We start from the raw sequence: 69,588 nt of genomic DNA on the forward strand, positions 1-69,588 counted from the left end.
CCGGCCCGTTTGAAATGAATAAAACTAAAAAAAAAAAAAAGGCCGTACCCTTTTATGTAATGATGTTTACTTTGAATTTATATTAGTTCACACAAACACTCCATCCATGCTTTTGTTCCGGCCCTCCGGTCCAGTTTAAGAACCCATTGTGGCCCTCGAGTCAAAAAGTTTGCCCACTCCTGGTTTAGACTCTACAGGTCTCAGAATTAACACAGAAATCATGTCTCCCAGTGGACAAGGCCCCGACAGTGAGCCTCCCGTAGCACTGAGGCGGCTGAGCTGAGGGTCCCTGATGCTTCTACGTTGCACACACAACTAGAAAAAGTCAGCCAACATCAGACAGAATGAATGAAAAGAAACCATTAGAGGCGCATCGTCCTCCTCGCCCTCCAGGCTGCCCGCCTACCACCCGAGTCTGACCACCGTCCTCTCCGTGCTGCTGCTGCTATGCTGCCCGCTGCGCTGCTCCGCCGCCCTGGCCTGGGTCGCCTCGTGCGCCAGGCTCGCGCCTACGCCAAGGCCACGGCCGCCCCAGCCCCTGCCGTGGGCCCGGGACAAATGTCTGTCACCTTCGCCTCTCCCACACAGGTCTTCTTCAATGGCGCCATCGTCCAGCAGGTGGATGTGCCCACGCAGACAGGAGCCTTCAGTATCCTGGCAGCCCACGTGCCCACCCTGCAGGTCCTGCGGCCAGGGTTGGTTGTTGTTCATGCTGAGGATGGCACCACCTCCAAATACTTCGTTAGCAGCGGCTCGGGCACAGTGAACGCTGACTCATCAGTTCAGTTACTGGCTGAAGAGGCTGTGCCGCTGGACATGCTGGATTTGGGGGCGGCCAAGGCAAACTTGGAGAAGGCACAATCGAGCTGTCAGGGCATCCGGCGAGGCCATGAGGGCTGATATCCAAATCTGAACCGAGGCCAACGGAGCCCTGGTGAAGGCTCTGGAGTAGGCGGTGCGTGCTCCTCACCAGTGTCAGCGGGGAAACCAAGGCCCAGAGTGGGACAGGGGTTGGAACCAGCTCTCATGAGTCCAGTATGAGGGTGGGGGCAACCCCTCTGGGGAGGTAGCCATCCTTGCCAATGAGGCCACCAGGGGGCAGCAAATCGCTAGCTTCTCCCACAGCATACCCACTGGGCCCAGGCCTGGTGGCAGGGGTGAGCTGAAACCCTACTCTGCTCTGGTGGGGACTGTCACCTCCAACCTGCCCTGCTGCCCTCCACTCTCGTGCTGTAGAGACCTCGCCTCCCTAATGCCTTCTCTGGACAGCTTGTCCCCAGTGTGCACCCCATTAAAGACCAGGGACCCCCCAAAAAAGAAACTATTAGAGGCTATCTCAGACTTAAACAGACCTTCTCTTTTAACCTAAAGTAAAACTATATAAAAGAATTTCCCAAAAGAGAGAGAGCACTAAAGTAAATAAATGAATCAATCTATGTCTTTTAGGTGTCAACCCAATTCTTAGAGGTATTAAAAATGGTATTCTTACTTTAAAAGGGGGAAGGTCATTTGGAACTTAACTTGCCAAGGACAGATATAAATTGTAAATTCCTCCAAAACAGAATTTGGATCCCACTGTCCTCTGCTGTGTCTGTGTGTGTGTACACATGTGCTGTGAACAGAAAGCACTTTATCCCTCTGGATGACATTGTAAAATGAATGTAAAGGCAGTGCTTGTAAGATTGGGTATTCTAAAATTCTCAGAAACAGATACATAAACTCAAATACTTTTCATATTCATGCAATCTAAGATTAATCCTTGGGAAATAAAAGCTAGCTTGTCTGTTGGTTTAAGTAAAAGATACATGTCTCTATTTGCTTGGATTTTACAAAAATAAGTCCATGTTAATAACTGACTTTGATGTCTATGAAATACGCTTCTAAAGGTTAAGTGATAAGACAACAATAACGACAAATCGTCAGGACCATGGGAAACCCAGGCAGCCGCTCCATGCTCCCCGCTGCCCGGCTCCCATTCCCGGCTCCCATTCCCGGTGTTCGCACTCCTCCATGCGCTCATGCGGGACTGAAGTCAGAGAGAAGGACTGCTGGCTGGCGTTCCCGAGAGGAGACCTGCGCCACGGCCCAGGTGTGGTAGAGGCACTTCCAGAACATGCCCAGGAGTAGCTGCCTCATCTCAGCGAGCTCAAGGGCAGAAAGGCTAAAACCCATGGACTGCCGCCTGTTATCAAGTGAAATACACTGTCCAACCTCATTGGAAGTGAGCAGGCACCTCCTCACAATGGATATCTGACACTCGCCTCCGCTACCATGGACATCAGGCTCCTCGCGGACGAGAAGCCATGGGCGTCACAGGTGGAGCCGTCCCCGACATCAGCAAGGCCTGGGCAGCTGTGGCTCGGCACTGACCTCAGCACCCACTGCTTGCCCTTCCTGACCTGCTTGCTGTTATGGGTCCTTCGATGCTTGTCCTGTGGGCTTTTCTATATAGTCCAACCGGTCACGATGACTGAACATGTAAATGTGAAACCAGATGCCAAATACAGGAAGATGAGATGGAAGGCAGACATGGGCTCATGATTTTCACGGTGGAAAGGACCCCGGGTGGTGTTGTGTTCTTGTTTCGGGTTTGTTGTTGTTGTTGTTGATGTTGCATTCACCTCAACTCAGATCCCACAGCTCAGTGCTGCCCCCTCCACTATGGTCAGCAAGACGAGGCCAATACCAACTTCCTAGGGATGAGCTTCCCCACGCTGTGAGACCACAGTCAGCACCCTGCGGGGAGGGGCTCCAGGGGTGTCCTCATGCTGCCCCCAGCGCTCTCCTCTGCGGCCAGCCTGGCCCTACGTCCCTCAGGACGCCTGGCACACCTGGCCTTGGTCTGGCTTTCGGAACTACTATCCCCAGTACCTCCTTCTGTTCCCCGGGCAGAGAGAGCTCTGTTCTACCAACGGCGAGGCCGGCCTCGGAGGCTGTCCTCCTGAGTGCCCCACCCCAGCCCTCCCCTACATGCTCCGGGAGAGGCAGACCTGTGCACCCGCTGCTCTCTGCTCCCAGGGCCCTTCCCAAGAAGACCCAGGAGGCAACGGGAGCCCCAGCGCCAGCTTGGGGACCAGTGCGAAAGAGCCTGCACCTCTGGCTGCATCCCCGGACCCTGCACCCGACCATCCATGGGTCACCGCCTGCCAAGCCCACCGCCAGAAGGCCCAGCCCTGTGTGCTCACCACCAACAAGCGGCTGCAGGAAGGAAGTCACCACAGGTGCCGTTCCGTTCCTGTGACAGATGACCTGGAATCTTTATCACCACCCTGCAAGGGAGGGAGGGTGCTCACCTCACTTCACCGAAGAGGAGATGGCGGGTCAGAGAGGCCATGTGAGGAAGTCAGAAAGCAAGGGAACCAATCAGAATTGGAAGCACAGGCTCGTTCTTACCCCCAAGCTTGGGCTCTGCCCGCCGTCCAGGCTCTCTACAGGGAGAGGACAGACTGGCTGTGTCCCGTGCTTGACACTCAGCGAGAAGAAAGTGAACGTCTGCAGCCATCTGTGTGGCTGCCAGCAAGACCGGCAGGCGGGGTCCCCACTCCCATTCTGCAGGGGAGGAAACAGCCTCTCCTCACAGAGGTGGGCCCAGGGGGCAGTGCAGTGAAGGCACCGGACACTCCGTGGCCCACGCCCCACAGTGAAAGGGGCTGAGCTGAGCTTTGGCTGCGGCACCTTCCCTCTCCACATGCGTCTCCCCGAGCTCAGGCCGACCCGCACGCCTTGCTCCTCAGCCCCCAGGGCCCCCAGCAGTGCGTCTGGCCTGAGAGCCCCCGGGCCCTTGCAGAGGTGCCACCACCTGCTCCTGCTCCATGAGCAAGAGGAAGCAGGGCACTTGCCTAACAGAGGAGGTTCCCGGGCGGGGCTAGCACAGCGCCAGGAGGGGTGGGGGGGTCCCCGCCCAACCTGAGGTCCAAGAAGGGAGCCACCCCCTTGCCCAGCTCAGAGCCAGCAGCTGGCCTGCGAGGCTGGGCTCAGTCTCCCCCAGATGGCAGCACCCAGCGGGATGGCATGCCCGGCAGGTGAGTCAGTGCCCAGTGCCCGCTGACTCACCCACCGGAAGCTCCCGTGGCCCTGGCTCTGTCCCCACACAGGCAACTGAGAACTTTGCTCCCTTCAGGCCCCAGGCCAGGCTGGCTGAGAGTTTCCTGTGCGTCACACCAGGGGCGGAGGAAGTCCCCAAGGTGCCACCCTCCTGTCTTCCAACGGCTGGAAAGGCACACGACACGACGGGGGTGGAGGCCCCAGAACACAGGGCAGGACACAGACATGCTCCCTGCATCCTCAGTGCACCTGGCGTGGGGGGGAGGGAGGGGAAGGGGGCACGAAGATCAACCATGGAGTGCCCGGTGGGGGCCCTCAGGGCGCGGAGGGAGAGGGGCAGGATGTGTGGCACCAAGGACACATGTAACTAAGGCAGCAAACCAGGACCACGCAGACAGAACGTGCTCCTGCCACTGGCCCAGTGCCAGCTGCCTCTGGCTTCTGACTCCAGCCAAAGGTGGCACGTGGGTGAGGAAGCCCCGCAGGGAGCCGGGCCTCACACCCTCTCGGAGAAGTCTGCTGGCGAGGAGGCCGGGCGCCCCTGCAGGGCAGGCAGCTCAGAGGCCAAGGCCAAGTGCCAGCCACACCCTGTATCGGTCAAATCCCTTTGAGGAGCCAGGAGCACCACACTGGGGCCTGTGCCCAGGAGAGGGGGGACGCAGCTCTGTGGGCTCGGCCTAGCCACACACCCCGAGCTGACCTCGGTTTGGCCATCTGTCCAATGGGCGGGACGGCAGTGAGTAAGAAACGTGCCGGCTGTGAAGGGCTGTGCACAAAAGAGGCATCACCTCTGGCTTAGCCACCTCCAGGGTGGGCATGGCCTGGAGGAGACACCCGCTGGACAGATATGACTGGTGAGGGGAGTGTCCCCCAGCTCAGCTCAAGCACCCAGCACAGGAGGAGAGGAGCCCTGGGGAGGCCTCTGGAGCAGGCAGAACCTGAGCTCCATCTGTCACAGCTGCGACCTCGGGCCCGGCCCTCAACGCCTGAGTCTCCTCACCTGTAACTGGGGCCATGAAGGATAAATGGAAGAGCTGCTGGCACAGGGAGAACAGCTCGGGGAATTGGAGCTTTGGGGATGTTGGTGAGGGGGCATGTAGCTTCCCCCCCACATCCTTTCACAGACCCCAGAAGGGCTGGCAGGGCCCCTGGGCGCTGGGGAAGGCCTTCCATCTAACCCCCCCAACATCATCTGCTACCTGAACTCACACCCTGAAAAGTCCTCTCCACAGAGGCTCAGGGAGGGCAATGCCAGGGCTGAAGTCGCACAGCACGGGATCCCGCACTGCCTCCCCGCAGGGTTTTTCCTGTCACAGCTGCGCCTTTAACTCTGATTTGATGATGCATTCCCTGCCGGGAAGATCTGAAAGGGCCGCCAACAACCACTGCTCCCAACCTCTTCCTTCCGCCCACGAACCACTATGTCAATGTGACACGGGGGACTGTCCTGAGTCCCCCTGTCCTGACCAAGCCAGACCTGGGCCCCGCGCTGGAGAGAAGTGTCTCATGTCCCAGTTCTCCGGGTGGAGAAGCTTCTGGCTTCCTGGATCCTGAGTTCCACACGGTTTGCAGCGCAAGTCCCTCCCAGCCACCACCCCCTCGAGTGCCTCCGGAGTTACTCACGGAGGTTGGGCAATGGTCAGGGATCCAACTCCCGCTTACGTAAGAGGCAATTACCCTGCCCACCTCCGGCTGGGCCCTGGCTCCCAGCCACCACAGCCCCTCCTGGACTCTGCATACCCTCCCCCTGCCTGGGCCCCTCCAGGGGAAAGAGGCCCACCCAGTGCCAGTGGCTCCCTGTCTTCCCCACCTACAACTCTGCAGCTCAGCCCAAGCAGAGGCAAGGCCTCGACCCCACAGGCTGAGCCCTTTCTAGAAAAAAAGAAAAAGGTCACAATGGTAATAAGACAGATGGCACAGCAACCATTCCTTCCTAAGTACCTACTGTGCACCAGACACCACGCTATGGTCTCATCGCCCACTCTTGCTTAAAACGTGTTAGTATTCACTATGTCACATGATGCTCCAGAGTACCGAGAAGGGAGGTGTGATTACACCCATTTTACAGATAAGGAAACTGAGGCCCAGTGGCATTCCTGCTGCTGGAGGGAGGCAGCTCACTCGTTACAGCTACATCCAGTTTGGAAATCTCCCACACAACCCAGCCTGCTGAGACACCGACATGCCAAAAACAGACGTTCCTCTTCCTGCAGAAAAATCCCCCTCTCACCCTCCAGCTCACCCCCCCCCCCCGCCCCCCTCCACACACACACATGACAAATCCTGCTGCCACGGCAGTCACCACCTCCCAAAACTTTCCAGGAAGCCGGCTCCTTGGAGAAGACAAGAGCAAGCCCACTGCACAGCCAACACCCTGGGCTGGCAGCTGCCCAGCACCCCAGAGAGCAGGGGCTGGGCTGGCAGCAGCCAGCTCTAGAGATCCTGGGGCCTGGGGTGGAGGGGAGCTCCCCATGCACAGAGAAGCATGCACGGCACGAGGAAGAGGGGGTTGTGGTCAGGGAGGCTGGGGACCCAGGAGAGGTTCCCAGGACACAGGGATGCAGGACAGGACGCAAGATAGCCAGGGACGGGGCAGTGGGGCCTACACGGATGGCGAGAGTGGGGCAGAGGATGGGCGTTCTGGCTGGAGTATGGTCAGGGCAGCCCGGGGGGGGGGGGGGGGGAGGAATGGGGAGGGGCGCAACAGTACAGCGAGATCGCCAGCAGGGAGCCCCGCTGGGGCCCGAGGGACAGCCGTCGGATCAGCCTGGACACAGCCCTGGACCCAGGGGCGGACGGGGCTGGCGCAGGAGCTGGGGCGCCCAGGCTGGGGCAGTTCCTGTCGGGGCAGTTCCGTCTAAAGAAGGTCGGAGTGACGTCCCCGACCTGCAGCGGGTGTGGGGGTGTAAGAGGCGATCCTGCCGGAGCCTGGGCCTGGGTGCAGAACCGAGGCCTGCATCGGGGTGCAGGGAGGCCCCCGGCCGGAGTGGGGCCGGGCCGGGCCGGAGGGATCGCGGACGCTCGGGACTCGCGCCCGGGCCGCACTGGGCGGAAGCCAGCGGCGGGCCGCGGCGCCTACCTTTGGCCGGGGGCGCGCCGGCGGGCGGGCTCGGGGCGGGCGACTCCATGGCGCGGCGGGTCCGGCGGCGGGACTAGTCCCGAGGGCAATGGACTCCCCGCGGGCGGAGCAGGCGCATGGCTGCGGCCGGGCGGCCGGGACGGAGGAGCGCGGCCGGCGGAGCGAGGGAGCGGCGGCGCCGGCGGCCCAGTGACAGGCGCGGGAGGGACTGAGCGGCGCCGGGGCCGGGGCGGAAGACGCGACGCACGACCCGCCCCTCACACCGAGGCCCCTCCGTCTCCAGGGCCCGGCCCCAGCCTATCAGACGCCGGCCTGGCCCTGCCTGTCAAGCACCATCCTCGCCCTCCGTTGGCCCAGAACCCGGCTCCTCCCCCTCTCACGCCCGCCAGTCGCCTGGAAGCCCAGCCCCCAGCCGGTCCTCCCTCCCGGGCCGGACCTCGTCCCGAGCGCGGCCGGCGGACGTCAGCCGGCTCCCTGCCGGGCGTGCGGCCCCCCGAGTGCGTCATCCGGGAACAGCCCGGCTCTCCGAGGGGCCCGCGGGCGTGGGGAAGCGGGAAGGTAGGGTGCCGCGCGCGGGCGGGCGGGCGGGGGCGGGGGTTGAAGTGCGCCCCGGAGTGCAGATCCCGACGCGGCCACTTCCTAGCTGGGGTGACCTTGGCCAGTCAGAAAAGCCCGAGCCCCAACGTTTGCCTCCTGGCGCTTCGGATGAGAACGGCACTGGGCTCCCCAGGACACTTGTACGTGTTTGACACAAACCCGGCACGGCAGGCGGCACCCACTCCCGCTTCAAACGTCCGCCAGGACCTGCTCTGCACGGCGCTGTGAGCCGCGGGGATGCAGCGTGAACTCGGTGGGACCTCGTAAGAAGCCGATAGATGTATCTTTGTTCACGGTTGCGTCGCTGCTGTCCCACATTCTACACATGGGGAAACTGAGTCTGAGAGTAAGATGGCATTTCAGTGTATTTGACTCCACTCAGCAAGCCTTGAAAAGGGTCTCATCCTGGCTGTCCCTGGCCTTTGGTTCTCTCCTCTCCTCTTGGGGCCTCATCAGCTCCTCTGGGTAATGGCCAGGTGGGCCAGTCCTCTCCGATGATCAGTCCGGTGCTAGGATCAGGTGACTAGATGGAAGGCTACAGGCTAGTGAGGGCAGGAAGCACCTGGCAAAGGTCAGGAGGCCAGCCCTGTGCCTAGGGCAGGCATGCGTGTGTGGCCTGCCAGGGACCTCACGTGATGGAAGCAAATTCCAACGCCCGCTGGAAACGCTTGGAGCAGGGGTGCTGACCTCTGCTTGCCCCTTTGTAAAACAGGGGTGATCCCTGCAGGCCCCACCCCACCAGTACAGTGATGGGGAGGGCCAGATAAGATAAGGGGGAGACCTTATAATTATCCTTCTCTTCCTGTGTCCCTTGCTTACCCTTTCCAGGAAGTGGGTGGAAAACCATGAGCTATGGATGCAGACAGGTATGGGTTCCAGTGTCAACTCGGCCACTCACGGGAAGTCACTGAGCAGCTCCGTGCCGCCCCGTGGGACAAGGAGGCCTCTCTGGAAGGGGTTCCTGAGCTCGGGCTGAGGAATTGCTGGCTCACAGCCGGGCCCTCACTAACTGCCCAGGAAATGTTTGTAAACACTGCGGGCCGCCTCCTGCAGGAAGCCATGCTGGCCTTCCCACTGCTGGTGTCTAGAGTGGCCCAGAGCACTCCGTCCGAATGGGCTCTGCGGCCTTGGGCCTTCGCTTCCTCTCAGGACCTGCTGCTTCTCCATCTGAAGGTGGGCACCAGGAGCAGCTCCCCTGGCAGGACTGCCAGCTGGGCCCGGTGGGCTTTCTGGGTTCAGGTCCTGCCGGCCAGTCGGACTCCCACTCCTGCCACGTTCCCCTGCCTTCTGCTCCTGGGCCTTCCTGCTGCCCCTTGCACATACCAATCCAGGTCCTGATGCAGGGCCGCCACCCCTGCAAGCTGTCCCCTCTGCTGGAACATCTTCCCCGACCCTCTCTCATCGTCACTCCTGGGGCTGGTTCCCTGCCATCCTGCAGGCCTTCTCCTACGGGCCTTCCTAGTCACTCCCCAGATCAGCGTTAATTCTCCGCACGGCACCGTGCGCCAGTCTCTCTCCCGCTGCGCTGTGGGCCCCTCCTGGGCAGGAATCTTGCCAACTCATTCTCTGCGGTTTTCCTGATGCACAGCCCAGGGCCGAGCACATGGAAGGTGTCTAATAAATATTTGAGGAATAAACAAAGGAAGGACGGAAACATGCCACAGATATCGATGAAATGCCTCGAGGCCCATGCTGACCTCCCAGGCACCCATATGACTCAGACAGGCCCTCCAGTTGGAGACATTGACAAGGTTAGTCAGGGAGCCGGACAGACAGCCCAAGAATTACAAAACTCCATGAGGGTGTTATAAATAGATGCATGAGCAAGAGTCCCAGGAAGACGCCAGACTCCACCTGGGTGAGGTCAGGGAAGGCTCCTCAGAGGAGGGGACTTTAAGACTAGACCTTGAAGGATCTGTAGGAGCTTCTCAGGCAAAGAAGCTAGAGTCTCCCTAGAAAGGGTTGTAGGTACGAAAGGGGCCGCACAGGAGGGCCAGTGGGGAGCACCACAGGAGAGCTGTTTCTCAGCTACTGCAGCAATATCTGCCAGCCGCCCTCTGCCTGGAAGTAGTACAGTGAGGCCGGGGGACCCCACCGCCATTCAGAAACCAAGAGGGCATTTGACGGTCACAACAGCTGCTCTTACCCTGATTCTGAGAAGAAAAGTCCCAAACACCCCTCTCTGCAGACTCCAGGGAACTGAGGCGTGGGAGGAAAGGGAGGGTGTAACCAAGCATTGATGTGGGTGTGAGCTGAGGGGCAGGACCTGGGGTGACAGAGGGCTGGAGAGAGGGTGGCCTGAACCCAGGATCGGGGAAGCTCATTCATTCATTGAACAACTATTTATTGAGCACGTACTGTGTGCCTAGTACGAGGGCACAACACTGAACTAGATAGACACAACTCCCAGCCCTCCGGAGGTGACGGACTAGTGGGTGAGCCCCAGCAAAATGCCCAAGTGCAAGCAGTCTGCCAGAGGATGATAATTCCTATGGAGAAAAGGAGGGAAAGGAATATGGATGGAGACAGGGACATGGATGGGTGGGGCGGGGCCTGTAACTTTAAAGAGGGAGGTCTAAAACGCCTCCCTGGGAGGGAGGCTGAGCCTGAACCTGCGGAGGAGCCCTGAGGATGTCTGGGGAGCACACGCCTGAGATGGATGGCCTGTAGGGGAACGACAGTGCGGCTGCAGGAGTGGGAGATGCTGGGGCCCCTGCTCTCACCTCTGTGCTCTCTTGCTTATTCACACACCTTGGCATAGTCCCAGCCCCACGGACCCCTGTAAACCTACGTCCACACAGCCACGTGCAGGCACGGGGAGTGCCACACCTGCTCAGGTACATCGCAGACAGTCCACAGGCACAGCTGCGCCTTCCTTCCCACCTTCCTGAAGCCGAGGTCTCCCCGGCCTGCTGACCCACAGCGCCCTCTGGTGGCCAGTTGTGGCGTGGTGCTGGCCACGCTGTGGGAGCTCTGGGCAGCGTCAGGGACCTCCCTCCTCTCCTCAGGGCTTCCTGGCCCCAGGCCCTCCACATGCGGCCAGACAGAGCTTTCTGCATCCAGGGCTGCGACTCCAGGACGTGCTGAGGCTCCCTAAGTGGGGAACAACCGCCAGGCGTCTCCCCAGCCCAGCATCCCAACGCCAGCTCTACGCCCGGCACCTTTGCAAAGGCTGTTCCCGCAGCTGGGGATGTGCTTCCTTGCATTCTCCACCTGACTCATTCCTACCCCCTTCACGAAGGACCAGCTTTGCCTGGTCAGTGGGGCTCAGTTGGTTGGAGTGTCATTGCACATACCAAAAGGTCACAGGTTCGATTCCCAGTCAGGACACATACCTAGGTTGCAGGTTCAATCCCTGGCCCTAGTCAGGGCATGTGCAGGAGGCAACTGATCGGTCTCTCTCTCTCTCTCTCTCTCTCTCTCTCTCTCTCTCTCTCATCCCCTCTCTCTAAATGTCAATGAACATGTCCTTGGGTAAGGATTTAAAAAAAAAAAAAAAAAGACCAGCTTTGAAACCAGGAAGGGAGATTCTGTGGAACACCCCCAGGCCCCACCCAGCCCCTCTCATCAGGAACCCCAGCTCGGCCAGTGGTCGCACCCCCACCTGCCTCTCCGTCACACTTATGCTGCCCCAACGCAGGGTGGGGCTGGTCCCTGTGGCCCAGCAGCAGGGGCTGGAGGCAGTTCTCTGGGGCAGGAGGAAGCCCTTGAACAGTTGGAGGGAGGCAGGAGCCTCTGACTCAGGGTCAGGCTCTGAAGTCACAGCACAAAGAGGAGGAACTTGGAGTATCCAAGGAGGATCCATACACGTTAGACGGCTCCACCAGCAAAACAGCAAGTACCGTTGTTAGAGCCGCTACTCCGTGCTAATCCTCGAAGCAAGCATCGCAGGGACTCGCTCCAGGGCCAGCCGCACGGGGCACTGGCTTTGCTTTGATCACTGAGGTTCCCCGCACACGGCAGGCACTCAGGGAACAACTGTGCCTTGGAGGAAGGTGAGAAAGGATGGGGAAACTGAGGCTCGGGCGGTGCAGAGCCACGGCAATGGCAGAGCTGTTGTTGGAATTGTCAGATGAGACAGTGTCCCTTCCTTTTCCGACACAAGCTTGTCTTCTGCAGAGCAAAACACAGCTGCTTTCTGGAGAGATGCCACGCTGCTGGATCTTGACGGAGCCCTCGGGCCTGCTCTGCCCCCATCCTGCAGAGCCGTACCCCAAGAGCCTGGCTCAGAGGCTGCCTGCCTTCCCTGGTCCTCTCGCGTGGCACTTCCTGCCCAGGCATTGATTGACACCTGCTGCCCTCTGAGCCTGAGACTTGACGTGAGCTGATGAGGCTGGTGTGGCTGTACCTTCATCTCAGAGACAAAACCGAGGCCCGAGGTTTCAGACAGGCCCACTGCCGGGAGGGATGGAGTCGGGCTCTTAACGCAGGTCATCGGAGTAGCCTCCTGCATGGCGGGCATCGGCTGGGAGGCTCCCGCTGGTTCCCTGGGATTCAGGGCCTCCGAGTTGTTGGGGGGAAGTGCTGTACACCCAGAGACAAGATCATAGACCGGGGAGAGGAGGGTGGACCTGCATGTGGGTCAGGCCGACTCCACGACCTGGGTGCAGCCCAGTATCAGCTGCTCAGGCTGCTTTCAGATCTGAGGGGAGTCCTGGCTCCCCAAGAAGGAGCCAAGTGACCTTGAGCCAACACTTGTCTCAGCCACGCCTTGGAAATCATCACTTCCATTTTTATCAGTGTTTCTCTTCCCTTTCTTTTCTTAAAAAATATACTTCATTGATTTCAGAGAGGAAAGGAGAGAGAGAAACGTCAATGATGAGAGAGAATCACTGATCAGCTGCCTCCTGCATGCCCCACACTGGGGATCGAGCCTGAAACCCGGGCCTGGGCCCTGACCAGGAATTGAACCGTGACCTCCTGGTTCATAGGTCGATGCTCAACCACTGAGCCAGGCCCCCGGGCTTTGTTCCCTTCAGCTGTTCCCAAGCCTGGGCTTACAGCCCTCCCATGATGAGGGTCTCACCCTCTCACTGGCAGTGTCTTCCATTTTCAGGAAACTCTGACCATTACCAGCTTCTTCCTTAAGTTCTGCTGAAGTTTGTCTCTTAGAGATCCCAAACTCAAATTCAATCCAGCCCTTCAACATAAACTCTTTTTTTTTTTTAATATATTTTATTGATTTTTTACAGAGAGGAAGGGAGAGAGATAGAGAGTTAGAAACATCGATGAGAGAGAAACATCAATCAGCTGCCTCCCGCACACCTCCCACTGGGGATGTGTCCGCAACCCAGGTACATGCCCCTGACCGGAATCGAACCCGGGACCCCTCAGTCCGCAAGCCGACGCTCCATCCACTGAGCCAAACCGGTTCCGGCAACATAAACTCTTGAGCATGTATTTTTACTTGACCCTGAATTAAGTGCTAAGGGTACAAGGTCCCTGCCTTCATGGAGCAAGTCTTCTGGGGGAGATTGAGAAAAAGGCAAATACGTCAGTGAAAGTAAATATATAAAGTAATTTCAGGTAGAGATCAGGCTACGAACAAAAGTCAAGCAGGGAGATGTGGCAGGGGCACTGGGATGGCTCCATCAGGCAGGGTGGTCAAGGAGGCCTTCCTGGAGGAAGTGTCCTCTGAGCTCAGACATAAGTGACAAGAGAAGCCATGTGGACCTGGGGGCAGGGCCTGACTTAAAACACCCTGACACACAGAGGTCCTCAGGGAGGAGGTGCAGGGACTTCTGGTCACCACCACCTGAGCAGGGGCATTTGTCTCCCTTCCCTCCCAAGTCCCCACTAAAATGACAGTAACATTTCAAAACAGGAAGGCAGTCTCGCAAGGGCAAAAAGAGTAGGAAAGTCAATGACAGGGACAAGAGGAATCTACAAAAATTTTAAAGCTGGAAAATAAATAGAAAAATGTTACCAACTGAGCAGAGAAGAGGAAGGTGAGCTCAGTGTGCAGGGAGGGGCAGTGTGTAGCCCAACCCCAGACGGGAGCACAGCCCGAGAGGGGCGGGGGCGCATGAGGACCAAGAGCCTGTAAAGGAAGAATTAACCTCCCCCCCCCCCCCACCTCCCAGGAGTCTCCAGGCTGAAGGACCCCTGGCGGCCCGCTTGCTGCAAGAAGAAAACAAGGCAATGATTAACTCCTGAAAGAAACACAAAATGGAACATGGAGTTATAAAGTACTGCCTGGCTCAGCTGGGAATGTTTACATAATCATCACATTGTAAACACTAAACACCCATGTGTCCAAGAATGGTGATGAGAGTGGGCACTTGGGGAAGAGAAGTGGGGGACCCGGTGTGACAGCATTACATCATCACCTTGGAAGCAGGACGCCACCAGACACTGAAGTGGACGAGAAAGAACGGAAGTGGAGTGTAAGCCCGTGGCTGAGAAGTGGGAGGAAGAGCTGACAGGCGGAGGCAGGTGCACTGGGAGGTCGGCAGTGGATGCAGGCAGCCCGGTCCATTGGGTCACCGTGTTCCCAGGCCTGGAACAGCCTGACCCCCAGCGGATGTCCAGCCTCTGTGAGTCCAGGGGTGTCAGCAGGCAGCGGCCATGCTTCCGTGGCTTTTACCAGCTGTGTAGTGCTGTGTGACTCGTACACTGTGCAAGTAGTACTTCAATGAAAATAAAAGGTAAACTCTGGGGAAAAGGAAGAGGCCAGTGTGTCCTGCGCAAGCTGGCAGGGAGGCAGGAGGGAAGGACGCGAGGTCAGGAGGCAGGCCCAAGTCATGGGAGGCCAAACATGAAGCCTTTTTAGCGGACCCGAGTCACTCGGGGACTCTCCGGCGGCCAGCCACACGCTCCAGAACAAAAGCCCGAGTCATTCCCCAGGCCCTGTGGACACTGCCCCGCCCGAGCCGGTGCCGCCCCAGCCTGCGGTCCTGGGAACCGGGTGACCTGGTGGCTGCCTAGAGCGGGGAGGAGGGCCCCGCCCAGTGCCCACCAGGGAGACTGGAGCAGGGGAAGGGGCCGTGCCCACCCGGGAGCTGCGTGTGGGGCCCCGCGGGCGCGCCTCCACCCACACCCCTCTGCGGGGTCTGCGGGGAGAGCTGGGCCACACAGCTCGCGAAGGAAAGTCAAACCCCTGACCAGACCGTGCCTGTGACAAACACTTTTTAGCAGGAACAGTAATGACTTTTAAAATTTTTTTATTTTTCAATTACAGCCCACATTCAATATTATTTGTATTAGTTTTCGGTGTACAGTATGGTGGTTAGACAATCGTATACTTTACAAAGTGTTCCAGTCCCCACCTGGCACCACACGCCATCATTACTGTAATATTGGCTGTACTCCCTAGGCCTCGGCGGCACCTTGCATCCCGGTGAGTCCTCTGTAAGCACCAATCTGCACATCCTAACCCCTTCCCCTTCTCACCCCTCCAACTACCAGTCTGTTCTCTGTGTCTGTGAGGCTGTTTCTGTTTTGTTCGTTTCTTCTCTTTATATTCCACATACAAGTGAAACCCTGTGGGATTTCTCCTCTCTGTCTGAGTGACTTCACTCAGCAAGACACCCTCCAGGCCCGACACCCGGAGCCGGCGGGCGGGTTCTCCCTGGGATGGGAGCTTTCCTTTCTCCGAGCTTTTCTGCCTGTAGACCCTCCGTCCAGGCTGGAGCCAGCGGTGAGATTTCCCTCTTTGTTATCCATTTGTCTACTGATCGGCACTTGGGCTGCTTCCAGATCTTGGCTGTTGTAAATAACGCTACAATGAGCATAAGGGTGCATATATTTAGCATCTATTTTTCAAATTTGTGTTTTGAGTTTCTGTGTATATATTCCCAGAAGTAGAATCATTGGGTCAAATGGCAGTTCCATATTTAATTTTTTGAGGAAACTCCATACTGTTCTCCACAGTGGCTGCACCAGTCTGCATTCCCACCAGCAGTACACGAGGGTCCCCTTGTCTCTGCGTCCTCGCCAGCACTTGTCTTTATATGGATTCTTTCACGGTCTCCCACCTCCCTGCACAGAGAAGAAGCTGTGTCTCCTCAAAAGAAAACTCTGGACCAGCCGGGCAAGGGCCTTACCACCCACCCCAGCTCCACGAAGGCTCAGCCAGCCACCCTCCCAGGTGTTCTGCTCCCAGACCCTCTGGGGTGCAGGAGCAGTTGACCTTGGGAAACTGCAAATGTTCTTGGGTGGAAAGAAGAGGGTGTCCCCCAGGGGGAGGCAGGCTGCAGGGGACACTGGAGGCCACCAGCAAAGACTTCATCTCCTCCCCACACCCCGCCTGACGCTGGTGGGGATGGCCCGGTTCGCGTAGGCAAGTGGCCTGCTTTGCGTCCTCAGCCTAGATTCCCAATCATATGCCAGGAGCCGCTTGGAGATGGAGCCAGAGCTGCCAGCCCGAGAGAGTGCCTTGCGTGGCTTAGGCCTCAGCCTTGGAAGGTAGCAGGCAAGGTAGCCTTTGCACTGAGCCTAGGGAATTGTTTGCAATGACAAGAAAGCAGTGATGATGAGTGCCAGACCGAAAATTAAAAACCTCGTTTAGCATTAACACCACTATCATACTGTCTGCACCGTCAGACACGCCTTCCAGGGGCCCAGTGTCCCCTCCCTTTCCCATAAACACCCCTCGCCTTCGCCTCCTAGTCAGACAGCTGGTGGTTCTGCCTGGTCAGAGCAACCCCAGTAGCTATGCTTGTTGATCTCAAGAAACGTGCGCTGTCTCTCGCTTAAAGGCCCTTCTGTTTGTGAGTTAGCAGAGGCCATTGCTTGTGCAAGAAACGGCAGGAAGGACGCGCAGCCTTGCGCCCTCAGAGTGTGTCCCCCAGGGCTGTTCTGTGCGTGGCTGGGAGCTGGGCCACGGCAGGGGACGGCGGCTGTGCAGGGACCAGGGTGCCACATGCCCCAGCATGACCTCGCCTGCGCCTTATGGGAATGCTGCTTCCTGCCACCTGGTCTCTGCGTCAAGACATTGGGGAAGTTTGCTAAGAGCTGCAGCTCGGTCCAAGCTGCAGAGTAGAAATGGAGGAGATACTCCATCAGGTCGGCAGTATGCTTTCTGGGCACTGATATTACAAGAAATGCTTTTTCTGTCAAACATTTCTGCAAGACCCATGTGTTGCTTTTAACATATATTAAATATATAGTATTTTAATGTTAATAAAGTCCATAATATAATGTTAATGTAATATTTTAATATAAACAAATGCCATGGTTATTTTTATTGACTTTTTTGAGAGAGAGAGAGAGAGAGAGAGAGAGAGAGAGAGAGAGAGAGAAAGGAAGAGGGAGAAAGTGGGGGACATCAATTCGCTGTTGCACTTCTTTATGCACCCACTGTGCTCTGACCAGGGACCCAACCCACAGCCTCGCGCATCAGGACAACTGAGCCACCGCCAGGATCACTCTGAGCCCTGCATGTCGGCTAGCACGGCGCCCTCTCCCCTGCGCCTCCGTGCGTTACCCACACTGAGACCCTCAGGGGCCAGGGCTCCGGCTCCAGGAGCCGGCGGGTGCGTCGGTGTGGCTGAGGCACAGGGTCGCAGCCAGTGCTGATTCTAACCCAGCCCCCGGCCTCACCTGCGAGAGGGAAGCGGTGACTCGGGTTGACCCTGGGCCAAGTTCCAAGCCTGCGCTCACAGGTCGCAGCAGACCCGCGTGGAGAAAGGCATGACCGCGGCTGGGAAAGTCCCAGAACGCCCGTCTGCTCGTCTCCTGCTGCGGTACAACCTTCTCCCAAACTCCGCGGTGAAAGCAAGTGTGTTAGATGCTCAGGACAGAGCAGGGGCGGGCTGCCTCTGCCCACAGGTCTGGGGCCTCAGCTGGATTCCTAGAGGCCCCGTCCTTTCCTGCTGCACCTGGGCCGGGAGGACTCCAGGCTGGGCCCCCGCTGGGGCTGTGGGCGGGGCTCCGGGGGGGGGGGGACACCTGTGGGCGGGGCTCCTGTGGGCGGGGCACCTGCACGGAGCGCCTGCGTCTGGCCAGGGCGTCCTCCCTGCGTGGCAGATGGACTCCCGAGCACAGGAGCCCACAGGCAGCGGGCAGCAGCTGGCTGGCCCTTTCTGATGGAAAGTTAGGGCCACACTTTGTCACTCTGGTGGTTGAAGCAGCCCAGCTGCTGAGAGGGAAAGCACCATAGCCGCCCACCCCCCAGCCCCCCGCCCGGAAATGGGAGGAAGGACACAGGGTAGAGCAGCCGCTATTGAAGACCTTCCCCCTTCTGCAATCTCTGTGGACACGGACCATTCCCAGTCCCCTACCCCTTCCCAGTTGGTCAGCATGTCCCTGGGGCAGGGACCCTGGCGGGGTTTCCTCCTCCAGTGAGGAGCTGGAGCCAGTCCCAAGTCCCGATGGGACAGGTGTGGAGAGGGCAGGTGGGGACATGATCTGAAAAAGACTCAGAGGCCTCCTCAGTGGCTGGTGGAGGAGGGTGGGGCCCTGGGAGGAGCCGGAGTCCTGGGGAGAAGGTGCCCTTTGCAAAGATGAAACCAGGCAGTGGCGGGGGGAGCAGGAGAGCACGCCTGGTGGGGCATGTGGAGTTGAAGGGCGTGAGGGCCCGTCACCTTTCCAGGCTGAGTGCCTGGCCACCCCCCCCCCCCCCCCCCCAGGAAACCCCGGCTGCAGCTGGAATCACTATCGCCTTCTCTGGCTCCCAAAACCCCTGTGCTGCCCTCATCACCCTATAGGTCCTATGGCATAGGAGCCCCTAGGCCCGGGCCTGATGCATTCTGGGTCCCCAGTCACCCAGTGCAGGGAACGGGCACCCCAGCTGAAGGGCTCTGGGTGGAGGGCCAGCGTCCCCCACAGGCTACTCAGAGCCCGTGGGTCCATGCTGGCTTCTCGTTTACTAGTGTGCCACCAAGTGAGTCATGGGACCCACGGCTGCTCCGAGCCGCAGTTCCCTTCTCCATGAAGTGGGGGTTTGAAGGGACCCACTGAAGAGTTCTGTGAGGAGTAGAACGTGCCCGGCACAAGGTCAGACTCACAAGGCCTGGCTGTGAGGGACCCACGCCGTGGCCTGAGGCGGAGTAGGCTGCTGGGGCGGGAGCTGGAGGCGTGGGCCCTCCCCGGAAAATTACGCTTCAGCCTGGCCCTTCCCTCAGGGGTGTCAGTCTGACCCACAGACAGGGAAGGGCGGGTGGGAGGTCCCTCCCCAAAACTCCTGGGCAGCCGGGTTAGAAAAGGGCAGGCCTCGGAGGGGGATCAGAGGCGGCTTCCCAGTGGAGGGGGAGGTTCCCGTTAAAGCTCACAAGGTGACAAGGTGCAGAGTGAACAGTGTCCCACCTTTGTCCCCTGCCCCCTGGGTCCTCCCAGGACTCGGTCCCATCTGTACCCTTGCAGGACGAGGCGATGGCTGTCCCTTCTCCCTCCCCCACCCACCTCTGCGACCGAGCACCCCGAGATCCAGGTCCTTCCACGGCAGCCAGCGCACAGAGAGCAGCCTCGTCCTTATGCGTCTGCAGAGTCTTCACCAAATGACACTCCCACTTCGCTCGCCTCGCTGCAGGCTGTGGAGTAAGACTCCCTCCACGTTCTTCGTGGAGTAGGGTTCGGTATCTGAAAGAGGAGCCGCACAACAAATGAGAGAAAAAGACACGAGATAATTTTGCAATATTGGGGGACCAGGCGGCAAGCCCCGCGAAGGACTTCCACCCATGCTCAGGCCGCTCCAATCTTTTATTGATCCGGAGTAGCCCTTAGGGTAAGGAGGTTTCAATGACACACAGATCAGCAGACAATTTCCAGGAACAAAGTATCTGATTAGCTCATCAATAGATTTCCGGGAGTAGGCAGAGTATCTGATTAACAATAATCAACAAGGATCTACATAAGTAAGGAATTAAGGGAACTAAGGTGGGGATGGTTCAACTATTATTACCTAAATTAACTGGGTGGTGCACAGTTCTGACCTTTGCTAGAACTTTAAAGGTTACTAGCTTTTGGGGGGTCTCTGTCTAAACTCAGCTAGTGAAGACAATGAATGGACTCCGGCAGCAGGCCTTCTAGGCTTTTGCATGGACAGTGCAGATCCCCGCACACAGCCTTTCCCACCCGCACAAGTGTCTCTGAGGAAGGCAGGCCCAGAGGGAGATGATGGGCTGTGAGGGCACCGTCACAAAAACAGGCCTGCCTGCTGCCCGCCGCGCTGCCCTCCCCTCTGTGGGAGCCCCAGCAGCTGAGCCAGCCCGTTCCCGCCAGGATGATGTTAAAGAACAGGGGCCCAAGGTGGGAGAGTGGCCCCGAAGTGGACCTGTATCCTGGGTAAGGTGTAGAGAGGGGAGCCACAATTAAAGTGAAGGGAGAGGGGGATGGGGTGAAGCGGCTGCGGTGTGGTCAGGGAGGGTGTGCCCGTGCTGGGCCGGGCGCCAGGACTGCTGGCCACACGGAAGGGCGCTGAGCTGGGCTCGCAGTCATGTGCTCAGGCCGAGAGCATAGCGTGCCTGGGTTTAAATCCTGCTCTGCCACTAATTTATTGACTGAGTCACTTGGCCTCTCTAAGGCTCATTTTCCTCATCTGCAAAATGGGTCATAAGAGCTGCTCCCTAGAGTGAGATACTTCACCCAGAGCCCCATGCTTGGCACCTACGAGGTGCTCAGTAAATAGTCCCTGTGAGCCTGCAGTTGTCTTCTGCTCAGCCTGACAATGTGCATGAGCCGGGCGAATGTCTGCTGCCTGAGGGTGTGAGCAAAGGACAATGTCAGTGCCAGGAAATCGGTGCCACTCCCGGGGCCGTGGGCTTGGGTGGCCACAGCGCCTCTTCAGACCTCCGCTGTCTCATCTGACCAGCGGCAATCTGACCCTGCATGTGTGGTGACGCTTGAACGAGGGGCCATGTCTGTGTGCACCAGCCTTGGAAGCCGGTGCTGGCCAGGGGAGGGTGCTGTCCCAGGGCAGGGCGGGCCGGGGTGGGCTGGGGCGGGGCGGGCGGGGCAGCACCTCCACAGCCTCCTCTGGACCAGCAGAGCAACCGGCTGGTTGTGATAAGTGACAGTTATAAACAACCAACAACACAGACGGCCCGGCTCCGTGGAGAACCCAGCAGGGGACCCTGGCAGAGGGACACGAACCTTTCCTAGCCACACGACAGGACAGTCATAAACGCAGGAGTCATAAGGTCATGATGAGAAGCACACTCACTGAGTGTGTATGATGTCATTTAACCCTCAAAATAGCCCGGAGAGAAAATATTTTCGAAACACATCTCTGTAAAGGACTTATACCTGGAATACAAAGAATCATAAGAAAACCAATAACCCAACTTAGACAATGTGCACAAGACCTTAGATACCTCACCAGAGAAGACACCCGGATGGCCACTGAGCTACCTCCTTAGCTTCAGGGGACGCACACGGGAACCACAATGAGAGGCCACTGCGCACCATCGGAAGGAGCGAAACCGTAAAGGACTGACATGCCTGTGTGGGACGGGCTGTGCCGCCCTGGAACCCTCACAGCTGTGGTGGGAGTGCAAACGGCACAGCCTCCGATAAAACTAAACACACACCTGCCTGCAGCCCAGCCCCTCCACTCCCAAGAGAAATAGAAACCACACACAAAAACCTGTATGCAAATATATATAGATTTATTCTAAGTAAAACAAAGAACTCAAAAGTCCATGAATTTTGAGAACGGAAAAACCAGTTATGGAACACTGGCCACTGGAACACCACTCAGCCGTGAAAAGGGAGTGAACTGCAGGCACAGGCTGCTGGGGTCCAACCCCAGCAGGTCCAGGGGTCCCCAAAGGTGTGGACGGAGTCGGCGAAGAAAGAATGACACGGAGACAGCATTCAGTTGATCAGCAGCCTAGCCAGGATCTCCAGCCAGGATCTTTAGCCAGGATCTCCAGCCAAGTTCTGGTTAGGATCTCCAGCCAAGTTCTGGTTAGGATCTCCAGCCAGGTTCTGTGTCCATGTTCTCTTGATAGGTTCTCCAGGTTCTCCAGCCAGGTTCTGTAGCCATGTTCCCTCGATAGGTTCTCCAGCCAGGTTCTGTCACCAGGTTCTAGTCAGGTTCTCTTGCCATGTTCTATCCAGGTTCTGTAGCCAGGTTCTGTCTCTAGGTTCTGTGGCCAGTTTCTGTCCAGGATCTTTTACCATGTTCTCTCACTAGGTTCTGTGTCTAGGTTCTGTCTCTAGGTTCTGTGTCCTGTTGTCTTGTCACATCTGTATTTATACCAGTTGATTCCAATCCTATCAATCTCTATTCCAAAGGTTAGGGCGTTTCTTATCTCCATTCCAGGGAGTGAAGATTATGTAGCTTAAGCATGATTGTTCATAGTTAAAGTGATTAATTACCCGCCTGGCACTTAGTTAAGGGGTTTTATTCCCTCCCTAACTTCAGGGGAAAATCCCTACCTGGGGAAACAACCTTTCTCAGAGAGGTGACCTTAGTTAAAACACATAGTGCCAAGAAGGTGAGCAAACATATTAAGAACAGTATGCCATATATGCCAGGTCCCTTGAAGCAGCAAGGATGGACCGGCTCCCGGCAACAGGCAACAGCGTGGGCTGGTGTCCATGCGTGAGGCCAAGTCCAAGAAGCCAGGCTGAAAGGTGGCAGCCATGCGATTCCCTGGCAAAGGCAAACGGCCGTGACACACACACAGGCCGGCGGCTGCCACTAAGGCGGGGCTACCTGACAGGGGCAGGGGATGTGAAAGTGAGCTGAAAGCTCCGGGTGATCTCTGTGGTGGTCATTGCAAAGCTGTATGCATCTGTCACACATCATCAAACTTACATTGACTGGGGGGACTTCATTGCCTGTAAGTCACACCTTATTAAAGCCAGAGGACGAGAGAAGCCTGTTTGGTTAAGAAAAGAAGCCCAAACAGCTGGGGCCATTCCTGCTGTTCCGGACGAGGAAACGGAGGCTCAGCAGGATGGCGTGGTGGCCCCAAGGCTGCAGCAAGCCCTGCAGGAGGCGAGGCGTGGTGGGGGAACCCAGGCACGGTGGAGCCGGCTGCGAGAGGAGCTGGAGGCTGGGCCATGCCCTGGGGGCAGCCTGGGTGGCACAGTGGCCGGCGCGGCTGAGATTTCAGGGATTGCAGGGCAGAGGCACATGAGGGCACTGACGGTGCTTCTCACGGGTCACCTCACTAACTGTCCCCGAGCTGTGGCCCGAGAGGCAGGCAATTCCCCAGTTCACACAGCAGAGCTGAGCCTTGGATGCTAGAGCCGTGCTCTTGTTCTGGTGACGGAAGGGCAGAGGGAGGCCCCCAGGACCAGCGTCACTCCCCAACTCCATGTGCACCTCAGTCCGCCCATTTCTCCTCTGGGCCTCAGCCTCCACCTCTGTAAAGTGGAGCTACAATAGCACCGCCCGCGGAGCCCCAGGAGAGGGGAGCCCAGGGTTGGAAAGGGCTGCCTGTGGCCTAGTCCCACCAGCCCAGACACCGGTGGGCTCACGTGGGGGAGGAAATGGGAGGAAGGGAGCCCGTGGGGAAAGGACACGCCCTCCTCTCCTTCGGGCCTCAGCTTTCCTTGATTGCAGGGGAGCAAGCTGGGCTACATGACAGCTGGCAAACTGGGGGCCATTTCCAGCACCACAGACATTTTGTTTTATTCCCAGGGTTGCTTTCTCCCTACCCTTTCCCCCATTTTTTTTTTTTTTTTTTTTTTTTTTGGTTAATCCTCACCCGAGGATATTTTTCCATTGATTTTTAGGGAGAGTGGAAGAGAGAGGTAAAGACAGAGAGAAACATCGATGTGAGAGAAACACATCGACTGGTTGCCTCCTGCTGGAGCCCCGATCAGGGCCCAGGCTGGGGAGGAGCCTTTAACCAAGATACATGCCCTTGACCGGAATCAAACCAGGGACCCTTTGGCCTGCAGGCCGACGCTCTATCCACTGAGCCAAACCGGCTGGCCGCCCCCTCCCCAATTTTTATTATGAGAAATTTCGAGCACATAAGTTGGAGCCTGGAGTGGCCGCTGCTCACACTTGTCCTCTGGCTCCCTCCTCTGCGCCTCCCTCCCAGGCAGACACTAGTTGTTGAGGGTAACTCATTGCCATCATCCTCTTCTTTTGTTCCTAACCCTCAGCATGCAGCGCCGGAGAACAGAGACATTCTGCTTGTAAGCACGATGCGGCTCACCAGCGAGGGAACAGCGGCCGCCCCGGACACCGCACACGGCCGGCCCGTGTCTGAGTGCCTAACCAGCCCAAGTGCCTTGCGGGGCCCCACCGCTCTGAGCCGCGTCTGACCGGAGTCACACACTCCACTTGGTTTTATCTCTTTCTCCCTCCATTTTTTATTTTGAAAACAATTACAACTCCAGAAAAGTGCTTGAATATGCGCCTGGCCCCACCGGCTGCTGGCACTTTGCCTCTCCCCCACTCCCCAGCCCTTGAAGAGTTGGTGGCAGACACACATAATTGTGCTTTTCCATCTGTTGCCGTCACTTAAACACCAGGAGAGCTCACTTAGTCTTTGATTTCCAGCTCCTACTGAAAACCCAGAGGCCCCGAGCAGGTCTCCAACACGGAGCAGTCAGCTGCGGGGAGCGGCAGCCGCCCCTCTGGAGTGGCAGTGGGTCTCCACTCTGCCGCTCGCATGGCCCCCTTTGTCCGACACCCCGCCTGCCTCTCTGTCACAGGTTCAATCCTCCCTCTACTCCAGGCGCTCTCCTGGGGAGGATGCCATCTCCCCCCTGGGGGCTCCTGGCCCATCGTGGGGCGGGTCCTCCACCAGGTGTCAGACTCGGAACTTAGCCTCCCCAGCACCAAGGAGAACGCTCACAGTTCTCAGACTCCCCAAGCCCAATCCCTGCCTCTCAGGGCAGTGTGAGGGTTAGCCAGGCCTGCCCCCGATCACTCTGCACAGCACTGGCCCACAGGGAGCACGCAGTAGGTGTGGCTGCCGGTGTAAGCTTTCTCAGAAGACAGGCACATACATGTATGAACAGAATCCCATGCGGTGAAAAAATGGGAACTGACCTACATGCTCGACAACAGGGAACTAACGGATTAGATAATCATTGCGTCCTTAAGATGCAAGAGTCGGCAGCTGAGACAAAGATGCCACATTTAGAAATGACCCAAAAGAACACACACAAAAAAGAAAATTAAAAAAAGTTTTTAAGAACTGACCCAAGTAGCCGTCAATAAAGGACCGTATCAAAGGGAATGGTTAAGTCTAGTCCTCTGCTAGGACATTGTGGGTTTATATGTGGAAAACTAGAAAAATTCATAAGAAATAAGTAAAAAGGCATCCCCTCTGTGTGGAGGCAGATTGCTCCTAGTTGCAAATATATATGCATACATATATACATATACATATATACATACATATACATATGTATACTTATTCTTACTCTATTTTTATGGGGTGTTGTGTGTGTGTGTGTTTTAGTTTAGAGGGAGAGAGAGGGAGAAACATCAATTGGTTGCCACACACACACACACACACACACACACACACGCCAACTGGGGTTCAAACCCCCAACCTGGGCATGTGCCCTGGCTGGGAACTGAACCCACAACCGTTTGGTGCTCCAACCAACTGAGCCACACTGGTCATGACTGCTGTATATATTGTGTTTTGATTTTGAAACATGTGACTATATTAGCCAAAAATTGAATTAAAAATATCATTAAAGAGCCCTGACCTCTGTTGTTCAGTGGTTAGAGCATCAGCCCAGCAATGAAAGGTAGCATGTTCAATTCACTGTCAAGGGCATGCACGGAGTTGCAGGTTCATTCCTGGCCTGGGAGTGCGTGTGGGAGGCAACCAATCTATGTGTCTCTCTCACATCGATGTTTCTCTCTGTCTCTCCCCCTCCCTTCCACTTTCTCTAAAAACCAATGGAAAAAATATCCTCAGGTGAGCATTAACCAACCAACAAACAAAACAACACAAATGCCCATCAAGGGTGGGCAAATTGTGGTAAAAGCCCACAACGGAATACTACTCAGTGATGAAAAAGGCACCCTCAGCATAGATGAATCTCACAGACAGGATGAATGAAAGAAACTGTACACTAAACAGTATATACCATGTGGTTTCATTGATGTGAAATTCTGGGAACAGCTAGAAGTCAAGGTAGCAGCGACTTCCAGGGGTGGGACACGGCTCAGAGGGGGCAACGGAAGCCCTGGCATTATTCATCTTGCCTGGATGGTGGTCACCTGGGAGTGAACAGCAAGTTTACACTTTAATTAGCAAACGAGTGAAAAGTAACCTGTAGTCCCGTGACTCCGTGCTGCAGCTACCGGTGGGAGCGAACACGGCTTCAGATGGGAGCCGGTGCAGGGGCAGCAGGGGCCTGGCAAGTTCTCTTTCCAAAAAGAAATTGGACCCCGCGAGTCCTGTCCTCTCCCAGCAAGTCCCTGGTCTTGTTGGGACGCCCTTTCCCCATCTTTGGCTTGAATCCAGGCATCTCCAAGGCCTCTGCCTGCGACTCTGCCTCTTGCGGGCGGTGGCCTGGCGCTATCTCAACCCCACAGCCGGTCACCTGGGCGGGGCCGCGGGGCGCCTCCCCGAGGTCTCGCAGGCCCTGGGCTGCCCCCGGCTCGTCTGTAGTCGCGGTACCTGTTTCTCAGCTGAGCTCACCGAGTCCTCACTGAACCTCCCTGGAGCTCAGCAGGGTCTGGCGAGGCACAGGCCGCGCACGCAGCAAGTGCTGAATAAACGGTGGCTGCGAGGGAATCATTGGACTTTTCCTGCAGATCATGATATCTCTCTAAGGTGGGGTCCGTGTGGGTCCCAAAGTTACCCGTGAATCAAATGCAAGAGGGAAAAGTGGCCTCTGGCGGATGCGGCGCGCAGGGGGCGGGCCTGGCCCTTTAAGAGCGGACGGAATGTATCAAAACAAACCGGCCGGCACCCACTGGCCGCGCGCGGCACGTGACCCCGCTGGGCCCGCCCCCTTTTGTCGGCCGCGTCCGAGTGTCAGTGTCGGCGCCGCCGCCGCGGTCTCCGGTGCGGGTCCCGGCCTCCCCGCGCCGCCGCCGCGCCCCGCCCCTCGGCCCGCGCACTGCCCCCGCGCCCGGCCTCGGAGCCACGCTGCCCGGGGCCAGCGGCCTCGTCCCGTCGCGGATGGCGCACTCGCCGGCCGCCGTGCCGGGCGCGCAGGAGCCGGGCTGCCCCATCCGCGTGGAGCACGACCGTCGGCGCCGCCAGTTCACCGTCCGGCTCAACGGTAACGCGTGCCGGGTTGTCCCGCCCTTTGTCTGCGAGGGACGGACCCGCGGAAGCCACCCTGCCCGGCGCGGCCCGGCCCACGGCCCGGGGGCGGCGTCGCGAGCGCGCGCCGCGGGGCGACCTCGGGGGCGGAGGTTCCGCCCGGCGCTCCGGACGCCGCCGGGGCTGCTGCTCCGGGCCGGGTGGGGGCGTGGCCGACCCCGGGCGGGGCGGGACGGGGCGGGACGGGGCGGGCTGTGGGGAGAGGCGCGTCCCCGCGGGACAGCCCCGGCCGCGGCCCTGGGAACGCGCACCTGCTCGGGCCGGACTGCTTTCCGGTGTTCCCCGAGGCCGCCGTCTGAGGTCCTGGAAAGCGGGTCGGTGGGACCTCCCGCGCCCCGGGCGTTCAGTAGCTTCTGGCTGCCCCGGGAGCCTTCGCTTTGCTGCCCCGAGCGGCGTGGGAAGGCTCCTCTGGGCAGATGGAGGGCTGCTTCTCCCCAGGAAGGCGGTGGGGGGTTTGTGACCCTCTCGGACCCCAGGCCGCCTCTGCTGCCCCGGTTCTCCCTCCCGCCGTGGGAGGGGCCGCGCACACCCCGGGTGAGTGCTGAGTGCTGGGGTGAGTGCTGCGCAGCGCATAGCAAGTGCGAACAACGGACTGTGCTTACTTTTGAGACCAGAAAGCACAGGCAAGCCTTGCTTTCCCGGGAAGGGAGGTTCCTCCACACCCTCCTCCTGAGAGTTCTGGGGGTGAAAAGTAGATTGTGAAATGAAGGACCATAAACTCCCTGCATCCCATCCCTTTTGCTTTTATAACTTTTTCTCCTTACCAGCTGGGCCGCTGTGGCAAGGTCCACGCTGAAAGGGCCTTCAGCGGCCACTGTGCCCATTCCTGAGAAGGGAAGGCAGAGGCCCAGGAAAGGGGGGGCTGCCTGAGATCAGGCAGTGAATTGGGGCAGCACTGGAACAGGGTCCTGCCCAGTGTGACTCCTGGAACTGGACACCTCCAACCTGCACTTGGACGCATCAGGAGGGGCTGGGAGCTGGGGCAGGGACATTCCCGAGACACCCTCCCCTCCCTTTGAGCCAGGCCCTAGCACATCCGTGCAATGTGGGGCAGCAGCACCCTGTTATTGCTGGGGTAGCCTCCATGTGCCCACCTGCTGCGGGGGCAGTGGAGCTCTCGGAGTGCTGGGGGGGGGGGGCAGTGGAGCTCTCAGGGTGCTGTGGGAACAGGAACTTGCTGAGGCCCCCGGAGGATGAGGTGTGGAGGAAAGCTTTATTGGTCCCACCTCCTGCCCCGCCGTGGGAAAAGTCCCATCTTGTCTTCGGCTGAGCGAGGATGAAAGCCACTGCCCGGGTGTCCGCTCCACGTTGAAGCCCAGTGCAGACGCATCTTCGGGCTTAGCTCATGTTCCAGCTGCTGTCCATGGTGTGGGCCCCACAGAGCCATGGGCCATGCCGCTTCTAGGGCCACGTGGCAGGCGAGTGTGGGTCATGGAACAAGAAAGAATAGGAGCATAAAGTGGCGAGAGAGAGAAAGTGTCATTTTCTGGGGATTTTAACCAAAGATTTCTCAAACTTGCCATGGGCTCCACCCTCCCAGCCAGTCCATGGCTCCCCAGGCTAGACTGACAGGCAGGCATCTTCCCTGCCTCACCCTGACTTCACTGCACATGCGTCCGTGTCTCTCTTTGCTTTCTTCCTGTCTATATATATAAACGCCTAAGCGACCATTCGACTGTTGGACCGTTCAACTGGTAGCTGTGATGCATACTGACCACCAGGGGGCAGACGCTTCAACCGGTAGATTGGCTTGCTACTTACTGGAGTCCGGCTGGGCTAGACCGGCTGGACATGCCCTGGAGCCCTCCCACGGTCCCTCCCCAGCCGGCTGGCCCAATCAGGGTCCCTCCGCCTGGCCTGCGATCCGGGACCCCTTGGGGGATGTCAGAGAGCTGCAGACCAGGCCAAGGAACCCCACCGCACCCAGCCTCTAGTTATTAATGTGAACTAGCTAGTCACGATGGTAACAATCCCATATTATGGATGAGTAAACTGAGGCTTAGACACCAGGGCAGGAGAGACTTTCCAGCATCACGAAGTGCCAGAGCCAGAACTCAAACACTGTTCTTTGCACGTGGAAGCCAGTCCTCCCGCGGCGGTGGTGCCTGGCCAGGGCCTGGTCCTCTTGCTGCAGGGCGGCGCGGCCCATTCTCGCAGGGTGGTTTTATTCACTTGCAGCAAGTAGGAGAGAGAGGAGATTGTATCTGGAGCTCTGCCTCCGCGTCTATACACTACTTGGTCATGCTTGATTTCTTCTTTGCAGTTGGCTGCTTTTATGTTTTTGAAGTTGAGTTCCTGTCAAACTCATCCAGTTTACAGCTGGCCTGCAGACTACTGTGCGACATGTTAACATGCAGCAAGACTAGAACTCAGTAGGCATAGCCCAGACCTTGAGATCCTGTCCTAAGAGGGGCCTCTGGCTTTTCAAATCCTCTTTTCTGAGGGTCCAGGGAGGCTCCGGTTCCCCTGGTGCTCAGGCGGTGCTGTATGCTCACAGGGACAAAGGAGAGAAGGCTGTTGGGGGTTTTCCTTCTTCCTGATGAGTCCCGCCAAAGGAGACCCCGCCCCCCTCACTCGGGCCCCCAGAGCTGGCTGTGGTCACAGCTAGACGTGCCCAGCCATGTTTCTAAGCGTGCCCACCTCTGGAACCTGCTGCCCCGACAGCTAACTATAAAGTGTTCCAGGGACCCCAGCCACCCCAGGGTGCAGTGTGAGACTGTCTGTCCTCCTTCCGCCTGCACGCCAGGCTCTGCAGCCCGGCCTGGTCCGCCTGGCGTGGATGGGAGGTGCGGGGGGGGGGGGGGGGGGGGGCGGGGGTGAGAGCGGAGTCATCTGTGTCTGGGGCCGCCCTGCCTCAGCGGGGAGGGTTAGTGTGTAGCAGCGTCTCGGCCGCCCTGAGCCAGCTGACTGCCTGTAGAGCAGTGGTTCTCCACCTGGGCTGCACATGAGAATCATCTGGGAATCTTTTTAAAATCCTGATTTCCGGGCCTCATCCTCCGGAAATTCTGTTTCTTTGTGATGGGGTGGGGCCACAACATTAGTAACAAAGAAACAGAATTTCCGGAGGATGAGGCCCAGAAATCAGGATTTTAAAGATTCCCAGGTGATCCTCATGTGCAGCCATGGTGGAGAACCACTGCTGTAGAGAGATGTGAACACAGGCTGAGAGGTCAGTGGCCTTGGCTCCCGGGCTGGTGGGCCCCCTCTGGCAGCGCTGGCTGCTGAGCTTCCTGCCAGCTTGGTGAGGGAAGGGGCTGAGCAGCTGTGCTCTAGGTGGCCCGGTACAGAGGCTCTAACTCACCCTCTACCTGTTGGTGGGTGCGGACACATGGCTCTTCTGTTTCACGAACGAGGACACTGACTTGCCCGGGGCCCCTTGGAGGGAGAAGGGTTAGGGTCTGGTCCTTATGGAGTGGCTGGAGTGTGCCAGGCCCTGTGCTAGGTGTCAGGGACGCATGGGGCTGGCGTCTCGAGGACAGCAGGCAGCACCCCCCCCACCCCCACCCCCCCACCCCCGGAAGCTGCCCAGGAACCAGGCCCTGAGAAGGAGGCAGGGCAGGAGGGCGAGGAAGGGCTCTGTTCAGAATCGGGTGCTCAGGAGGCTTCCCTGGGAAGGTGGCGTTGAAGTCAAGACCAAGCAGAAGCGAGGGTTCGAGTGGGAAAAACTTTGGAGTGAAAGGAGCAGCCGGGCCGAGGCCCGTGGAGCCTGCCTGCCTGCCTCGGGCAGCGGTGGGTCATGTCGATGTTGCCAGGAGGCCCTGGGGCAGGTGGTGTGAGGCCTTGCTGTGACTCTGAGTGAGGCGGGTGCCCAGCGGGCCGCTCCCCTGGCTGTGGGGCGGGGCAGCAGGGCAGTTCCAGGCTCCCCTGGCTGTGGGGCGGCGGGACAGCAGGGAGCTGGGCCCTGCACTGGGCCGGGCAGTGCGGGCAGAGGGGCAGGAATGGCCCCTGCAGGCAGTTCTGAAGGAGGCCTGGCGAGGTCTTGCTGGCACGGGCTGTGAGAGGATGCTCGACTCAGGCTAGTCAGCCCTCAAGTCCAGGTTCGGAAACGCTAGCTTGTGTGTCACCACTTCATAGTGGGGAAAGCAGGGTGCCCAGCCTGTAGGCAGCTAAGCCACAACCGTGCCCACCCTGGATGTCCCTTTCTCTGGCCTTCCCTCTCCCCTTGCCACCAGGGCTGAGCGCCCCACTTGCTTCAGGGAGGGTCTGATGCTGCTGTCCCCAGAGTCTGTGGCAGCGGTAGAGTCAGTCGCAGTGCTGACCGGGGGCGGGGGCGGGAAGGTGCTCTGTGTGAATGCCAGTGGCACTGGCCAGGGCAGCACCGCAGGCCTTGACCCGAAAATGGCACCGCTGGCTGAGCACCTGCTGAACTGCGACACACACAAGCTGCTGGCCCTTCCTTGAGGCGGTGTCCACTGGCCACCCTTCTGCAGTCGCCTGGGTCCCCCAGGGTCCACCCCCTCAAGGCAGACGGAAGGGCCACGTCAGGAAGATCAGAGCTGTGTGTGACACCCGCCGGCCAAGTCCCGGGCCTCAGTCTCCTGGAGGCGGAGAAGGAAGCGCATGGAACAGAGTGGCACCAGCAGGGACTGCGTGCGCAGACCCGGCTGAGGAGGCCTCCACGTCATCCGCCTCCATCAGAGCATCTGCACGGGCACAGGCGAGGAGCGCCCACCATCTCCGCGTCCCTGCCACCACAGCCTGCGGGAGGCCCTGGGAAGTGCCCGCTGGACCAGCAGCAGGTCCTCCAGGCAGCACTGTGTGCGCACCTGCCAGGCCAGCTTCCTGAGGTGCTCTCCAGGGCAGGGCAGGCGGAGGAGTGTTCCTGGTTCCCAGAGAAGGTGCTCTCTTCCTGGTCAGCTGCACAGCCACCCTGACGTCATCCATGAGATGTGCACCAAGAAGAACGCCCAGCTCGGCTAGGAGGTGTAGGTGTGCCCAGCAGCGGGCACACCCGGGCACTCGCAGACACAGGCAAACCCGAATCCTTGTGAATCATGCCGCAGGCCACCCTGGCCGAAGGCTGCAGGGGACAGCCCTGGGTTTTAAAAGTCATTTTCTGGGCCAGTCCTGATGGGGCAGGAGACAGCCATCCTGTTCGAAATCACCTTTGGACTTCACGACGGTGCGGGCGGGCCTACCTCTGCTTGTGGTGAAAGTCAGCCGGTGCTTTTTGTTCCCCCACACGGAGCATAGCCCGGGGAGCGTGTCATACTCCTCGCTTTAAAAATAAGTGTGTGTCCTTCTAACGATGTTTTGGGTATTTTAAGGACCATGAGGAGTTTGATTTGAAATTACACAAGATCCCTATTGTGGGAGTTTTTTTAAAAACAAACTGTTCTGTGATTGCTCAGCCCAGCCTCATGTCTGTTGTTATAGACCCGCCTTTTCCTTCTGTCGTTTTTCAAACAGCACTTTTTAAAAATATATACATTTTATTTTATTTTATTATTATTATTTTTTTAAATATATTTTATTGATTTTTTTACAGAGAGGAAGGGAGAGAGATAGAGAGTTAGAAACATCGATGAGAGAGAAACATCGATCAGCTGCCTCCTGCACATCTCCTACTGGGGATGTGCCCGCAACCCAGGTACATGCCCCTGACCGGAATCGAACCTGGGACCTTTCAGTCCGCAGGCCGACGCTCTATCCACTGAGCCAAACCGGTTTCGGCTACATTTTAAAAATTTTATTTTTAGTGAGAGGAGAAGGGAGAAGAGAGAGAAAGAAACATCGATGTGAGAGTGGAGCACCGATCGGCTGCTTCTGCACCCGAGAAGGAGCTGCCCCGGGCACGTGCCCAACTGGGGATCGAGCTAGGGCAGTGCCTTTTTCTTAATCCTCACCTAGGGATGTGTTTTTATTGACTTTAGAGAGAGGAAGGGAGAGGGAGAGAGAGAAAAACATTGATAGGAGAGAGAAACATCAATTGGTTGCCTCCCATCTGCACCCTGACCGTAAATGGAACCCGCAGCATTGTTGACTGGTCACAAGTTAACTTGTGTCTTTTTCTCTACTCGTCCATCAGTATTTCCAGAAATGGGACGAGCAATCCATCTAATCCTTCCATCCGTCTTTCATTATGGGGAGGGTTCAAAAAGATGTGTCGCGGCAGAGAACGTGTGAGCGAGCTCTGTGCAGACCCTGCGACCGGCCGGCCGGTGACCGTGTCTCGCTGGAAGGCGGCGCTGCCGGGAGAGCGGTGAGCCCGGCAGCGCCGAGGCAGAGAGGACTGCGGGCCGGCCGCTGACGCTGGGAGAACGGGCAGGAGACGCTCCGCCGCCTTGGAGCCGAGGCAGACATTTCAGCGCCTGTTCAGTGTGGAGACCACACAGTGGAGGTGAAGTAACCAACTCATTCTTTGATAAAGAGTTTTTCAGTCTGTTACTCTCGAACCTCTGCTAGCTCCTCACCGTGGACACGTTGCTTATACAGATACAGAGAAGTTTCTCCGTTTAATTATGTTGAAGGGACTAAGGAAGAAGCCAGATGGAGAGATGACTGGTCATCCGATCCTTTACTTGAATCGCCCATATTTCCAAAAACCATGACTGGAAGGAGGTTGGAGGGAACACGGACATTCTCTCATCCGAACGATGGTTCACAACATGTAACATGGACCGTCTTCACCAAGTCCCGCCCCTTTGGACCACTTCACCTCTGAACTTAATGTTTGTACACCAAACAGCGGCTTCCACTCGAGGGAGCAGGGAATCCAAGGAGAGCGTGCTTCGGCTGCAAGGCGTGTGATCGCAGCAGCGGTGACGGCGGGATTTTAGTGCGGACACTAGTGAACGCGGGAGTGGCTGGAAGTGCAAACTCGAGAGAGACGGGTGAAGGCAGAAAGTTACAACGGACTGTGTTATCCGTCGTAGGGCCTTTTCTTGGTTCTTGACATCGTATTCACCAAGATAATTACTACAACAGTGTCTGCAGCTGAGCTGTTACTGAGGTACAAAGCCCCAGCCCGTGGAAGAATGAGGGAGAGCCACGGTGCCACCACGACGAACAGAAACGTCGCCAGCCCACGGGGCGCGTTCTGGCCTGACACAGCTGGTCAGCAAGGTGCTGAGAAACTGCCTCCACGTGTATTCTCTCCAGGGGAGACCCCGAGCCCCCCCATGCCAACCCCCGAAACCCTTCGCTGCCTCAGTGTCCTTCCTGGCATCAACAAGAGCTGTGTGCTGTAGGTGTGAAGGTGACTAGGGGACCCCACAATTGATGTGTGTGAAAGACCCAATGAGGAGCAGCTGGTGGTTTTTATGTAGAAACTAAATCATTCTCAGTAAATAAATCTCTGCTTTGGAAACTAAAAGGAAGGTTCATTTGTGGCCCTAGAATCCTGGAGCTCCCACGGCCTCCCACCCCACTTGCAGATGGGAAGTCAGAGGTCACAGGGTCGGCTGCCTCTGGCCTCCCTCTGCCCCCACAGCTGGTGCGTTCAGATCCCTGGAGACCAGGTCCCTGCGTGAGCCATGCGGCTGCCCCAGGAAGCCCTGGGCTCATAGCACCGTGATAGCCCCTGGGGCCGCCCATGCAGAGCCAGGGAGGTGCCTGGTGTGGCAAGAGGACCAACCAGTAGCTCTTCTGGGTAACCCAGGGTCTGCCTTCATGTGCTTCCCCGCTGTGTTGGCTGGTCCCCGGAGTTTTCCCAAGCCACAGCCCCCTCTGCCTAACCTCTGAGCCACCACCCTGTGGCCCCTCCCCAACCAGGCTCTGCGTGTGGAGAAGCCCCACATGCCAGCCGGGTGTTCCCGGGGTCTGCTCCCTGCTCCTGTACCTACTCGTGCTGCTCAGCCTTCTCACTCCCAGAGGGAACAGAAGCCCTGCCTACTCTCCCATCTGTCCAGTGGGCATGCTGACCTGCCGGCCACCTCTCAGCACTGAGATGTGTTGGGGTCCAGCACCAGCAGGTCCAGGGGTTCCCGAAGGTGTGGACAGAGTCGGCGAAGAAGGAAGGACACAGGCAGAGTTCAGTTGATCGGCATAGCCAGGTTCTCTAGCCAGGTTCTCTTTATTCTCCTGTTACCTCTGTATTTATACCAGTTGATGTTAGTCCTATCCATTCTCTTCCAAAGGTTAGGGTGTTTGTTATCTCCATTCCAAGGTCACTACTCTCCTGTTCTGTTAAGCTACAAGGAAGTAACTGAAGGAGATTATCCTAAGTAAAGATTATGTAGCTTAAGTGTGATTGTTCGTAGTTAAAGTGATTAATTACCCGCCTGGCACTTAGTTAAGGGCTTTTACTGATTTATTCCCTTCCTTAGTCCTGTTAATCCCTAACTCCAGGGGAAAATCCCCACCTGGGGAAACAACCTTTCTCGCAGAGGTGACCCTGGTTAGAACACATAGTGCTAAGAAGGGGAGCAAACATATTAAGAACAGTATGCCATATACGCCAGGTCCCTTGAAACATGCTGTGCAGATGTTTCTTCCTTGCAGCGACTGTCAAGCAGCAAGGATGGACCGGCTTCCGGCAAATTCCCTCTTTTTTATTTTTTAAATGACAGTGCATGTAAATCAGCAGCCACCTCTCGGATTGGGTTGTTTAAGACTCAGAAGAAGACTTGTTTGTGGCTTTGCCAACAGGTCAGTCCGAGGCTTAACCCTATATTGGCTCCCCGCAGATGGCCGTGGAGGTGGCGGCTGCCTGGCCCTCTGCACAGACCCCACGTCTCCCCCCAGAACCCTCTCCTCCTCCCCGCCTGCAGGGGCAAGAGTTCTCAGTGACCACCTTCCCTGATAACTTCTTGGGGCTGTTGGCCCTGGGGTTGGGGCCGGCGAAGGGTCCTGGGGTAGAGGCCAAGGGTAGGGTCTCTTATGACCTGAGTAGCTTTAACTTTTCTCAAAACCACTGCAGACTGTGGTTGCAGTGTGACTCTCGGGCCCAGGAGGGACGGACCGATGGTCCCGGGACAGGTGAGACCTTGGGCATGAGGTGTTGGAACTGTCCGTCACCTGGCAGAGCGTGGACGGACCCAGGCCTTCCCCTGCCTTGGACTCGTTCCTGTGGCCTCCTTTGCTAGTTAGTGTCCATCGCTCACAGAACCCAGCCCTGCCCGGGCTCTGCCCACAGTGCTGTCAGCAGAGAGAGTGGTGCCCTGGGCCCAGCTGCCCGCACGCCTATGGCAGAGGGCGAGTACCCAGGCACACAGCCCTGCCCTGGCCTCTGCTGGGGGCAGGGGACCTCTGGGAGGGGACATTGGGCCATCTTGGGTCACAAGGAGGAGCCAGCCCTGGGAGGCACTAGGCAGTGGGGGGAACAGCAGGCCCTGTGCACTAAGGCCCCTGAAATCATGTGCCTGGCCCTGCCAAGGCGTTAGGGTGAGTCTGACCAAATACAGCAGGCTACATTTTTTAAAATATATTTTTATTGATTTCAGAGAGGAAGAGGGAGGGAGGGAGGGAGGGAGAGAAACATCAATGATGAGAGAGAATCATGGATCGGCTGCCTCCTGCATGCCCCACACTGGGGATCAAGCCTGCAACCTGGATGTGCGCCCTGTCCGGGAACCAAACCGTGACCTCCTGGTTCATAGGTCGTCCTTCAACCACTGAGCCCTGCTGGCTGGGCTGGCAAGCTAATTTTTGAGGGCTAAATTTTGTATGGCCCTCCAATGATGTTACAAATGTCCCAGTGGCCCTTGGCAGAAAGAAGGTCTCTTCCACGGCCATCTGTGGGGAGCCGATATAGGGTTAAGCCTCGGACTGACCTGTTGGCAAAGTCACAAACAAGTCTTCTCCACTCCTGCCCTTGGAGGAGGGAGGCCAGGCAGAGGGAGCCACCTGACAGGCTGAGGGTGGAGAGCGGGGGTGTGAGGACAGCCAGGAGGCCGGGGTGGCTGGACCAGAGCCCTGAGCAGAGGACAAATGGGGTCTGACTCGGCTTCCCTGGTGGAGGCAGAGGTGCCCGCGGAGGTGTGAGTAGCAGTGGCCAGAGTCTCAGCATGTTTTGAAAGTTGTACCCATGGACTTGTCTCAGGATCAGCTCAGAGTCTGCGAGAAAGACAAGGCAAGGAGGTCCCCCGGATCTTGACCTGAGCCACAGGGCTTCGCCATTTTCTGGGGCTCTCCAAGCAGGTTTAAGGGAAAAGGAGGGGCACTCTGGCCATGTTGGTGTGGGTAGTTGGGACTCTAAGACACAGTTGCCAGGTCACAGACCAGGGGCTCGGGCTGCGCCAGCACGGTGTGCCCAGCCGGTGTGGAGGGGCCCCCGTCGCACATGCTTCCCTCACGCACAGCTGTGCCCGGCGCTCGTCTCTCTTTCAGGCAGAAGAGCTTTGCCCGTCGCCAGCCAAGTCCATGCGTCACGAGTGTGACTGCCTCCGAGCCTCCGCGTCCCATCTGTGAGCAGGGCTCTGAGAGTCCTGCCCGTTTGTAAGGGTTTCATGAGGCTTCGTGTGTGCAAGGAGCTGAGCACGGGCCTGTCTCCTGCCAGGCCTCGCCTGTGAGCTGCAGCTATGGCACCTGCTGTCTCTGAAGGTGCAGGCCCAGGCTCTGGGGAGGGGCCACAGGTCAGCCTCGAACCCCGAGAGCAGTGATGGCGAACCTTTTGAGCTCGGCGTGTCAGCATTTTAAAAAACCCTAACTTAACTCTGGTGCTGTGTCACATACAGAAACTTTTTGATATTTGCAACCATAGTAAAACAAAGACTTATATTTTTGATATTTATTTTATATATTTAAATACCATTTAACAAAGAAAAATCAAAACAATGAGTTCGCGTGTCATAGATTCGCCATCACTGCCCTAGAGTGTCTGGCAGAGAGAGAACAGCGTAGTTTATAGGACACATCTCCCTTGAGCGTCTTCCCTGGCCTGGGCACTGGGGACCAGCAGGAGCTGATGAACCAGGATGGGGGGCAGCCCCAGGCCATTTGGGGATCTGTTCCATCCATGGCCCAGTGGCCACTTCAAGGATATTGATGGAGGGAACGGGCAGGCGATGAACAGGGAGACGAGCAAACTTCCAAGGCGTGAGGACCCGCCACCTCCCTCTTGAGGGCTGGCAGTGGTGAGAAGCCGAGATCTTTCCAGTGGCTCGCAAGGCCCCCCGTGATTTGGCCCAGAGCCTCCAGTGTGGCTTACTCCCACGCTCCCCACTCGTTCCAGCCACCCTGCTGGCCTCCCAGTGCTTCTTGCGCCGTGTGCCTCAGGGCCTGTGCGCGGCTGTTCTCGGCACCTGGCCTGCTCACCCCCACGTGTGCTTTTGTGTTCCTTGCCCCTCAGGTCTGTGCTTAGGAGAGGCCTGCCCTGTGCACCCTCCCCTCCTCGGCTGCGTCCATCTCTCACTTGTCCCCCAGATCGGTCTTGTTTATAATGAGACGACTTCCTGTCTCCCTCCAGGAGGGAGCGTCTGGTCGGTTTTCTTTACCCAACGCTGAACCCTGCCTGGCATGTAGGCCCTGATGCGTTGGGGTAATTAAATGGCCAGGGCGGCACGCAGGCCGCTCCCTCCGCTGGCCCCTGTGGTCCTGTTCTGGGTGTGTTGAGTTACCCAGCAGGTGTGGGAGCCGAGACCAGAGTCCCAATGCACGGCCAGGGCAGGCGGCAGTGGGGCCAGAGCTGGGCCCGCCCACCAGAGCAGCCGTCAGGCCTGAGGAGGGGATGCAGGGCCCCTAGGGCCACCCTCGGCTGGACCGTTAAGGGGAAGGTATTCCAGGCAGAAGAAACTGCCTTGGGAAAGGCCTGGAGGCAGGAGGCAGAACAGAGACTGGTCTGAGGCCTGGGCTCCCCTTCGCCTGGCTCGCCGTGGGGTGTGGGTCTGAGTCTGCATCTGCACACAGGGCGGTGGCCTGAGCGCCACCCCTGACGGGGCGGCCGTGTTCCCGCACGCAGTTCGCTGCGCCCTCAGCCTTCAGGCTTCTGTTGGTGACATCGCAGGCCCCGGCCCAGGCAGCAGGGAGCAAATTATGGGGCTTTAAAGTGAAAAACACATGAAATACAATTTGCTTTTCATAATCACACTTGACATTGACATGTTTTCCTTTATGGACAGCAAACTGTGTGTTCTGATCTCAGGGCCCTCGCACTGGCTGTGCCCTCTTCTCGTCCTTCCCTGCACCTCTGGCGAAATGGCCCTCTGTCCCCTGATCAGCTCAGTTCCTTCATCCATCACAGCTCCCTGAAGGCAGACCGTGGCGCTGTACTCAGCTACTTGTTCTCCCCACACTCGGCCATCAGCACCCACATTGCTCACCTGGACTATGCGGCCGCCACGCCCCTCTTCTCATAGCAGCCAGAGGAGGATCACGAGATACGGACACCTCCTGTCCCTCCTCTGCCAAGCACCCTCCGTGGCTCCCAGCTCATGGTGGTTGCGAGGCTCTACGGGCCCCCTCCCCCATCACCCCTGCCCTCCCCTCATCTCCTCCACCCTCTCGCTTGCCCACTCCTGCCTCAGGGCCTTTGCACTGGCTTCTCTCAGCCTGGGACACTGCTCCCCAGACAGCACATGGCCCGCTCCTCTTTCTCCTGCCTCCTCTCCACCCCCCTGCCTGCTTCTCTGCTCTGTTTCCTCTTCCCGTGTGTCCACCAGCACAGGCCTCTTATCTGGCTGCTTATTGCTGTGCCCTCAGCACCTGACACCGCACCTAGGGCTCAGCAAACAGTTGTTAAACGAGCCTGGTGGGTGGGTGTGTGCACAGATGGGTGGATGGGGGCTGGGTAAGTAGATGGGCAGGCAGAGGGGAGATGGGTGGATGATGGATGGATGGATATGGTTGGATGGATGGATGATGGATGGATGGATATGGTTGGATGGATGGATGATGGATGGATGGATGGATGGATGGATGGATGGATGGATGTGAGGATGGATGGATGGATGGATGGATGGATGGATGGATGGGTGGATGTGGTTGGATGGATGGATGGGTGGATGTGGTTGGATGGATGGATGGGTGGATGTGGTTGGATGGATGATGGATGGATGGATGGATGGATGGATGGATATGGTTGGATGGATGGATGATGGATGGATGGATGGATGGATGGATGGATGGATGGATGTGAGGATGGATGGATGGATGGATGGGTGGATGTGGTTGGATGGATGGATGGGTGGATGTGGTTGGATGGATGGATGGGTGGATGTGGTTGGATGGATGATGGATGGATGGATGGATGGATGGATGGATATGGTTAGATGGATGGATGATGAGCAGATGGATGGATGATGAGCAGATGGATGGATGGATGATGGATAGATAGATGGATGGATGATGGGTAGATGGATGGGTGATGGGTGGATGGATGGATGTGGTTGGATGGATGGATGATGGATGGATGGATGGATGGATATGGTTGGATGGATGGATGGATGGATGGATGGATGGATTGATGGATGGATGTGGTTGGATGGATGGATGATGGATGGATGGATAGATGGATGGATGATGGATGGATGGATGATGGATGGATAGATGGATGGATGGATAGATGGATGGATGGATGGATGTGGTTGGATGGATGGATGGATGGGTGGATGTGGTTGGATGAATGGATGATGGATGGATAGATGGATTGCTGATGGGTGGATGGATGGATGATGGATGGATGGATGGATGGATGGATGTGGTTGGATGAATGGATGATGGATGGATAGATGGATGGATGATGGGTGGATGGATGGATGTGGTTAGATGGATGGGTGGGTGGATGGATGGATGGGTGGATGTGGTTGGATGGATGGATAGATGGATGGATGATGGGTGGATGGATGGATGTGGTTGGATGGATGGATGGATGGATGGGTAGATGGATGGATGATGGATGGATAGATGGATGGATGATAGATGGATGGGTGGATGTGGTTGGATGGATGGATGATGGGTGGATGGATGGATGGATGGGTGGATGTGGTTGGATGGGTGGATGTGGTTGGATGGATGGATGGATGGGTGGGTGGATGGATGATGGGTGGATGGATGGATGTGGTTGGATGGATGGATGGATGGGTGGGTGGATGTTTGGATGGATGCACAGAGAGACAGATGGGAATAGACTTTGGCTGGAGGAGCCCCTGTTAAATGTTTCCCAGTGGGACTCTGGGGTGGGCTGGTGAGCTTCAGGCTTGGCAAGACTGCGAGGCACAAAGGCCTGTTTGCTCCGTCTTATGTGCCAGCGTCACTTCCCTGTGGATGCCAGTGCCACACCTTGACCTTCTCTGGGCCTGGCGAGAAGTCCTGCTGTGTGTCTCGTCTGCTCTCCTGTCTCTTCGGGCTCTGGTTTAGTGGGGGTTTGGCAAGTCCTGCAGTGCACCCAGTGCTGGGCCTGGGCCTGCAGACCCTCTGGAGGGAGTGCAGGTGGGGACACAGATGGCTGGGCTGGGGGCTCTGGGGGTCCTGGGATGCTGAGACAGAATAACGACGACTCATGGTGGCCTGGAGTATTCTGGGTGTTGTCCTAGCATTTTACAAGATGACTCTTTAGTCTCCAAACAACCCTATGAGGGGTGTTTTATTATGTCCCCATTCTATGGATGGGGAAACTGAGGCACAGAGAGGTTATTGAGGCTCCAGCTCCAGCAGCCTGGCTCCGACGCCTTCTCTCCACTCCAGCTGCCACGCTCATGCGTCTACCCTCCCCTGCAGGATGTCACGATCGGGCCGTCCTGCTCTACGAGTACGTGGGCAAGCGGACCGTGGACCTGCAGCACACCGAGGTCCCCGACGCCTACCGCGGGCGCGGCATCGCCAAGCACCTCGCCAAGGTAGGGCAGGTGGTGGGCCCGCTGGCCGGCCTCAGCCTGTTTCTTGGCCAAAGTGCAGATGGGTCCCACCCTGCTGCCAGCCTGCAGCTGGGAGTTGGCGAGGGGTGTGGGGAGGGGGCAGCAAGGGGGGTGGCTGTGGGGTGGAGGGGGATGGGGGGCTGTGGGTCGGGTTGTGTGTGTGGCTGTGGGGTGGCTGGGAGGCGGGTGGCTGTGGGGCGGGGGGGGAGGGTGGCTGTGGGGTGGGTGGCGGCAGGAGGAGTGTGGGGTAGTGAGGGAGGGGGCTGTGGGGCAGCCGGGGGTGTGGAGTGGCAGAGGGGGTGGGGAGGTAGGCGGCGGGGAGGTGCAGCGTGTCTGCTGGCCCCCTGCTCCTGGGGCTGGGCGGGGGGCGGTGGTCCTGGGCCCAGGCCCCAGGTTCTGCACTGCTGCGGTCCAGGCCCTGACCCTGCTGTGCATCAGGAGCTCATGGCTGTGTCCCTGGGGTCCAGTGTGTCCTAGGAGCTCCGTCGCTCTCGGAATGAATGGGTGACGAATGTTCAAGGAAATTGGCTGGTGCCCCACCCCCTTCTCCCCAAAGCACCTCCAGCTCCAGCTGCGGGGAGAGCAGTCTGACTGCAGGGGACTTGCGCCTGGACCAGAGAAGCCTTTTGTGGCCCTGAGGCTGCTCCTGGGCTGGCTCCCCCTCCGCCCCACACCCCCAGGCCTCTGCCTCTCCCACCCTCCATGGGACCCAGAAAGAACTGAGAGCCCTGGCCAGTGTGCTCGGTGGTTAGACTATCAGCCCGCCCACCCAAGGGTTGTGGGTTCGATTCCCTGCCAAGGGCGTGTACCTGGGTTGCAGGCTCTATCCCTGGCCCTGGTTGGGGCGCTTACGGGAGGCAACCAACCAATGTGTCTCTCATTTGGAGGTTTCTCTCTCTCTCCTCCTCCCTCCCTCCCTCCCTTCCACTCTCTCTAAAATTAATAGAAAAAGTATCCTTGGGTGAGGATTAACAAAAATAAATAAAATAAACTGAGCTTTACTGACCTGGGGAGCGGGGAGTGGAGCCCTCTCCCCCCCTAGAGCAGTGGTTCTCAACCTTCCTAATGCCGTGACCCTTTAATACAGTTCCTCATGTTGTGGTGACCCCCAACCATAAAATTATTTTCGTTGCTACTTCATAACTGTAATGTTGCTACTGTTATGCGTCGTCATGTAAATATCTGATATGCAGGATGTATTTTCATTGTTACCAATTGAACATAATTAAAGCATAGTGATTAATCACAAAAACAATATGTAATTATATATGTGTTTTCCAATGGTCTTAGGCGACTCCTGTGAAAGGGTCGTTTGACCACCAAAGGGGTCGGGACCCACAGGTTGAGAACCGCTGCCCTAGAGCCCTGCCTGCCAGGGCCTGAGGCACAGACCACGGGCACTTACTGTGACGGGCACCTTCGTGGGCTTCCAGTCTTTTTTTCTGCAAATGGGAGGATAGCCGGTTTCTGTCACGAGAGGCTGTAACCCGGGTCAGGGGTGGGCTGCGTGGAGGACACAGAGGCCGCTCAGGGGCGGAAGGTCAAAGGGCCAAGTAAGTGCTGCTGCTTTTCATCAGAACAGCCGGCCGCCCACACTGTCCTCGGCTTTGTTTCAGCAAACATTTTCCTGGTTACTAACCCTCACCCGAGGGTATGTTTCCCACTGATTTTTAGAGAGAGTGGCAGGTGTGGCCAGGCAGGTGCCAGGTAAGCCCGAGGGCCCTGAAGGGGGAGGGCGGGCTGTGGACAGCAGCCCGGGGCGTGCTGGGTGACCAGACAGGCAGCAGGCGGGCCTCCAGGCTCAGCCCCTGCCCACGTGGCCCTGGCTGTGGGCTGTGCTGGGCGGAGACGACTCCGGGCGTTTCGGGAAGAGCTCAGCATCCAGTCCTGGCTCCCTCCCCCCCGTGGCCTGTGCTCCAGGCAGTTTCCCCACAGTTCCCAGCCCCCTCTCTGACATGCGGGTGGTGGCAGCAAGGGTGGGCACTGACCGCTCTCTCTGCCTGCGCAGGCTGCCCTGGACTTCGTGGTGGAGGAGGACCTGAAGGCCCACCTCACGTGCTGGTACATCCAGAAGTACGTCAAGGAGAACCCGCTGCCGCAGTACCTGGAGCGCCTGCAGCCGTGACCCTGGCTGGGGGCAGGTGCGCCCTGCCAGACCTCTCCTCGCCCTGGCCCTGCCTCCGTGTGCTCTCAGGCAACCTGGATCCCATGGCGGTGGGCCACTCAGCTGTTTTGTAAGGACGCTCATCGCCCCGGAGGCGGCTGGCCGAGGATGGGCAGGTCCGGTGACTGGCAAGGGGAGGCCTGGGGCTGCATCCCGGCTGCTCCTGCCTGCAGACCTGGCGGCTTCTCGGAGACCGTACGGCCTGTTGTGGGCCGGCCTGTGCCGCCCGTAGGCAGGACTGGGACGCGGACAGGCATCCTGTGGCCCGCTGCGCCCCTTGTGTTCCTTGCTCTGTGATTGGCACCCCCTCACCACCCCTGCCACTCGGTCCTATTTGCAGAGGGGGTGTTCCCAGTGTTGAGAGGAGCAATAAGAAACTATGTGCCAACTTCCGAGGGCACAGCGCCAGCTGCGGCTGCCGTCAGCACTGCCTGCCTTCCTCCAGCTGCCCGCCTGGCAGGGGTGGCCGGGGCAGTTCCCCCTGATGTGTGCGGCCGGGAACGGTGGCCTGGGCATTAGCTCAGGCTCACGTGTGCACACAGCACGCGCAGCACGGAAGCTGAGTGGCAGGCGGTGTGCCGGGCAGAGAGGCTGGGGGGAGCACCAGCTGTTCTCTCCCTGGTCCCTGTGCCCTAACTCCTTGCCTCCTTGTCTGTCAGCTCTGCGGGAACCGAGGTCCCGCCCCCTGTGGCTGCCCTGCCCTCTCCATCTGCCTGTTGCCAGGGCAGCTCCAGGGGCTCCAAAACCTCCCAGGCCTCCCCCCTGTCCTGGGCCCTGGGTGAGCTTCCTCAGAAGGGACCCTGTGGAGCAGAGGTGGGAGGGAGGTGAACTGTCCTCAAAGCCGTCCTCACCACCAGGAAAGACACTTTTCTGCAGAGGCTTCCCTTCGGGGCCGCAGCCTCGGGGCACCTTCCGGGGGAGCAGGGTTGGGCACGGCCGTGACCTGCACGTGCACGCTCTGGCCCCAGGCAGCCTGGGAATGGCAGAGGGCACCCCCTTCCGGCTGTGCCCCCCACTCTGCAGCGTGCTCTGCGAGGGCCAGGGGAGCGCCTGTCCCCTGCGCCGGGAGTCATGGGCCAGCAGGGGGTGGGCACAGCTGCTGGGTCCTCCCAAGGCTGGGGCAGCCCATCCTGGCACAGTTAAAGAAGGGGGGGCAGGCCTGAGAGTGGACAGACCGGCCGGGTCTTTTCTCTGCCTCCTTCCCGCCCCACTCACACAAGTTTACGTACAGATTCGTCATGGGAACTGCCCGGCGGCTCAGTGAGCTGGTGCTCTCGCTCTGTGGCCTGTGGGTGAGGTGGCCCAGTGCTGGGAGGATGCCCGACGCGGGGCTAGGACAGGCAGGCTGTGGGGCGGGGCCAGGGGCACTGTGTCCCAGCCTGAGCCTGTGTTCTAACAGCAGGTGACGTGCCATGCTGGGCCAGCAGGCAAACAGAACTCGTTAATTGAACCAGGAGCTGCTCAGGGTGGGGGGTGGGTGAGAGTGGGTAGCCTTGGCCCAGGGACAGCTTGTCCCGGTTCCTGCAGGTGTGGCCGCCTTGCCTCCGCTGCCTTAAAGTGCCGCTGACCGCTGCGGGCCGTGCTGTGTGGCCGCCGGGCCCGGGCAGCAGCGAGAGCCTGACGCTCTCCAGGCTGGGGACACGGCAGCCCCGGCCTAGAGCCCTCGGCCGGCACGGCCGGTGTGGCCATGGCTGGCCGCCTCTGGTGCTGCCCCACGTGTCTGGCATCCAGCCCGCCCCCCTCCGCCGCCCAGCCAGGAGGCCGGGAGCCCTCGCTGTGTCCGGGGCAGCACCAGCCCCTCCCAGCAGGTCGCTCACAGGCCCGGGTTCCGTCACATCTCACTTTGATTTCAAAACAGGTCGTAACTCACGTGCCTTCCCCCCTCAGGACCCGCTCTGGCTGAGTCTGGCCAAGGCCCTGGGCCCCTTCGTTGTTTTTTAAGCTCCTGACCGGAGCGCCGGACATGCGTGTCAGCGGGAGCCGGGGCTGGCCTCAGGCCGCCTGTGGGGTGGCCCTGGGTTTACAGTGACTAAGCTGAGGCACGGCGAGGCGTGGGAGCCGCAGGTGTGAGGGGTGGACGGGGCTCCCCCCTCCCCCCTGCTGCCCTGACCTCGCTCGCAGCCCAGCCGTTCCAGTCCAGGCGGGGACGGCCGGCGCGTGCGCACAGGGTGGCCGCGGTCTCAGCCAGACAGCAGGGCCACCAAGGTCTGGGGGGCACCTTGCTCCCGTGCCTTCTCCCCCTTCACCGCCAGCTAGGGCCCTGCCCTGTCCCTTCCTCCACCTGAGGGAAGGGCCATCTGAGGCCTGGCCATGCCTTCACCGCAGAGTGGCTGCAAGGGGCTCACCTGGAAGAGGCGGTGATGTCACAGGGCCTCACATCAGCTGCTGCTCTTAGACGTGTCTCTCTCCCCCTACAAAGCCTTCTCTTGGGGCTTCTAGTCCAGGGGAGTGAGATGGGGTGCCCATGCCGGCCTGTGGGGGCAACGTCACAAATGGCCTCAAAACAGGATCGAGGGGGCCCTGGCCGGTGTGGCTTAGTTGAGCACCGTCCCATGCACTACAAGGTCACCAGTTCAGTTCCCCGTCAGAGCACGTACCCAGTTGCAGGTGGATCCCCAGTTGGGGTGTGCAGGGAGGGGGGACTCCTTTCTGAGTGGGATGTTTTCCTCCCAGTTCCCAGCCTGGGGGTCACCGTGCTGCCCCCAAACACAGGAGGAAGAAGAGGGCAGTACAGTGGCCAGGCCATCAGGCCTGTCGGATAGATGAGGGGGCAGGCCCTGTAGCCGCAGGAGGCTGGGGGGCAGGGGCAGGGTCTGTGCCCATCCCCCTCCCCATGACACAATGTGCCCTCTGTCTGCTCGCGAGGACGGCCTGGGTGGGCCGTGCACTGTCCTTGCGCCTCCCCTGGTCCCTGGGAAGGCTGGGAAGAGCTCTGTCTGGAGCCGCAAGGTCCGTGGCTGACAGGGATGCCCGGCGGATGCTGAGAAGGTGGATGCGTGCCAGGCCACTGTGATGGGGAGATTGACGGAGCGTCCACCCATTCCCTCGCTTGGTCCTCAGCGCAGAAGCCTCTGATTGGCTGATGTCTACCCAGATGTCCCCTCTGCTGTTCTCAGGGCCCCACTTCCTCCAGATCAGCACCCTAAGTTTTCTATGAGGGCACGGAACTGTAGCCCGCAGGCCCAATACTGGGTGGTTTTCAGTGGTGTCGTTCTCATGGCTACAGGATATTAAACAGATTCTTTTCTGGCTCTCAGAGACGCTCTCTGGTTCTGTCCTTCCGCCGGGAGCTGAGTCTAGTATTTTTTCCCGCCGACTCCAGGGTGGTCCCAGAAGCCCCCCCCCCCCCCAGGGCTTTGTGGCTTTATTGTCCCCACCACAGTGACAAGGGGCAGCCGGGCAGCCTCCCAGCTCCACCTTCGAGAAGCGCCTCGCTCAGGCTCATCAGATAGGTGAGAGGCTAACGTGTCGCCACCGGCTCTGGCCCTCCAGAGCTCCATCTCCCCGGCAGGCGAGGTGTTACTGGCCCAGTCGGGCTGGGTCGCTGACCGCAGGTTTCCGCGTGTAAGATCGTGTCTCAGGCCATTCTTGCTCGAAGGGCAGCCTGCGCGGAGTCGGGAAGGAAACTGCTGCAGGTGCTTCGGACGGGCCTAGTATGGGGACTGGCGGTGGAAACCGCTGGGAGGATGGGAAGAGCACAAGTAAGAAGGCGAGGTGACCCCAATACTAGCAAATGCACGCAGCTGCGATGACACAGAGCTGGAGGAACAGAAGTGTTTCCCAAAGCCATGTCCCGGGGCTGCTGCTGGGCCCTTGCCCGGAGCAGTGGGCGGGCCAGAGGGTGGAGAGCCTGGTGGTGAGAGGCCGCTCCGCTCGTCTGTTCCCACTGTGGACACAGAGTGCACCCACCAGCCTCTCGTAGCAGGTGAGTCTGAGTGCGTTCCAGCCGGTGGCATGTGCGTGGGAGTGAGGCGGAAGCCGCCACGGCTCCATCTGTCTCCTTCTGTGCTGAGCGCCGTGATGACCAGGCTTCAGGGACCGGAAACTCGCCGGCTGTACAGAACACGGGTCCCTGCGTCGCTACGTGGAGAAAACCAACCTGTCAACTAACTCTCCTTTTGGCTTGTTATTGAGCAAGAACTGCATATCTGTCGTGTTTTCAGCATTCTACATGTTGGGATCTGTCATACCAGGTAGTGGACTAACACCTTGAAGTATGGTGCGTCTGTAATTTAAAACCTGAAGTACATAGGATTGGCTTAGTGATTAGGCAACAGGGAACATGAACATAGATATTGCAGAGTGGAAAGTGGGAGGCTCATGTTATGCAGCGGCAAAGTGTTTGTAAAAATCAAAACTTGCAATAACTCGAAGGACAGACCAGGGACGTAGAGGCTGTGACTCCAGGGGAAAGAGGTGGGAATGAGCCAGACATCCATCCGTGTGTGTTGGTTGTTCCTTCATTTGTAGTGAGGCGTAAGGAAGAGATACATGCAAGCAAGACACTGTTTGCCAACACAGAAGGGGGAATGAACGTGTTTGAGGCCGTGTAGTGTTGGAAAAGGTAACAGCTACAGGACCCCAAATAACAGGAAATAAAACTGAAAAAGGCCCATTAGAACATTCTCAGCTTTATAGACCAAGGCCTCAGCCCACAGCAAAGGTCCGAAGGAGTCTGTTGACTTGGTCCATTAGCTAATCGAGACACACTGGAGGCATCAGTGAATTAGACACACATGGCTGAGAAGACAAGGAAGCAAAAAAATAGAGCCCCTGGAAGCCACATTAGAAAGAACCGTGGGTGCAGATTAAACAGCTACAGTGGGGCCTTGATTTACGAGTTTAATTCGTTCCGTGACGGAGCTCGTAACTCAAATTACTCGTATGTCAAATCAAAAAGTGAACGAGTGAGACACGTGATGCTGGGCTGATGTGGCGTTCACTGTGACGTTCGCTGCGCCAACTAGCGGTGGGGTATCAGAAGCTGGCTCGTAACCCGAATTTTAGCTCGCAACTCAAAGCAAAACATCGGCCAAGAGACTGCTCGTATCTTGAAAAACTCGTTAGGACACTCGTAAGTCAAGGCCCCACTGTACTAGGGCAGCAAAGGCAAGAAGGGAGAAAGCCAAGGGGATTGATTTATCTCACCCACTGAACAGAGTTGCCTGAGGCCTTGCCCAACAAGAGGACCAGATGTGTGTGCAGACATTCTGAGATCAGCCGCAGCAATGCAGAAGGGGGCCTGGACGCCTAGTCTGCTGCCCAGGGTACCTGCAGGGAGCTCTGAGCCCTCGGGGAGGCTACAAAGCCCCCTGGACCACCACCGGGCGGGGCGCTCACACCAGCTGAGCTGCCTGCCTGCTGGTGCTTCACACCAAGTGCATTCTTGATGAAGTCTTGTTTGCTTCCACACTGCTTCCTGTCACCCATCCGAGTCCTCAGGAGACGAACAAGCCTTGAGGAGAGGAGAGCCGCCTCCCCCCACCTCTGACTTGGTGCCTCTCCGGTAACATCTTTTCTGGGGGGCATGACTCAGATTAGCAACTGGGACGGGGCTCTGATCACTGCCCAGTCATCTCTGATCCCTGACAACGGATTGCAGTGGTTCAGTTCCTCTGGGGATTTCTTTTGCAGCATCACAAAGGTTAGCAAGACAGACTGGGCCTCTGCCCAGGGGCACAAAATTGAAAGTAAAACCAAATGAGTGCCCAGGCTCACCAGGACTCCAAATAAAAGGTAATTCCTCCCTCCAGTTCAAGTCTTGCATGTTCTTACATGAATAAGGTCCTTGTGGAGATGTTTGGGGTTTAACCCTAAATTGCACAAGGGCCTCAGGGACTTGCATTTCACTTGTAATGAACTGACTGGCTCATCCAAGGGTGTGCACATGCGCGCTGGCACTCAGCTCTCCAAGCCCTTCCCATTGCCTGAGATGGCAGGAGAGGAGCCGAGACACATACGAGGGAGCGGGATGGCCGGGAGCCCTTCCCGCCGGCTGCACATTGGGACGCACTACATAAAACCCTATCTGGAGCATGGCCCAGAGAGAACCACGTTTACTCATCAGTCAGGTGTCAGTCTGCTGCCTTTCTCTGCCTCTGCCTGTAGGGCACATAGGAGAGGAACTTACTGTATGTGCAAGCCAAACAGTACAGATCTAATTACAGATATTTCCCCTAGGTCGGGGAGGTAGGCCCTTCCCTTGAGGGTTTATATGAACATTGTAAGGAACGACACTGGCCAGAAGCTGTTAATCAGCAATGATTATCGTGTGAGCAGAGCTTCAGGCAGGACACCCTGGTTGAACAAATTGAAGCTAAGATCCTACGGTTATTAGCCAGGCTGGGTCAGGGTCCTTTACTCCACCCCATTAATTCAGGTAATGGTTCTGCGCCAATTCTGGAATGAATGGGATAAAGGGACCTTCTTCGTGTACATACTCCAAGCTCTAATACCTAACATTGAGACACAAAGATGATATCTTCAGAAGGGTGACAGGCACAGCAGGGAATGTTGGCTTTGTCCTACTGAACCTTACAAAAATTTACAGGCTAACAATAAATTACCTGCTTGGAATATACCTTCGTCTCAAGGGCACATGGATCATTCACACAGAGAGACCACATGTTAGGACACAAAACAAGTCTCTACAAATTCAAGAAGACTGAAATCGTATCAAGCATCTTCTCAAATCACAGTGGAATGAAATTAGAAATCAACTACAGTAAAAACACCTCAAAACATTCAAACACATGGAGGCTAAATAGCAAGTTATTAAGCAAAGAATGGGTTAACAATGAGATCAAGAAAGAAATAAAAAACTTCTGGAAACAAATGAAAATGAACACAAAACACCCCAAAATCTCTAGGACACAGCAAAAGCAGTCCTGTGAGGGAAATTCATAGCACCACCTCAAAAAACAAAACAAAAAAAAATCAACAGTAAACTATTTAACCCTACAATTAAAATAACTAGAAAGAGAACAACAAGAAAATCCCACAGTAAGTAGAAGGAAGGAAATAAAGATTAGAGCAGAAATAAATGACCTAGAGACTAAAAAAAAAAAATACAAAAGGTCAATGAAACAAGAGCTGGTTCTGTGAAAGTATAAACAAAATTGATCCATTAGCAAGACTTATCAAGAAACAGAGAGAGGACCCAAAAAATAATATCAGAAATGAAAGCAGAAAAGTAACCCCTGACACCACAGAAATAAAAAGGACTGTAAGGAAACACTATGAACATCTATAGGCCAACAAGATGAACAATGTGGATGAAATGGACAAGTTCCTAGAAAAAAAACAATCTTCCAATACTGAAACCGGAAGAATCAGAAAACCTGAATAGGCCAATAACAACTAATGAAATAGAAGCTGTAATAAAAAAAACTCCCAGCAAACAAAAGCCCAGGGCTGGAGGACTTCACAGGGGAGTTTTACCAAAGATTAATACTCCTCAAACTATTCCAAAAACTCCAAGAGGAAAGAATATTTCCAAGCTCTTTTTATGAGGCCAGCATTATCCTAATTCAAAAACCAGATGAAGACACTACAAAGAAAAAAAATTATAGGCCAATATCCCTGATGAACATAGAAGCTAAAATCCTCAAAAAAAATATTAGCAAATTGAATTCAGCAATATATTTTAAAAAATCATACACCATGACCAAGTGGGAGTTATTCCAGGGATTCAAGGCTGGTACAATATTCGCAAATCAATAAACATGATACATCACATAAACAAATTGAAAGACAAAAATCACATGATCATATCAATAGATGCAGCAAAAGCATTTGACAAAATCCAACACCCATTTCTGATAAAAAAAAACAAAAAAAACTCTCAGCAAAGTGGGAATAGAGGGAGCATTTCTCAACATGATAAAGACCATATATGACAAACCGATAGCCAATATCATACTCAATGGGCAAAAACTAAAACCATTTCCCGTAAGAACAGGAACAAGACAGGGATGTCCACTTTCAACACTCTTATTCAACATAGTACTGGAAATCCCAGCCACACCGATCGGACAAGAAGAAGGAATAAAAGGCATCCAAATTGGAAAGGAGGAAATAAAACTCTCATTATTCTCAGATGATGTGATATTGTACATAGAAACTCCTAAAGACTCCACCAAAAACTACTAGATTTAATAAATGAATTTGACAATGTAGCAGGATACAAAATCAACACCCTAAAATCAATGGCTCTTTTATACACCAATAATGAACTCTCCGAAAGAAAAACTAAACAATCCCATTTACCATAGCAACAAAAAAATTAAGATACATAGGAATGAACTAAACCAGTGGTTCCCAAACTTATTTGGCCTACCGCCCCCTTTCCAGAAAAAATATTACTCAGCGCCCCCTGGAAATTAATTTTTTTAAAATTTTAATAGCAATTAGAAAGATATATGTATTAATGTTTCTACCTTTTTCGTAAAATATAGTAAAGGTGTAAATTAGAAACATTGAAGTTTGAAATTATGAAACTATTTATTGAACTCAGAATAGAAAGGTAATACAAAAAAAGTTAAAACAAATGCACCTGTGGCCATCACCGCCCCCTCTCCCCCCGATCGCTGCAGCGCCCACCAGGGGGCGGTAGCGCCCACTTTGGGAATCACTGAACTAAACCAAGGAGGTAAAAGATTTGTGCTCGGAAAACTACAGGATGTTGAAAAAAGAGATAGAAGAAGATATAAACAAGTGGAAGAATATACCGTGTTCATGGATTCGTAGAATCAACATCATTAAAATGCTCATACTACCCAAGGCAACCTACAGATTCAATGCAATCCCTATTAAAATACCAAAAGCATACTTCACAGAGCTAGAACAAACACTCCAAAAACTTATATGGAACCAAAAAAAGAAACTGAAAAGCTGCAGCAATTTTGAGGAAGAAAAACAAAGTTGGAGGAATCACAATACCAGATATCAAGGAATCTGGCACAAGAACAGGCATATAGATCAATGGAACAGAACAGAGACCCCTGAAATTAACTCAAGCCATTATGCACAATTAGTATTTGACACAGGAGTCAAGAGCATACAGTGGACTCAAGACAGTCTTTTCAATAAATGGTGTTAAGAAAATTGGACAGATACATGCCAAAAAAATGAAACTAGACCACCAACTTACACCATACATAAGAATAAAGTCAAAAAGGATAAAAGACTTAATTTTAAGTCGGTAAACCATAAAAATCCTAGAAGATACCATAGGCAGCAAAATCTCAGACATCTCTCATAGCAATATGTTTGCAGATATAATCTCCTAGCAAAGGAAACTAAGGAGAAAATAAACAAATGGGACTGCATCAAAATAAAAATCTTCTGCACAGCAAAAGAAACCATCAACAAAACAAAAAGGGAGCCCATTGTATGGGAGAACATATTTGGCAATGATACATCTGATAAAGGCTTAATATCTAAAATATATAAGGAACTCATGCAACTTAACAAAAAGAAGACAAACAATCCAATTAAACACTGGGCAAAGGATCTAAGCTAGTGGTTCTCAACCTTCTGGCCCTTTAAATACAATTCCTCATGTTGTGACCAAACCATAAAATTATTTTTGTTGCTACTTCATAACTGTAATGTTGCTACTGTTATGAATCATAATGTAAATATCTGATATTCAGGATGGTCTTAGGCGACCCCTATGAAAGGGTCATTCAACCACCAAAGGGGTCGCGACCCACAGGTTGAGAACTGCTGATCTAAGCAAAAACTTCTGCAAAGTGGGCATACAGATGGCCAAGAGACATATGAAAACATGCTCAAAGTCACTGATCATCAGAGAGATGCAAATTAAAACAACAATGAGGTATCACCTCACACCTGTCAGAATTGCTACCATCAACAAATCAACAAATGACAAGTGCTGGCGAGGATGTGGAGAAAAGGGAACCCTAGTGCACTGCTGGTGGGAATGCAGACTGGTGCAGCCACTGTGGAAAACAGTATGGAGTTTCCTCAAAAAATTAAAAATAGAACTTCCATTTGACCAGTGGTCACACTTCTCGAAACATCCTGAGAAATCCGAAATACCAATCAGAAAGAATGTACACCCCCCCTATGTTCATAGCAGCACAATTTACAGTAGCTAAGACCTGGAAACAGCCCAAGTGCCCATCAGTAGATGAGTGGATTAAAAGGCTGTGGTACATTTATACCATGGTATACTATGCAGCAGTAAAAAAGAAGGATCTCGGATCCAAGATGGTTGTAATCTGGATGGTCCCACTCTGACCACTAGGTACACGGGCTCTTGGATCTCTAAGGAGGTGCTAATTTAGCCTCTGTCTGAGGCTACCCAGGAGGAGCTATGGAGAGATCTGCAGATTCCGCTTCTTTGTTTGGGGTTTTCAGGTGCCCAGATGAGGCCCAGCTGTGAAGCAATGCAAGCTGCTGTGGGGCCTTGGGCCTTCTTTTGGAAGTTCTGGGTCTCTCTGACCCAGCTGCAGCTTGTTAGGTAATTTTAGCTCTTAAAGGGGCAGCCCATTCATATGCAAAAGCCTCTGCACACAGCTTGGATGGGGCGGGGTCTCTGGGGATCAACAGGGCAGAGCAAGCAGCTATGGCTGATCCTCAGTTGACCCCCTAGACCAGTGGTTCTCAACCTTCCTAATGCCGCACCCTTTAATACAGTTCCTCATGTTGTGGTGACCCCCAATTTCATTGTTACAAATTGAACATAATTAAAGCATAGTGATTAATCACAAAACTATATGTAATTATATATGTGTTTTCCGATGGTCTTAGGCGACCCCTGTGAAAGGGTCGTTCGACCCCCAAAGGAGTCGCAACCCACAGGTTGAGAACCGCTGCCCTGGTGGGACAGGCGGGTGAGCACTTGGCCTCTCCATGGTCCAGGTTCCTTCCCTTTGCAAGATCTCCGGGAGATCAGAGGGACCTGGGAAATTTCAGAGGGTCCCTTTAAATACACAGAAGTCTTCCAGAGTCTTGGCAAATGTTTGAATTGCCTTACGGGGATCTCATGGGACTCTTGGGACAGACTGTCGCCATCTGAAAAGCAAAATGTATTGCAGAAAGCCAGGGAGCTGAGATCAGGCCTACCTTACCGTGGCCCACGGGTACCCTGACCCGGAGGAGTGAAGAAAACATTGTTTAACGGGAGAAGGGGCAGTTCCCCAAGGGACCCCAACTGGGGTGCTGACCGAGAGACGTGGAAAATAAGACATTGCCAGGTTTGTGTAAGCGAGGGCCTGGGCGCAGTAAAACCAAACCCGTCAATAACCCCGAGTGGCCGGGTCCACAGGGCAGACGAGCACCCTCAGCCTCTCTGTAGAGACTCGGTTGAGCACACGGACAGGGGCGTCAGAGGGACACTGATTATGAAGATAAATTTATTGCTCAATCGGCCCCAGACAGCAGGAGGAACCTCCGTATTCTATGACCGGGACCAGGAAGAGGCAGGGAGCGAAAACAACCGAGACCAGGCCAAAGCCACTAACATGGAAAAGGTGACAGTGGCTGCTCTCCAGGAGGCCAGCAAGGGTCTCTGCTCAGGACCCAGAGGGGCGCGGTCAGTCCCGGTCACTTGTTACAACTGTGGCCAAACTGGACATCTGCACCGGAGTTGCCCCCCGGGCGAGGGAAACGGCCCCTGAGCCCTGTCCTGTCTGTGAGGGAGACCACTGGAGGTCGGACTGCCCCCAGGGACGAAGGTCCCAAGGGGCAGGGCTGATGAACCAGATGGTCCAACAAGATTGACGGCCCCGGGGCCTTCCTACCCAGCTCCCAGTAGGACTGTCATCTCCCCCCAGCGTAAGAAAGGTAACTTCCTCCTGATACCTGAGCCACTTCTCAGTCCTCTCCAATGCTGGTGAACTGTCAGCGGGGACCACAGCCATTATAGGAGTGTTGTGTGTACCCTGAGCATGTGCCGTGCCTCCCACTGATTGAGACTGAAGTGAACTCCGAGGTCTGGGCCATTCAGGGCAAAATTGGGCGAGCTCTAACCTCTCCCCTGGCCCCGTACGCCTTAAAGATTCTGCACCTTTCCTCATGAGACAGTATCCCCTTAGACCTGAAGCCTAAGGGTTACTTAACCCTGCAACAGCCCTTGCAATACACTTATCCTAGGGGTCCAGGCACCTAATGGGGACTGGCGGTTAATACAGGATCTGAGGCTAGTGAACGAGGCTGTCATCCTTTGCACCCAGTGGTTCCAATCCCTCATACTCCGTTAGCCCAGATCCCCGAGGCCACTGAATGGCTGACAGGACTGGATCGCAAAGATGCCTTTGTCCCCCACACCAGCCTCTCAATTTCTGTTTGCCTTTGAAGGCCCTGGAGACCAGGCTACCCAATTGGCATGGACAGTCTCTCCCCACGGCTTCTGGGACAGCCCTCATTTGTCAGGCAGGCTTTGTCCCTGGACCTTGGCCCATTTGAGCATCCCCAGGTCAACATCATCCCATATGTGGACAACACCCTGTTATGGGCCCCTTCGGAGGACACAGCACAGGAGGGGACGGGGGCCTTCTTGACCTTCCTGGCAGGAAGAGGGTACAACGCCTCAAAGGCTAAGGCACGGCTGTGTCACAAGGAAGGTCGGTACCTGGGTCTGAATTTGTCCAAGGGCAGGAGAGCTCTGGGAGAGGGAAGGAGAACGCCTCTCCTTGTTTCCCTCTCCCCGAACCCTGAGACATAGGGGTCTCCTGGGCATCACTGGGTCTGCAGGCTGTAGGTCCCGGATGAAGAAATAGCTCATCCGTCCCCTGTACCATGGGTTCAAGAGCCCAGAGGGACAGTCCTCCGCCCTCCTCTGGAACCTGAGGCCAAACGAGCCTTCAGACAACCAAAGGAAGCTCCCTGAAGGCCCTGCATGCAGCTTCCGCAGGAGAGGCACTGACCCTGTGTGTGTGGAGAGCGGAGGATGGCACAGGGAGCGCTGGCCCAACCAAAGGGACCCTCCCAACAGCCAGCGGACACCTAAGTGGGGAGACTGATGTCGTGGCCAAGGGCTGCCCTCCTGCCTGAGGTGTTGGCTGCCATTGCCCTTTGATACCTGCAGCCGCCAACTAGCACTAGGCCAAGATCTAACCCTGTGGAGCCACACGATGCAGCCTCCCTTCTACACACCAAAGGTGGCCATGGCTCCCAGACAGCCGCCTCCTCAGGTGTCAGCCTCCTGCTGGAGGCCCGCTGTGCAGATAAGGGCCTGTCCTGCTCTGAACCCACCCCATTCCTTCCAGAAGGAGAAGGAGACACTCCAGGATGGTGAGCGAGTCATCCTATGAGTGATGCTGCCAGAGGGGACTGGAAAGGGCAACCCCTAGACAACCACACAAGGTCCTCTTTCCAGACAGCAGCTCCTCTGTCGAATGTGGGTCAGAAAGGGGGGATGTGCAGGAGTTTCTTTAGCTGACATGGTTGAAGGCCAGCCCCTCCCCTGGATACAGTGCGCAGCTAGCAGAGCGAGTTGCTCTCCCAGAGCCTCAGGAGTGAGGCCCGGGAAGCGAGTAAATGTCTGCACTGATTCCAAATGTGCCTCCTGGCTTCCCCTGCGCCTGCGGCCATTTGGATAGAAGCAACACCTTACTGTGAACGGGCCTTTCTTTGGCCGTCTTCCAGCCACTGAAGTGGCAGTCACACACTGCAAAGGCCATCAGGAGGGAACAGAAGAAATCACAGAGGGAAACTATCGAGCAGATTTGGAGACCAAGGCCACTGCTCAAGACCCGTTGTGGGCAGTGGAAGCCGCCCTGGTTCGGGAAGACTCCCTACAGGACATTGAGCCCTACTATTCCAGGGGAGAGAGAGAATGGGACTCTGGGACCACAATGGCAGGGTCCCTCCCCTATGATCGTGTCCATTCCCACGGCAGTCAAGTCAGCAGCACCGACTCCTGGATCCACCAGTCCTGAGTGAAGCCCTGGACACCTGCCTAGAAAGAAAACAAAACTGTATTTTATTTGAAATATCTTTTTTTTTAAAAAATATATTTTATTGATTTTTTTACAGAGAGGAAGGGAGAGAGATAGAGAGTTAGAAACATCGATCAGCTGCCTCCTGCACATCTCCCACTGGGGATGTGCCCGCAACCCAGGCATATGCCCTTGACCGGAATCGAACCCGGGACCCCTCAGTCCGCAGGCCGACGCTCTATCCACTGAGCCAAACCGGTTTCGGCAGAAATATCTCTTTAAAAAGGTGGAATTCTAACTAATTGGAAAGAAACCTCCTGATAGGTTTTGTTTCTTCTCGAGGCCATAAAGCTCTAGATGTTCCTACAAATGGAACCACAAATGTAAGCAACCTTCTTCTGTGGATCCCTAGATCGCCCACCTCCGATGGAACCCCAGCAGCTGCTTCCATTCGACACTCCCACTCAGCAGGAAGCAGCTGGAGCGGCAGTCTCCCCTGTCCCCAGCAGCAGCTGGGGTTTCAGAAGAGGGAATGAGAGGAGTTAGAAGCAGGATTAGGCAGACAGGATAAGGGCTAGAAGAAGGAGGAAGCATGGAGCTAGCTGAAACCACAAAATGTTTGGCAGGAAAATCAGGATAGCAGAAAAATAGGATGTTTTGAGGCAAGGATGTTTTTCTTCCAAGTGCAAAATAAAATGTGGCAAAAAGGCCAGGAACCAATCAGAGAGTGGCGCAGACAAAGAGCGGGCCTTCAGCAAATACAAGGGGAAGAGCAGAGCTTTAATGGCTGCCCATGTGGGCCCCTCCCTGAGCAGGGAGTCTGTGTTCACCTGCAGTAACTCCTGCTTCGCTCGAACTCCTCTGGCTCGCGGTTTCATGCTTCAATTTCATGAGACACAACCAGGAAGAACGCCTGCTCCCTGGTCCCTGTGTCGCCGCCGTTTGGTTGCCAGAGCAAAGACTGTTGCAGAGACTCAGCAATTCACCAGGAATCATTCCCTGGCCTCCTGGACAAACTGTACTTTCTAGCTTCTGCAGTAGTTCATTGTCACAGCAGTGGACTGAGGCTTTCAAAAGGCGTTGCCTCCCTGCCTTTCTCCTTCTCCTTCTGCTGGCTGGACACAAATGGGGACCGATGGAGGCATGAGGCAGCCTCCCGGGTTCCTGAATCCACTGGCGAGAGGGTTCCTGATGACGGTGAAGGAAGCCCCGACTGGGATTGTGTCTGATCTCTGAAGTATTGTTCAGGCTGTTTATTAGACGACAGTCCCTTGACTAATACAAAGACCGTGGCCAGGCAGTCAGACTTGTTGCTGGGGTTATGGAACCACTGAAGTGTCATGACCATATTTGCTTTAAAGGAGTTATTATGTCTGGGGTGTGGAGAAAGGACCAACGTGGGCTGGGAGGCCAAGGCAGATCCTAGCTGAGGGAGAAGGGTGTCCTGGGCTCCCGCAGGGGGTGCGATGGGGAGGAACGGGGTGGGCTGAGGCTTTATAGTAACACGTCCCCGCGTCCCAGACTGACAGGCGGAAGTCTGTCTGGGGGAAGAGGCCCCGTGTGTGGAGGTGTGTGTACTCAGGGGGCTCCTGGAGGCCCCCCACGAGGCCAGCCAGGCTGGGCCACTGCCCCTTTGCCTCCTGTGGATGGCTCTCCACACAGGAGCCAGATCTTCCTAAAACCTCAAATTGTCTTTCTCTCCTGCTCCAAACTCCCCACTGCCCATCGCCCTGAGGGACACCGAGGAGCTGGTCGCAGCCCCTGCCCACTGTCCCTCCAGCTCCTCACACCTGAGCTGCACTAACTCTCTGTCCACCAGAGGCATCAGCTTGTTCTTGCCTCAGGCCCTTTCCACGTGCTGCTCCTTCTACCTGAAGTGTCATTCCTCAGGGTGTTACGTGTGACCCCCATCTTACTCTGGCATTGCATGTGCATCCTTGTGTGGTAACCATCGCCTGCCCCTGCTATGTATGTCGGACTAGGGCAGGGCCTCACCTGTGTTCATTGCCAAAACCCCAGCCCTGGCACGGTACCTGGCACATAGGACTTGCTCAGCAAATATTTGTTGAATGAATGAATAGTCCCCTAGATGGCTTAGTGCCAGAGTCAGGACTCACACCCAGACCTTTGCCTTCATGGCCTGGACATACCCCAATGTATCCCCCACCCTCAGGTCCTTTCTGTGAGGGATCCAGGCAGCCACAAGCAGTGGCCAAATCCACCTGTGAAGTGCAGGCATGGGAACAAAGAGCCAGGTGTTGACCCCACACTGGGATCTGTGGGACGCTCCCTGCTCAGAGCGTGAGGCAACATCTCCCCAAAGGTGGGCTGGCCGGCAAAAAATCCCGGGGGGGCCAGCCCAGAGTTCAATGGCAGTTCCAAGCCTTGTAAGCAAGGGAAGTGTAGGGGAGTGACAATGTCTAACTAGAATTTAATGACCTTTTTTGTTTACTGTATTTATTTTTGCAGCTATCTGCCCGTGATACAGATGCTGCATCTATATAGGCAGGTAGAGTTTCCCTTTTAGATATGCATACTTCAGTGTTCAAAGAATCAACAGGAATCTGGCCCAAAGAGCAGATTCAGGCCCCTGTTCACTTCTGAACTGTCCCAGGGCCCTTTCATCTCCTGATGTCACTGGGGCCAGAGCCCAGGTCACTTCTTCCCCATCCCATGCTTCTGACTTCTGCACCCAGATCTGCCAGGCCTGGGCTAGAGGACCCGTGCCCCTAGACAATGTTCTGAGACAAGGATGTTGGCTAGCCCTTCCCATGATGACATGCTTCATGTGAACAGAAATGGCCCTGTGGGCAGATGTCCTGCTGAGGTCATGGCCATGGCCACAGGCTGGAGGGTGGGTGGGGTGGGGGTGCTACCACAGGCTCCCCAGTCTGCCCCTGCCGGTGCCCTCAAGGCACCCAGTGACAAGTGGCAGACGAATTGCGGGGGCCTGGCAGACAGGATGCTCCATTCTTCCTGGGAGCAGGAGGCCCACTCACTCACAGGGCACCGTTCCTTCTGAACCACTTATCGTTCTACACAAGCTTGACCCATAGGATCTATCTCACAGACAAGACCAGCATAAAGCAGGCACTCAAGTAGCAGATGAAAGACTATTGAATGAATGAATAATGAAGAAAACGACACTTTTTCTCAGTCTTTCTCAAACAGGTTCAGTGGGCCAGCTCAGACCCTCCTAAACTTTTGATCACTGCAACCTGAGTGTGGGAGAGAGCCTGGTTCTAGGGTCCCAAACAGGGACTCCCCGCCCTCACGCACACCTCAGCACCCTCAGCACCCTCCAGGCAGTCACCGGGAGGGGAACACAGCGCATAGAAAGGTACACAGGTGTGGGCGAGAGTGGGCTGCGGACGTCCTCCCGTCCTCCGGGGGCGCTGGCCTGAGGCCCGGCAGCATTCACACCCCGTGCAGACCCGTGTCCAGTTGCCGAGGCTGGGCGATGGGCGCCGTGCTGGCCACCTAGACAGGCAGGAAGCCCCATGGCTTTGGGGCAGCTCCGATTGCTATGGGGTCGCCCAGCTAAAGACCTACCCGTCACTTTGGATCGGGTTGAATATGTCCACGTCCGAGTCCCCAAAGCCCAGGCCTGTCACCTCATTGGGAAACCGGTTTTGCAGATGCAATTAAGTGCAGGGCCTTGAGCGGAGGAAATCCCGGATTACCCAGGGGGCTTTGAACCCAACAGGTGTCCTTTAGATACGAGAGAGGCCTAGAGCATCCACGTGGAAGTGGACAGAGGCGGACATGGAGCGCTGCGGCCACGAACAAGGACAGCTTCGCCGTGAGCGCTAGGACGGCTGGGAACCTTCCCCCTGCAAGCGTGTCCGCGGCTTTCAGCCACACCGCATGGCGGCCCGTTACCGCGGCCATGGGACCTGAGGACCAGCCCATGAAGCCCCACGAAATGAACCGTAATCCTAAAACCAGATCAGATGAGACGCAGGCTCAAGCGCCGCTTCTGCCGGGTTCAGCTGCGCGTCCACGTGCCCAGTGCGACCGCGTGGGCGTGGCAGGGGCTGGCTCTGAGAACTGGCTTCCTGCTGCCAAGCCTCAGGGCTTTGGGGGGCCCCTCAGGGTGCACCCCGGGGGGGAGGGCTCAGCGGGTACCCAGCACATGCTGACCCTGGAAGGCATGATCCTGCTTCTCCTTCCAGCTCCTTTCCTTTCCCAGGGGCTGGGGGCTGTGGAGACAGGAGCGAGTGAGAGCGGGGCTCTCGGGCTCCCAGATCTCGGCCCCAAGCCTTTCCTCTCTGCGTCCATCAGTCCCTGCCCTGCGGGTGTTTGTCCCACCGTCCGCACCCAGATACGGACTTCCCCGCCTGTTGTCAAACAGGCATCCCGGCTTTCCTGCTCCTTCACCAAGCGCTGCCTCAGCCGTAGAGTCAGACACCGTGACCAGGCGGCTGAATTCTCCATTTTAATCCACTCATTTCAATGCAAACGTCAAAACCAATATACAACTAACTTGTTGGGAACTTCGTGAGTATGTTTGAAACAACTTGCGTGTGGACCCTACTTTTCAACTCTAACTTTACCCCACAGCTCAGGTTCCTGCTGAAGATGGGCTAGTGTGAAAGTACACGCTCATGGGAGACTTAAATGAAAAAGGAGCGTGTGAGGTATCTTATTTACAGACTCTAAATGGATTACATATTGACATGTTGGATTTTGGGGATATTTTGGGATTTGGGGGATATTTAGGGATTTGGGGGGTATTTTGGGATATTTTTAAATGTATTGGGTTAAATAAACTATATTATTAAAATTAATTTCACCTTTTTTTCTATTTTCCATTATTTATTTATTTTTAAAAATATTGTTGAAAGTATTACATATGCCCCCTTTTTTCCCTCAGTGACTCTCTCCAGCCCACACCCTCCCTCACCCCAGGCCATCACCACCCCAATGTCTGAGTCCATGGGTTATGCATATATACACACAAGGTCTTTGGTTGATTACCCCCACCCCCCCACCCCACCTACTCACCCTCCCCTGCCTTCCCTCTGAGATTTGCACTCTGTTCCATGCTTCCATGGCTCCCGATCCATTCTGTTCATCAGTTTATTTTGTTACTTAGATTCCACATATGAATGAGATCGTGTGATACCTGCCTTTCCCTGACTGACTTATTTCACTTAGCATGATACTCTCCAGGTCCCTCCATGCTGTCTCAAAAGGTAAGAGATTCTTCTTTTTTACCACTGCATAGTATCCCATGGTGTAAATGTACCACAGCTTTTTATCCACTCACCTACTGATGGGCACTTGGGCTATTTCCAGACCTTAGCTATTGTAAATTGCACTGCTATGAACATAGGGGTGCATACATTCTTTCTGATTGATGTTTTGGGTTTCTTAGGATATATTCCTAGAAGTAGGATCACTGGGTCAAATGGCAGTTCCATATTTAATTTTTTGAGGAAACTCCGTACTGTTCTCCACAGTGGCTGAACCAATCTGCATTCCCACCAGCAGTGCACCAGGGTTCCCTTTTCTCCACATCCTCGCCAGCACTTGTCATTTGTTGATTTGTTGATAGCAGCCATTCTGACAGGTGTGAGGTGATACCTCAGTGTCTTTTTAATTTGCATCCCTCAGATGATCAGTGACTTTGAGCATTTTTTTGTCTCTTGGCCATCTGTATGACCACTTTGGAGAAGTGTCTATTTATGTCCTTTGCCCATATTTTAATTGGATTGTTTGTCTTCCTTCTATCAAGTTGTATAAGTTCCTTATATATTTTGGAAATTAACTCTTTATCAGATGTATCATTGACAAATATGTTCTCCCATATGGTGGGCTCCCTTTCATTTTATTGATGGTTTCTTTTGCTGTGCAGATTTATTTTGATGTAGTCCCATGTATTTATTTTCTCTTAGTTTCCCTTGCCCTAGGAGAAGTATCCATAAACATATTGCTATGAGATATAGCTGATATTTTGCTGCTTATGGAATCTTCTAGGCTTTTTATGGTTTACCGACTTACATTTAAGTCTTTTATCCATTATGAGTTTATTGTTGTGTATGGTGTAAGTTGGTGATCTAGTTTCATTTTTTTTTGCATGTATCTGTCCAATTTCCCCTACACCATTTATTGAAGAAACTGTCTTGAGTCCACTGTATGCTCTTGCCTCCTTTGTCAAATATTAATTGAGTGTAATGGTTTGGGTCAATTTCTGGGGTCTCTGTGCCATAGACCAATTCCAGCATGTCATAATTTTAAGAGTTTCATCAAAAGGTTGATGAAACTTGGAGACTCAACAGGGTTGAGTCACACATGTAGTCACCTGTTGGGAATGGCTAAAGGCATTTCCCCAAACCTGAATAGGAAACTGATTGTGGCTGCCAGACAGTTAAAGAGTATCTTAATCTACATGTTATTGCCTCCTGTTGGCCTACAGTCGTAGGCTATCCCCCAAACTGACAATGCTTCCGTACCCTTTGAAACCTTACCCTTTGAAGTGTATTATCTCCACCTTGCCTTAGGACAAATTGTGTAAATAAAAGCAAGGGTCCTGTTGGAGGAGAAAATGGTGGAGGTATAAACGGACGTGTCCTGTGCCCTGTCCTGGAGCAGATAAGGGTGAGCGGCTGAAACGGGTAACATACAGCCCGAATAGGCAGAGGATTTTCAGCTGAGAGACTGTCTGAAGCTGGGAAAGACCGAGAACCCCCAGAAAAAAAAGGACGGTTGGAGACTGCGGCTGAAACCTCTCTCGGTGCGCCAGCTCAGAAGCGGAGACTGCGCCATCTTGGGTAGTTGTTGCCAGCGTCCAGAGATCAGCTTCTAACCTGGAAACAGGGGATCTCAAGCAGCATGACTGCGTGAACTCAGACGAGCACTGCTTCTTCTCACGGAAAGCAGAGAGAGAACTACATAACCAAACACCTGGAGAAGAGAGATCATGGTGAAACAAAGAACCAACCCACATATGAAAGAAAAACAGGCATCATCAGAAAAGGAAGTAAATGAAATGGAGGCAATGGAGGCAAGCAACCTGTCAGAGAAAGAATTCAGAGAAATGGCCATAAGGTGGATGAAAAAAATGGAAGACAAATTCAACAATATATGTAGGAACCAAGAGGAAATGAAGAATAACCAAGAGGAAATGAAGAGAAACCAAGAAGAAATGAAAAATGACATCACTGCTATAAAGAACTCAATAGAAAGCATCAACAGTAGACTAGAAGAAGCAGAGGACCGCATCAGCGAGCTAGAAGACAAGGTAGGAAAAAATACCCAAACAGAACAGCTTCTAGAAAAAAAAATTAAAAAGCAGGAGGAGAGCCTAAGAGAACTCTGGGACAACGCTAAACGAAACAACATCCGAATAATAGGGGTGCCAGAAGGAGAGGAAACTGAGCAAGGAATAGAAAACCTGTTTGAAAAAATAGTAACAGAAAATTTCCCTGATATAGGGAAGAAAAAACTCACACAAATCTAAGAAGCTCACAGAGTCCCAAACAAAATGAACGCGAAAAGACCGACACCAAGGCACATAATAATTAAATTGGCAAACACCAACGACAAAGCAAGAATCTTAAAAGCAGCCAGAGAGAGACAGAAAGTTACCTACAAAGGATCCCCCATCAGACTAGCGACCGATTTCTCAACAGAAACACATCAGGCAAGAAGGGAATGGAATGAAATATACAAAATCATGCAAAGGAAGGGTCTAAATCCAAGTATACTGTACCCAGCGAGGCTATCAATCAAAATTGAGGGTCAAATCAGGAGCTTCACAGACAAAAACGGTCTACGGGAGTTTATTACAACCAAGCCAGCAATGCAAGAAATGCTAAAGGGTCTGCTGTAAATAGAAAAAATAGGAAACAAAGAAGGAACGCAGCAGTAAAGAACAAAAATGGCGACTAACAAGTTTCTATCAATAATAACTTTCAATGTAAATGGATTAAATTCCCCAGTCAAAAGGCATAGGGTAAATGAGTGGATAAGAAAACATGACCCAAATATCTGCTGTCTACAGGAAACACACCTCAGAAAAAGAGATGCACACAGACTGATGGTGAAGGGATGGAAAAAGGTTTTTCAGGTCAATGGAAGTGAAAAAAAAAGCCGGGGTAGCAATACTTATATCTGACAAATTAGATCTCAAAGTGAAGGACATAAAAAGAGATAAAGAAGGCCACTTCATAATACTAAAGGGAGCAGTCCAACAAGAAGAAATAACTCTGGTAAATATATATGCATCCAATATAGGAGCACCCAAATACGTAAGAAATCTTCTGGAGAAGATCAAGGGAGAGATTGACAGCAATACAATCATAGTAGGGGACCTTAATACCCCATTATCAACACTGGACAAATCCTCTAAACAGAAACTCAGCAAAGAAACATCAATCCTAAATGACTCACTAGATCAGATGGAATTAATTGACATCTTCAGAACATTTCACTCCAAAGCCACAGAATATACATTCTCCTCAAGTGCACATTTGTCATCTTCAAAGATAGACCATATATTGGGTCACAGACAAAGTCTCTTCAAATTCAAGAAAATTGAAATCATATGAAGCATCTTCTCAGACCACAAAGGCATAAAACTGGAAATCAACTACAACAAAAACAATCCAGAAAAATCAAACACATGGAGACTAAATAGCATGCTATTAAACAACGACTGGGTTACCAGTGAGATCAAAGAAGAAATAAAAAGCATCATGGCAACAAATGACAATGAAAACACAACAATCCAAAACCTATGGGACACAGCAAAAGCAGTCTTGAGAGGGAAGAAGGCTCTACAAGCCTACTGCAAGAAACAAGAAACAATGAGAATAAATGACCTAACTCTACAACTCAAAGAGTTAGAAAGAGAGCAACAAAAAAAGCCCACTGTAAGCAGAAGGAAGGAAATAACAAAGATCAGAGCGGAGATAAATGACATAGAGACCAAAAAAACAATACAAAAGATCACAAAACCAAGAGCTGGTTCTTTGAAAGGATAAACAAGATTGATACACCTCTAGCCAGGCTCACCAAGAAACAAAGAGAGAGGACCGAAATAAACAAAATCAGAAATGAAATAGGAGAAATAACAACAGACCCCATAGAAATACAAAGGATTGTTAGAAAATACTATGAACAACTCTACTCCAACACACTAGACAACCTGGAGGAAATGGACATATTCCTAGATAAATACAACCTTCCAAAACTTAACCAGGAAGAATCTAAAAATCTCAATAGGCCAATAACTATGGAGGAAATCGAAGCAGTAATCAAAAAGCTTCCAGCAAACAAATGCCTGGGGCCAGATTGCTTCACAGGGGAGTTTTACCAAACATTCAAGGAAGACCTAAAACCCATCCTCCACAGACTATGTCAAAAGATCCAAGAGGAAGGAACACTTCCCAGCTCATTCTATGAAGCCAACATCACCCTAATCCCAAAACCAGATAAAGACAATACAATGAAAGAGAATTATAGGCCAATATCCCTCATGAACATAGATGCCAAAATCCTCAACAAAATCCTAGCAAATCGGATCCAGCAGTACATCAAAAATATCATACACCATGACCAAGTAGGATTTATCCCAGGGATGCAAGGATGGTACAATATCCGCAAATCAATAAATGTGATACATCACATAAACAAATTGAGAGAAAAAAACCACATAGTCATATCAATTGATGCGGAGAAAGCATTTGACAAAATCCAACACCCTTTCTTGATAAAAACTCTCAGCAAGATAGGAATTGAGGCATCATACCTCAACATAATAAAAGCCATATATGACAAACCCACAGCCAACATCATACTCAATGGGCAAAAACTAAAACCATTCACCCTAAAAACAGGAACAAGACAGGGATGCCCCCTCTCACCACTCCTGTTCAACATAGTACTGGAAGTACTAGCCATTGCGATCAGACAAGAAGAAAAAATAAAAGGCATCCAGATTGGAAAAGAAGAAGTAAAACTGTCCTTATTTGCAGATGACATGATACTGTACATACAGAACCCTAAAGACTCCATCAAAAAAGTATTAGACTTAATAAATGAATTCGGCAATGTAGCAGGATACAAAATTAATGCTAAGAAATCCATGGCATTTCTTTACACCAATAGTGAACTTACAGAAAGTGAAACTACAGAAGCAATCCCATTTACCATTGCACCAAAAAAATTAAAATACCTAGGAATAAACTTAACTAAGGAGGTAAAAGACTTATATGCCAAAAACTACAGGACACTGAAAAAAGAGATAGAGGAAGACATAAACAGATGGAAGAATATACCGTGTTCATGGATTGGTAGAATCAACATCATCAAAATGTCCATACTACCCAAAGCAATCTATAGATTCAATGCAATCCCCATTAAATTACCAACGGCATATTTCACAAATCTATAACGAACGTTCCAAAAATTCATCTGGAATAAAAAAAGACCCCGAATAGCTGCAGCAATCCTGAGAAAGAACAAAGTAGGTGGGATCTCAATACCAGATATCAAACTGTATTACAAAGCCACTGTTCTTAAAACAGCTTGGTACTGGCACAAGAACAGACATATAGATCAATGGAATAGAATAGAGAGCCCAGAAATCGACCCAAACCACTATGCCCAATTAATATTTGACAAAGGAGGCAAGAGCATACAATGGAGTCAAGACAGTCTCCTCAATAAATGGTGTTGGGAAAATTGGACAGATACATGCAAAAAGATGAAACTAGACCACCAACTCACACCATACACAAAAATAAACTCAAAATGGATAAAAGACTTAAAAGTAAGACGGGAAACCATAAAAATACTAGAGGAGTCCACAGGCAGCGAAATCGCAAACATATGCCGAAGGAATTTCTTCTCTGATAATGCTCCTAGGGCAATGGAAACTAAAGAGAAAATAAACAAATGGGACTACACCAAATAAAAAGCTTTTGCACAGCAAAGGAAACCATCAACAAAACAACAAGAAGACCCACTACATGGGAGAACATATTTGCCAATGATACCACCGATAAGGGTTTAATTTCCAACATTTACAGGGATCTCATGAAACTTAACAAAAGGAAGATAAACAATCCAATAAAAAAAATGGGCAACAAACCTAGATAGACACTTTTCAAAAGAGGACATACAGAAGGCCGAAAGACATATGAAAACATGCTCAAAGTCACTAATTATACGAGAGATGCAAATCAAAACGACAATGCGTTATCATCTCACACCTGTCAGAATGGCTATCATCAACAAATCAACAAACACCAAGTGTTGGAGAGGATGTGGAGAAAAAGGAACTCTTCTGCACTGCTCGTGGGAATGCAGACTGGTGCAGCCACTGTGGAGAACAGTATGGAGCTACCTCAAAAAACTAAAAATGGAACTCCCATTTGACCCAGTGATCCCACTACTAGGAATATATCCCAAGAAACCAGAAACGCCAATCAGAAAGGATATATGCACCCCTATGTTCATAGCAGCACAATTCACCATAGCTAAGATTTGGAAACAGCCTAAGTGCCCATCAACAGATGAATGGATTAGAAACCTGTGGTACATCTACACAATGGAATACTATGCTGCGGTAAAAAAAAAAAAAAGGAACTCTTGCCTTTTGCAACAGCATGGGGAACTGGAGAGCATTATGCTAAGTGAAATAAGCCAGTCAGAGAAAGATAAATACCACATGATCTCACTCATTTGTGGAATATAGAGAACAACATAGACTGATGAAAAGGGACAGACCCAAAGACTGAGAAACAGCGATCAGGCTATCAATCCCCAGAAGGAAAGTAGGGGAGGGCGGGGGTAAGGGGAAGAGATCAACCGAAGGACTTGTATACATGTATATAAGCCAAACCAATGGACATGGACAACAGGGGGATGGGAGCATGAGTGTGCGGGGCGGGGTAGGGGG

At 54.7% G+C, this 69,588-nt stretch overlaps 3 protein-coding genes and 1 long non-coding RNA gene across 5 annotated transcripts; 3 read left to right on the forward strand and 1 right to left on the reverse strand.

Moving 5' to 3' along the window:
- Positions 1-232: 232 nt before the first annotated feature.
- Positions 233-900, forward strand: LOC118649386 (ATP synthase subunit delta, mitochondrial-like). Its single transcript, XM_036296385.1, has one exon. The coding sequence runs from the start codon at positions 448-450 to the stop codon at positions 898-900; it is 453 nt and encodes a 150-aa protein (XP_036152278.1). The 5' UTR covers positions 233-447.
- A 1,371-nt stretch (positions 901-2,271) lies between these two features.
- Positions 2,272-11,100, forward strand: LOC118649329 (collagen alpha-1(I) chain-like). Its single transcript, XM_036296228.1, has 4 exons — positions 2,272-2,316; positions 3,019-3,221; positions 6,757-7,681; positions 8,549-11,100. The coding sequence occupies exons 1-4, from the start codon at positions 2,272-2,274 to the stop codon at positions 8,567-8,569; spliced, it is 1,194 nt and encodes a 397-aa protein (XP_036152121.1). The 3' UTR covers positions 8,570-11,100.
- A 14,574-nt stretch (positions 11,101-25,674) lies between these two features.
- Positions 25,675-26,559, reverse strand: LOC118649366. The gene is made up of 2 exons (XR_004965627.1): positions 26,218-26,559; positions 25,675-25,814 (listed from the first exon to the last, which is right to left on the reverse strand). It is a non-coding gene; the product is annotated as an uncharacterized LOC118649366 (long non-coding RNA).
- A 17-nt stretch (positions 26,560-26,576) lies between these two features.
- Positions 26,577-47,025, forward strand: NATD1 (N-acetyltransferase domain containing 1). Of its 2 annotated transcripts, XM_036296329.1 has the most exons (4): positions 32,533-33,211; positions 33,307-33,936; positions 41,467-41,585; positions 43,612-47,025. In XM_036296329.1, exons 2-4 carry the CDS (start codon positions 33,849-33,851, stop codon positions 43,726-43,728), a joined length of 324 nt encoding a protein of 107 aa, XP_036152222.1. In that variant the 5' UTR covers positions 32,533-33,211; positions 33,307-33,848; the 3' UTR covers positions 43,729-47,025. The 2 variants fall into 2 exon arrangements, with proteins under 2 accessions (XP_036152221.1, XP_036152222.1); XM_036296328.1 differs by lacking the exons at positions 32,533-33,211; positions 33,307-33,936 and adding an exon at positions 26,577-26,827.
- The last annotated feature ends 22,563 nt before the right edge of the window (positions 47,026-69,588 follow it).

Source organism: Myotis myotis, unplaced genomic scaffold (assembly GCF_014108235.1).
Source record: "Myotis myotis isolate mMyoMyo1 unplaced genomic scaffold, mMyoMyo1.p scaffold_m19_p_29, whole genome shotgun sequence".
Classification (NCBI taxonomy): domain Eukaryota; kingdom Metazoa; phylum Chordata; class Mammalia; order Chiroptera; family Vespertilionidae; genus Myotis; species Myotis myotis.

Excerpts from the sequence above, each read along its gene's own strand:
- NATD1 (XM_036296328.1), top strand. The coding sequence starts at position 26,725 with ATGGCGCACTCGCCGGCCGCCGTGCCGGGCGCGCAGGAGCCGGGCTGC. Across the intron at positions 26,828-41,466 it reads GTTCACCGTCCGGCTCAACG|GATGTCACGATCGGGCCGTC; the intron begins GTAACGCGTGCC and ends CCTCCCCTGCAG. Across the intron at positions 41,586-43,611 it reads TCGCCAAGCACCTCGCCAAG|GCTGCCCTGGACTTCGTGGT; the intron begins GTAGGGCAGGTG and ends CTGCCTGCGCAG.
- LOC118649386 (XM_036296385.1), top strand. The coding sequence starts at position 448 with ATGCTGCCCGCTGCGCTGCTCCGCCGCCCTGGCCTGGGTCGCCTCGTG.
- LOC118649329 (XM_036296228.1), top strand. The coding sequence starts at position 2,272 with ATGGACATCAGGCTCCTCGCGGACGAGAAGCCATGGGCGTCACAG. Across the intron at positions 2,317-3,018 it reads AGAAGCCATGGGCGTCACAG|GGCCCTTCCCAAGAAGACCC; the intron begins GTGGAGCCGTCC and ends CTCTGCTCCCAG. Across the intron at positions 3,222-6,756 it reads CAGGAAGGAAGTCACCACAG|CGAGATCGCCAGCAGGGAGC; the intron begins GTGCCGTTCCGT and ends GCAACAGTACAG.